The sequence below is a fragment of the Malus domestica genome, chromosome 10 (genome assembly GCF_042453785.1).
Source record: "Malus domestica chromosome 10, GDT2T_hap1".
Classification (NCBI taxonomy): Eukaryota; Viridiplantae; Streptophyta; class Magnoliopsida; order Rosales; family Rosaceae; genus Malus; species Malus domestica.
Genome location: NC_091670.1, coordinates 9,635,399 through 9,698,824, shown reverse-complemented (window position 1 = coordinate 9,698,824; position 63,426 = coordinate 9,635,399). Strand labels below are relative to the sequence as shown.

General features: G+C 39.9%; 3 long non-coding RNA genes across 16 annotated transcripts; 1 reads left to right on the top strand and 2 right to left on the bottom strand.

Annotated features, from left to right (window-relative positions):
* Positions 1-2,878: 2,878 nt before the first annotated feature.
* LOC114827550 (uncharacterized) lies at positions 2,879-4,479 on the bottom strand. The gene is made up of 2 exons (XR_003776641.2): positions 4,120-4,479; positions 2,879-3,372 (listed from the first exon to the last, which is right to left on the bottom strand). It is a non-coding gene; the product is annotated as an uncharacterized lncRNA (long non-coding RNA).
* Positions 4,480-5,429: 950 nt separating this feature from the next.
* LOC108173816 (uncharacterized) lies at positions 5,430-7,530 on the bottom strand. 2 transcript variants are annotated; one of them, XR_001790632.3, is made up of 3 exons: positions 7,235-7,527; positions 6,208-6,891; positions 5,430-6,085 (listed from the first exon to the last, which is right to left on the bottom strand). It is a non-coding gene; the product is annotated as an uncharacterized lncRNA (long non-coding RNA). The 2 variants fall into 2 exon arrangements; XR_001790631.3 differs by having other exon boundaries at positions 6,208-7,530.
* Positions 7,531-8,327: 797 nt separating this feature from the next.
* Positions 8,328-23,586, top strand: LOC103410486 (uncharacterized). 13 transcript variants are annotated; one of them, XR_011571750.1, is made up of 7 exons: positions 8,328-8,931; positions 9,025-9,117; positions 10,311-10,466; positions 11,516-11,627; positions 22,275-22,320; positions 22,622-23,173; positions 23,310-23,586. It is a non-coding gene; the product is annotated as an uncharacterized lncRNA (long non-coding RNA). The 13 variants fall into 13 exon arrangements; XR_011571752.1 differs by lacking the exon at positions 10,311-10,466 and adding an exon at positions 10,246-10,310 and having other exon boundaries at positions 8,329-9,117; positions 22,622-22,889; positions 23,056-23,173; XR_011571746.1 differs by lacking the exon at positions 10,311-10,466 and adding an exon at positions 10,246-10,310 and having other exon boundaries at positions 8,331-8,931.
* The last annotated feature ends 39,840 nt before the right edge of the window (positions 23,587-63,426 follow it).

Below are 63,426 nucleotides of genomic sequence, written 5' to 3'. Positions count from 1 at the left end.
GTGATGATGATTGGTTGTACTTGGTACATTTTATAGGATATCATTCGGGATTTTCTATGATTCGATTATGATTTCATAAGGTATGAATTTAGAAGATATGGGAATGATTGTTATTACTTTGATCAAATTAATTAATTAATGCGGCTAGAGAATGGTTTTGTGTTTCGTCGGCTCTTAAATATGATGTGTGTTGTGAATTGCGATATCATGATGAGACATAATGATTTATATGTTTGTGAGAGAGAAATCATGTTTTCATGGGGATTGGTTATGTAGCCTGAGTCCAGGAATTACATGTTGTCAGGTTATAATAAATGATTGAGGAATGCTATGCTTTTTTGCTTGAACTTAGTGAATAAACGTCTGATTTTGTGATAAGGTGAATTACGAATGACTTGATCTCTATTGAGGGTACGTAGGCAGTCTAATGAAGAGGTTAGATGCAACCATAAAGTATACGAAAAATTATTGTGCATCTGGATCTTGAAGGATACTTTGTATATATTCAGGAGGCGAGGTATGATAGATATACGGGTATTTGGTGACGTCACGTGTTGATCTTGGACGTATGTCGGGATCGGGGCGTGACAAGTACCCTTAATCTTGTATGCAGTCAATAGAGATATGTATAGTCACACTTCAGCTTTCTCAAATTCTTTAAATTTCTTTTCAGTTGCATTCAAGTAGTTAACAGCCAAATCAGGTGTCTTGATTCCTCCTCGAATTGTATCAGTAATACCACTCTCTAGGATAGATAGTGCCATTTTATTAGCTCTTGTCCATCTCTCAAAATCTGCATTTTCAGCTCAGGTGCTCTGACAATTGATGACAAGCTTGAGATTATCAATTGCTATATCAAACTCATTTAGAGTTAATAGCAAACTAATGTCCATTCTCCACTTCTTGTAATTACCCCCACCAGTGAGGATTGGAATGTTAGCCAAATTGAGGGTCTTCATTGATATTGTAGACACTGAAGAAAATAATGAAATCACAAAAGACTTTTAGGTTCCAAATTTCTTTTCTCAGTCTATTGTACATCCTATCATCAAAACTATTATGCATATGCATAATCTTAACAATGAAAGGTTGATAAGCACATATAGAATAAAAGGTTTTGCAGAACATTAAGAATTAATTGTTATGTAATCATGGACAACCATCTCAACATTATAATGGATTTGTCTCAGATAAACAATTCTTAGTTCATCAATTTTTTTTTTCATAAAACAAGTGATGTCTGTAGAAGGTCCAAGCTAAACTTTCTTCCATAGACAATTAGAGAAAATGCATAATCATGGGATTAAAAAACAGAAATAAGCGTAATCGTGATGTTTGTTATTCAAATCATGTTGAAGAAAGGAATATATTAGAGATAAGATGGATCAAAATCCAAATTTCAATCCAATGCTTAGAAGACATATCCTTTCGTTCAATGAGTATCAATACCCACGCGTGAAAGCATTTAATAATAAGGAAAACTAATGAAAATGGCTTGAAAACTTTGAGTTTTAACGATAAGGACAAATAAAGGGTAAAGTGAATAGTACTAGGATTAACTTTTTAGTGTAAAAATGTGATTTTTCGTTAAGGTGAACAGTACCGGGAGCTTTTCATTAAAGTTCCCTTTATTATATATATTGAAGACTCAACAACAACTTGAACAACCCAAATCAACAAAATTCGAAATTGAAAAGGTAAATTGTTGTATTCCTAATTCGAGAAAACCCCCATAAGTAGATAGGCTTTGAGTTCTAACGATAAAAAAAAATTAAACAATCATATTTTATTAAAACACACTGTTTTTCCTGGACCCAGTTTTAAGTCTAGAACCAGTTTCAAAACCTAATGGTAGTAAAGATGATTTTTTTTTTTTTTTTTTTATATTAGGATTCTATCGATTTTGTTGATTGAATTTAAGAACCTGAATCTATGGGTCTGATACCACATGTTAATTCTAAACCACAAACAAGATTCAGTTATTCGAATAACAACCGAACAAAATATAGAACACTAATCCATGTAAGGTTGAAGCATACTAACCTGAAGAACTTCCATTGGATGCAACCATGGTTATTCACGATTAACCTGAATGCACACCAGCTCATCTTTTCTCTATCGGGATGCTTATTGCTCAAACTAAGAATGGGGTTTAGTTCCAAAAAAGCATGATCCTGTGAGAGGAGAGATCGCTATATATATACATATACACATATCTCTTCTCATAACAAAATAAGAACTCCCTATTAGAATCCTTATGGAAAACAACTTATGTTTTGCCAATCCATATCAGTTCATTACTACAATATAATCCTCTATTGACAAGAACTAGTATACATCTTCCCATAAGGCTTTCTTATACCAATTGGTCTCAAATAGCTAATGCCAGATCACCTAATCTCATGTTCATATTCTTACAAGGCAGAGAAACCAGTGTTGCAATCTTCTTAGCTATATGTTGGAGTACCAACCAAGTTATAACACCAGGCCTTCATTGTGAACTTGTAGTTTAGAACTTTAAAGTGATACTTTTATACACATTGTTTAACATTTTTATGAGCACTTTTATTTAATTCTAACAGATTGGCGAGTTAGCTAAGTCGTTTATCTGGGATTTGTATTTCCCCCTACACTTGGATGAAACACTCTTCCATGTTCGGCTGCTTCTTTCAAAGCACCAGCTGCAAGTGGTGCCTGTCATAGAGAGAACCAATTCTAAGCTCATTGGTTTTATTTTATAGGTATATCTATCTCTAAATTTTACTTTGTGACATAAATGGTTGTGAGAAGCTAACAGCCAATTTGAGAATCTGTACAACAAGAAATTATATATGTTGAGCTTGAATGTTTTAACCATTTGAAGTTAACAAAACTAAAATAAAAAAAAAATTCATGATTTATTTAGGCTTGGATGGCATGGAGTTGTACATTTGCTGCTTCAATCAAGTGGTTTGGACTAGTTTGATAACATTGCTGACAAACCCTTATCCAAGTTCCAGTATATATGCTAAACCTTTATCAGACTTCCAAAATGGTTTTGTTCTTTCAATTATTTTTGCTTTAATTAATCAAAGCTATATTAGTAGTTTACAATTGAATACGTAATTCTCATTTTTATTGGAATTGCATCTTCGTTCATGTTTCCATTAAGGTTTGGTAATGAAGAGCATGTTGTAATATTTATGGAAACCAAAGCCTAGCAGGAGCTCTTCATGTTCTATGAAAAAACCAAAATGGTGCAGTTGCTGTGACAAAATGGTGCAGTTGCTGTGACATAAGGAACATCAACCTCTATCTTCTTCTTCTTCAGAATCTCCCTCGCAATATAAAGTAAGTTGTTGTCACAGACAGAAGACGATGACGACAACAATCCTGAAATAGAGCATAACAAAGAAGAATCATCGGGTAAGAATAAAACTCTTGTAGATACCTTAAAATTTGATTTAAGGTGGATATCCCTGTTACAGAGGGGATGTTGATGCAGAAAAGTTAGACAATTGAATAGATACCTTAGAAACTTACTTCACTGTGTATAAATACTCCAATTCTCAAAAGACTTTTGCAAACTTGAAACTTACAAGTCATATGCCCTCTCATGGTGGAAACTTACCAAAAACGGTATGATATATCTAAATTGACTTGGAAGGAATTCAAGATGATCTTGAGAAAACAATTCTATCCAATTGGCTAGGAAGAAGAAAGATGGTACAAGTGGCAACACTTCTGACAAAAGTTTGGGCAAACTGTCCAAAGTATGTTACTGAGTTCAATAACCAAGCTATGGTTTTGGATGTCGATGTCGATGACTATGATGTGTTCATGAAGTACACCAGAGGTCTTGCCGACTACTTACGGAAAAAGCTGAAATCGTTCACCGTAGAAATTATTGAAGAAGCTATTATTAAGGCCATTACCATCAAGGCAAAAAACAAACAGAATCCTAGTAGCAAATCTGATTTGAAGAAAAAGGGAAAGAAAGTAAGGAAGGTCCAACACAGAGGAACTACTATGATCATTGTCAAACTAGTAAACATGGCATAGACAAGTGCTGGACTCTTCACCCTGAGTTGTGACCGTAACATGTTAAAAACAATTAGGGGAGAAATGAAATAAAGCTACCTTGACTACACAACAATCAGAAGAGCTTCTAGAAGTGAGGCAGCCTGATGCTACTCTTGCCCTTATGACCAAACCAACAGATGTTGTAGATTCTCATAACGGTGAAGAGTTGTTTCATGTGAATATTTAGGTGAAACAAAATGTTGTGCAAGCTATCATTGACCCTGGAAGTCAGAAGAACTTGATTTTAGAGGCTCTAGTTCAGAAGGTGGGCTTATACACCACACCATATCCTAAACCATACTTGTTAGGATGGATTTAGAAGGATGTTGACTTGTAGATCATGAAGCAATGTATCTTCAAATTTGCAATCACCAATCGTTTCATTGATGAGGTGACATGCGAGATGGTTCCATTAGACGTGTGCCAAGTCATTCTAACAATCTGTATTTGTGGGACCATGATGCAATTCACTGCATGGGGCTTCACAAGTATCATCTTGTAAAGGACGAGAAAAAGTTCCATATCAATGCTTGTAAGCCTCAAAGTACATAAAACTTCTTGATAGTTAACCAAGCCAAGAGGTTGGTTAATTCATGTGAAAGATTTGTTTTACTAATGATTCAAACACAAGATCAGATTTATAAAGCTGTGACTTTGTCTATCGTGGCTCCTTTACACAATGTTCCAACATTGAAAAATTGCAAAAGGAGTTCAAAAACTTTTTTTTAAGATGTGCAAGGATTACCACCAAGGAAGGTTGTAGAGCACGAAATCCAATTGATAGGAGATTCACCTCTACAAAACTTAGGTTTGTATCGCCTTTCTCTGACAGAATCTAATAAGATTAAGGAGTCATCAAACCAATTGCATACCATTCTAAAACGTTCATTGGGCCATATTGAACTATCTAACTTATGACAATACACGCCGATGATGTTGCAGCTGAGAGAGAATGAGTCGCGAATGTGTCGGAGAGTTTCAGGTACCGCCCAGTCGCCTGCCTAGGCCACCTAGGCCTCTCAGACACCCGTCTAGGCTGTCCAACGTCTGCCTAATTTCTTTCCTTATTTTTCTTCCGATTTTGGTTAAATCCTAGTGGCTACCCACTGCCTAGCACCTAGACGGCCCCTAGATCGAGTTTTAGAACACTGCCCATAAGTACCATTGATTTCTCATAGATTTTGATTCATATAAAAACTTTTGAACTTTCCCACAAAATGCAACTCACACAATGCAACTTTTATATTCTCAAGGTTACGAATTCGGTGAATAATGAATATATATATATATATATATATATATATATATGCATATACCATTATTGTATATAATTATATTATATATTGTTCGGTTCAAATTCGGAGATGGATACGGATTGGATACCTCTATAACCATATCCAAAACCATAACTGAATAATATTCACGGTTTTTCTTCATATTCAAAATATACCCAAATTTTCATACCCAAATCCAATCTATTTGGGTGGTTATCCATGGTTATCGAGTTTAACAATTAGAATTGTTATCCCCTATCCTAAAAGCATACAATTTCCACCTGCAGTTTGTTGCACACTTTGCACTTATCTTCCACTTCTTATTCATTTTCAGCCTAATTGAAATAGCACCGTGCTAAATGGAGTGTGACCACAGTGCCTCTCTCAATTGTGAAACATCTCTGAACTTCAATCCTTTTTCAAAATTTGGATCATCCATGTTAGCTTCTTCATTGAACTCAGGGTATATGACCCTTTCATCAACCTCAGAACCTAATTCATCAACAATGTGCAGGCCATCTAAGTCTTATATTCCATCATCAAAGGGAACGTAGTTTACATCCCTTTCATCAATAACTTCATCAATATTTTAGTTGTCACCATCTCCACCATTACCAAACCTTTCACCCCTATGATCTTCTCCAATTAGTGTATCTACACTTTTTTCATCTATTGCACCACGATCATCATCTTCCATAAATATTCATCGTCCACAAATTCATTATCAGTACTGTCTTCCTCTGCATTACCTACCACATACAATGAATATTAGTAAAAAAATAGTTTGGAGTACATAACAATTGAATACTTTCAATAAAAATGCAAAAATAAGTGTTTCTAAAATTACATTCAGCAACCACATCTTATTCACCTTCAGTTCCAACATCATCAGCCCCTTCTTCACCACCATTAATATCACCTTCATCAGCACCATTGAAAGTCACTTCATCAACACCATTGAGAGTTCATTCATCAGCATTGTAGAGAGACCCTTCCACTTCATTGTCTTTCCTCAGTCTCGTATCCATTATCTTCGTGATTAGCATTGTAGACTATGTCATTCAAAATGCATAACCTTTTTTGTAAGTCATTAACACCTCATTTTGCTCTAGACTTTTTCAATTTTGACCCACTACCCTTTTTAATAGACAATGCAACCCTCGATTCCTCAATATCTTATATAGTTACCTTCCTTTTTACTATTCCACTCTCATCTAGATTCATCAGAAGATTATGTTTAAGGGTAGCTTGCTTTGCACTTTGATGTTCTAGTTACAATTCTATTTCCCTAGTCCCTAGAACATACTTACACATATTACATATTATCCACATCTGGTCACGTTCTATCAGCCTTAATCCCTCCCTATAAGACATCCCAGGAATCCTATAGTGATACAAAATGGACCCGTCATACCCTAACTCCTCAACCATCGAATCTAACTAAAAAAAAAGACATAAAGTCTTTGTCTACATAATCAAACCAAGCTTCAAACCCTTCCGTATATGCATCTTCAGACCATTTCCCACCATGGTAAGGGTAACAAATCTGGCATGCCTAAAAAGTCAATAATAAAGGGCTTTAAAAGCCAAAAAACACAAACAAATCTGGCTCCACAAAGCTTTTATAAGCCTGGTGAGGACAAAAAAAGGGACAAACAAACCGTGGTGACCATCAATAAAGGGTTTCTTTAAAGCATTGCAACTGGGACTATCAATGGAGACACAAACCACATGCACATTGAAAACACTAAACAATGGAGACACCCACTACAAACACAATTCCAAAAAACCACAGAAAAAGAAATCGGAATAAAAAAGTCACAATTTCTTAAAAATTCAAAATTGTTAAATCGTACAACCTAAAACCCTAATCAATATCGAAAAGGTAGGATTCTTACAATATGAAGGTGCTTCACTAACTAAAATCTTCTGTTTTTCCTACCCCATCACCTCTTATGGCTTGAAGGCTTCTTTTTCTAGAAACGGCGCACCCTTCTTTGAGGTGCACGAACGTGCGACGGCGTGCGAAATTATTGGGCCGACAACGAGGTGGATCGATGATGAACAAGAGCGACGGCGAGAAAACGCAACGGCAAGCAAAAGCGACAGCTTGCGGCGGGGATGTAGTAGAGTTGCGAATGAATCAGGGTCGTGCCTTTTAGGGATGTGGGCTTAGGTTAAAAATGGTTTTTACTTTTCGAATTCTTATTTTTAATTGTTTCAAGTTTTTTAGATTTTGAATTTCAATTTTTTTTTGTAAATTTAAAAAAAAAATTAATTTCCACGTGGCACGAAAATAACATGTTGTGTCGATTCACTGGCCACATGGGTGCCACGTCAAAAGATAATGGGGTTCTTAACAGCCAACGTCACAGATGTACTAAACTATCCTAAAATTGTGACTTAAGGTAACACTCTGAGACAAAAAAAAATCATATACCAAATATTAAAAACCAAGAACCTTTAAGATAGTAAACTTAGATTAATCCTAAATAAGAATATTTACAACAATGATCAATTTTTAAACTCTCCAAAAAGTAAATGAGAAACCTTGTTGTTTGATTGCGATGTTAACTTTTATTAAAAATAAAATAAAGTAAAAGATACTGTCTTAACTTGATTAATGTGGGGTGTAGACTCTAATAATGAAATGACAAAAAATGAAAAATAAAAATTGTACTCTAATAATAAATGATGCCAAACATGTGTGTGTTAGATGAATCTTAGAAGAAGTTTAATTTTATACATTTTTTAATATTAAAAGAATAAAATAAATCAAATAGAAAAATAAAATAAAAGAAATGAAGGGGATGGGGAATTATTTGAACGTTATTATAAGGTGTGGCTTCGATGTTACATATTTTTATTGCATTTCTCGTGATGTACTGAAACTCAAACCTACGTAAGCTTTTATACTAATCAGAGCTATAATGTGTTTCAAAACTTTAAATAATTAGTATAGGACTAACAAGTAACTAAGTTCCAAAATAGAAAAAAAAAGTAATTAAGCTCACAATTATCCTCAGTAGGTTTTGTTTTAGAGAAGCAATAGGTAGGGCTGCCCGGAATTTGGGTTTTGTTTTTTCTCGGTGAGCTCTGCTTTAGAGAAACGGTGAAGCAGGAAGGGACGCCTAAACCTAGGGTTGGTTTCAGAGATTTGGTCTGCAAGCATTGATGAAGATTTCTCCCAGCTGGCAGTTTGAATTCCTTTCAAAGCTAAGTGTCCCTTTTGAACCGAATTTTCCCTTATTTCACTGTTTCTGGTTTGAACTTGCTTAGAAACCAGTTGGTTTTTCCTGCTTTCTTTTCTGTTTAATTCTGGTTCGGTTCTTCAACGTTTTAGTTGGGAGTGCAAGATTTGATTTTAAATTATTAAATTGGGACAGCAAAACAAGTATTTTTTGCTGCTTTCTTCACTGTCTAATAATACCACTTCCTCTTCATTTCTCTTTTTCTTCCTGTTGTGTTGGTCTTTCAGTATTTATAGCTTCTCCGCCGAAATAGGTTTTCCATTTGTATAAACCTAGGGTTTTGGGTGTTTTTTCCTCCATGGTAAAATTGCTTCGCACAATTTCTGGGGTTGCGATCGACGGTGGTATGTGTTGTGTTTGGTTTTTCTTTTGCATTTTGCTTGATTTGGATGAAATTGTAACCATTTTGTTTTGGGTTGGTTTTGATCCTGTGCTAGGTTTTCCTCGCTGAGAGGATATTTTTCATTTTGGTTCCTTCGTTGATCAGTCGCAAATTTGGCAGTGTCTCTGCCGGTCCTCTTATTTTTTGGGTAAATCTCCTTCCGCCAAAAACAATTTCCTTGCTATTTTTACTACTTCGTTCTCCTTCTTCTTCTTTATTATTATATACCTTTTGTCTATTTAACATGTTTGTAAGATTGGTTTATCATTTATGCATGTTTTTATACAATTGTTGCATATTTCATTCATATTTTACATATGTATATGCTTCACTTTTATCAAGTACATACTTGAGAGATTGGCAGCTTAATTTTTGGGTGACTTTTTGTCATCATTTTTTTTTATACGTCTGGGAACCCATTGATAAGTGTTAGATTAGAGTGTGTTTGTAATTTTTTGGAACAAATCAGAGGAATGATTGGAGTTTGGGTAAATTTGATGTTAGGTTAAAATTTCTTTGTAATTTTAGTCTGTTGTGCATTACCTATTCGGAAATCACGCTTGAGCAGTGGTGTTGCACCATTGTGCTATTTTGCAAAGTACCAAACCAGGGGAAGAAGATCATTAACACTTTGTTTAGACAGAACCGTTTGTTTTGGCCAAAATCAAAAGGAAAAAAAAAATACTTTTAACCAAATGTTGTGTTTTCTTTCTTCTTTGTCCATTTTTCCTAAAACATTTAACCAAAACATGACAATTTCACTGAAAAAAAATCCCATTTCCGTACTTTTAAATGAATTAAGCATGTCATTTTAACACCTCCTATAAAATATTTATGTAAACCAACAAAAAATCCGACTTTTTTCCTACTTCTGAATGAATGAAGCATGCAATTTCAATTTTGTCCATGTGGTCTAAACTATTGAATCAAAACATGGCAATTTCATTGCAAAAACCCCATTTTCCCCAACTTTTGACTGAATTGAGCATAACATTTTAAGGCTTTGCGTAAAAGATTATATGAGGCAGCTAAAAATCCTATTGTTTTTCTACTTATTCATTGAATCAAACATGTCATTTCAAATTAGTAGCTCAATTTTCTTTCTGCTGTTACAATTAGTGGCTTAAGTGCCCCATTTTTTCCTACTTTTGAATGAATTGAGCATAGCTGTGAATCGTTTCCTAACAAATCTGTTGAGATATGTTATTTTTGGTAGGAAATTATGGTTGTTGTTGTTAGAAATAGATTGAATTTTTCTGTTTGGTTTTGATTATAGCTTATGTCTTTGAACAAGCATCCTTTTAAAGTTGCTGCAAAGTGTTTCCTCCCTTGCTTGAACAGGTAATACAATGTTTCCTCCCTTAATTTCTCTGTTTCTTCTACTATATCCACCTGCCATAAATCACAAAAGCAGTTCTACTCAACACGCACGCACACACACACCCACTTTTCCGACCGTCCAAATCAACCACTTTTCCGACCCTTGAATGTCTTAAGGTACTTTTCTGTTTCTTTTGGTTCCTTCTTTTGTTGCTTAAATTCATGTGATTAAAGTCTGAAAACATATAGTGAAAAAGATGCAACTTTTTTATGTCAAATGTGCTTAAAGATTGGACATGTTATTGAATGTTAGCCATATAGTTTGAATTGGATATGTGATTGAATAGTAGGTATTTAGTTTGAATTGATTTGAATGTGTGGTTTATTGAATTGGAATTTGGATATGTGCTAATTGGAATTGGATATGTTGAAACTTTATATTTATCTCAAAAGAAAATAAAAGGAATTCATTCCACATACAGAAGCAAATGATCCAACAATTACATATTTAATTCGAACTCCATGAGTGTTTTTGTCAATGATTTATTGATTTTGTGTGATTTCGGTTGGATGGCTATCATAAAGTGAATCCTCAACTTTGTTCGTGTATATTGAGAGTAAATTAGAGAGCTAAAAGGTAGTAAAGTTTGAATATTTATGTTTAATGTTGTTTTGAGTTTGGATTAATTTTGTTTGTTTGATATTAGAAATTGAGTGATAGGGAATTGGCACTTTTGTCCCTTTTGAATAACGTTTAACTCAATTCTAATTTTCTATTTGGTTTCCAAGAAAATTGAGGGAAAAAAGGATAGAAGATTAATGAATTCACTGAATTGAGTGCTTTAAGTCCATTTGTGATTGAAGTTATTCCCTTTGCTTTCATTTCTGTTTTTTTTTCTTTTGGGTTTCCAGCACGTTGAGCATGGTAAAATAAATTATTTTGATTTTGGAAGTCTACTTTGTTTTTCAACTTTAGTTCTTGGGGGAACCGAAAATGTGATTATATGTATGGTGGTTGTATTTGTTTGTCATTTGAAAGCAATTGAAATAGAGTGAGAGAAGGGAGAGGAAAAGGATTTGGTCCTCATTTAATTCTTCTTCTATTTCATAGATTCAAAATGTGTTTAGTATCTTATTTAATTGGTGTACCTTTGCTCATTTAACTCAGATTTAATATGATTTGGTCCTCTAATTTCTCTAAATTGCTAACGGATTATTTTCTTTAGAAATTTCATGAACTCTGGTTGTGGGATGATGCTTGTAGATGAACTATATGCACGGTTTTCTAGGATGAGTTAGGAAGATCCACCTGAAAACAGCATAGAAGATAGAGAACTGGTATGTTGCTTTGTGTTTCTGTTGGATTTTGATGTTTATATGACCATTGTCTTTTCAATTGATAAAAAATCTTGTGTAACTTCTAAAAATTCATCGTCACCATTGAAAAAAAGTGTGATTTGTTCTTGGTAGATCGGGTGGCGTTCGATAGTTGATGGATTCATGCCTAGAATCCTACTACTAATTTTGGGCTACAGGCTTGACCATTATTTACAGCAGAGAGGTTGTTTTGAGATTAAGAGACCATAGGAAACTATCATACAAGACTATACTTACAATTCAATATCGTTTTTCGAGTTCATAAGAGGAATGTGTTTATGGAAGTTAATATCTTCTTTTTCTTTTGGTGGTTTTCTCACTAGGAAATGCTCAAGTTCTATCATATATTTTTTGGTAATTGAGTTTTAATTTTCACAGTAATTGTACAACCTTGTTCCATCATGATTAAATCTGCCTCGCAGATCTTCTCTCTGTGCCTCCTTCAAAACTCCTATCGTGAGTTCCAAAATATACCCCCAATTGTATTTTCTCTCTCTCTGCGCTTTTGGAAGGTTCCAATTTCTTTAATTTCTTAAGCTTATACCTAATTCCGCCTGTGTAAGTTTATCTTATATTGCCGGTCCCAAGCCCGGATAAAGGAGGAAGGGGAGGGCGTCAGGTAGTCGACAACCGGCACTCCTCGGTTACGTCGAATCCTTATGAAAATGAATCCAGAACGAAATCACGCTAAAGCTAGGGCGTCACCCGTAAGTGCCGTGCTGTGTGGCCCGAGCACAGTGATAAGTGAGTAAGGGTCGCTGTATCTCCATCGGCACCCGGATGCAGTGTTAAATGAGCAAGGGGGCCATAGAAAATTCTTTTCGAACGACTACACTCAAAGTTGTTTGGGAGCATATGCTCCTATCAACTTTACACAGGACACACAAAAGAAGTACTTTGATCCTATTAGATGAGGGAGGGTGAAGAAGCTAGGACAGAAGGGTAGAGTTTAAGAGAGTATAATGCGTTTAGGAAGGTGGAATATAGGAACCTTAACGGGAAAATCTATGGAAGTAATGGAAGTTATGATGAGGAGAAGGATAAATATTATGTGCCTACAAGAAACTAAGTGGGTTGGTCTTAAGGCAAAGGATCTAGAAAACTCAGGGTTTAAACTTTGGTATTCGGGCATAAATAAAACGAGAAATGGTGTTGGCATCATCGTGGACAAGACCTTGACACAAGATGTTGTAAATGTTAAGAGGGTAGGAGATAAAATCATGGCAATTAAGATTGTAATAGGATAAGAACTCATCAATGTGATTAGTGCGTATACACCTCAAGTAGGGTTGGATACGAGTTCGAAGGAGAAATTTTAGGAAGACCTTGGAGACTTGGTGCAAGGAATTGCTCAGACGGAGAAGTTATTTATAGGAGGAGATTTAAATGGACCCGTGGGTAGGGAGACAGGCAACTATGGAGGTTTTCATGGTGGCCATGGTTTTGGGGAGAGAAACGAGGATGGGGAAGCTATCTTGGATTTCGCAATGGCATATGATCTTTTCTCAGCCAACACCTTCTTTAAGAAGAGAGAAGAACATGTGATCACCTACAAAAGTGGGTCGTCAAAAACACAAATAGATTTTCTTCTAATGAGGAAAGGGGATTGTATAATTTGTAAGGATTGCAAAGTTATACCGGGAGAGAGCTTGGCTAATCAACATCGCTTGTTGGTGATGGATGTACATATCAAAAGAGAGAAAAAAGAACAAGACTTGGAAGTGCCCAAGGACTAGATGGTGGAATCTAAAAGGAGAAAAACAAGTCATTTTCAAAGAGAAAGTAATCACCCAGTGTGTGTGAGATAGAGAGGGGGAAGCTAGCCAAAGGTGGGATTCCATGGCTAGTTGTATCCGAAAAGTAGCAAAAGAGATATTAGGAGAGTCCAAGGGTTTTGCTACACACCAAAAGGAATCTTGGTGGTGGAATGAGGAGGTACAAACAAAGGTGAAGGCTAAGAAGGAATGTTGTAAAGCCTTATACAAAGATAGGACCGATGAAAATGGTGAAAGGTATAGAAGAGCGAAGCAAGAGGCGAAGAAAGCTGTGAGAGAAGCTCAGTTAGCGGCTTATGACGATATGTATAAGCGACTAGATACCAAAAGAAGGAGAGTTGGATATCTATAAACTAGCTAGAGCAAGGGAAAAGAAGACAAGGGACCTAAACCAAGTGAGGTGCATCAAGGATGAGGATGGAAAGGTTCTTGCTACAGAGAACGCGGTCAAAGACAGATAGAGAGATTATTTTCATAATCTTTTCAATGAAGGACATGAAAGGAGTACTTCTTTAGGGGAGTTGAGTAACTCAGAAGAGTGTAGAAACTACTTATTTTATCGTCGAATCAGGAAGGAAGAAGTGGTTGTAGCTTTGAAAAAGATGAAGCATAGAAAAGCAGTGGGCCCAGACGATATACCGATCGAAGTGTGGAAAGTCTTGGGAGAGACAGGTATAGCATGGCTCATTGACCTTTTCAATAGGATTTTGAAAACGAAGAAGATGCCAAATGAGTGGTGAAAGAGCACTTTGGTGTCTATCTACAAGAATAAGGGCGACGTACAAAATTGCATGAACTATAGGGGTATTAAGCTAATGAGTCATACAATGAAGCTCTGGGAGAGAGTCATTAAGCATATATTGAGGCAAGAGACACGGGTTTCGGACAACCAATTCGGGTTCATGCCAGGGTGCTCAACCATGGAGACAATTTATCTCTTACGAAGATTGATGGAAATATATAGAGATGGGAAAAAGGATTTACACATGGTCTTTATAGATTTGGAAAAAGCGTATGACAGGGTCCCAAGAGACATTCTTTGGAGGATTTTAGAGAAGAAAGAAGTACGAGTAGCATATATCTAAGCTATAAAAGATATGTATGAATGAGCAAAGATTGCCGTAAGAACTCATGAATGACAAACTGAAAGCTTCCCCATAACTGTAGGATTACATCAAGGCTCATCCTTAAGTCTTTACCTTTTTGTGTTGGTAATGGATGAGTTAACAGGACATATTCAAGATGATATTCCTTGGTGTATGCTTTTTGCAGACGATATAGTGTTGATAAATGAAACTCAGGAAGGGGTAAATGCGAAGCTTAACCTTTGGAGAGAAGTGTTGGAATCTAAAGGTCTTCGCCTAAGCCGATCAAAGACAGAATATATGGAGTGCAAGTTCAGTGCAAATGAAGGCCAAAATGAGTTAGGGGTGAGGATCGGAGATCAGGAAATACCAAAGAGCGACCGTTTTCGCTAACTATGATCTATCTTGCAAAAGAACGGAGAATTAGATGGAGATCTCAACCATAGAATACAAGCTGGATGGATGAAGTGGAAGTGTTCATCTGGCATGTTGTGTGACCGTCGTATGCCACTGAAGCTCAAGAGAAAATTTTATAGGACGGCAATAAGGCTGGCAATGCTGTATGGCACAGAATGTTGGGCGGTGAAGCATCAACACGTACATAAAATGGGTGTAGCGGAGATGAGGGTGCTTCGTTGGATGTGTGGGCACACGAGAAATGATAAGATTAGGAATGAGGATATCCGAGGTAAAGTAGGAGTAGCCGAAATTGTAGGAAAGTTGAGAGAAAATTAGTTACGGTGGTTTGGACATGTGCAAAGAAGGCCTACTGACGCTCTGGTTAGAAGATACGACTACGGGACAGAGGTTCAGGGCCGAAGGGGTAGAGGAAGACCTAGGAAAACTTTGGAAGAGACTCTAAGAAAAGACTTAGAGTACTTGGATCTAATGGAGGACATGACACAGGACCGAGCACAATGGTGTTCTAAGATTCATATAGCCAACCCCACTCAATGACTTGGATTTTTCAAGTCTCCAATCGAGAAGTTTTCCTCACTAGGGAAATTAAGGGAATACTACCTCAACCTACATGCTCCACTCACAAAGCTTCAACATACAAGCTTCAACAAAAGAAAAATTCAAAGAACTTAGTGAAGAAGGCTTTGGTGTATTTAACATAATACATTGAAATGAAGCAAAACTTATTTATTGATATCTCCGATAAGTTACAAATATGTACATATACATGAGTCAAAATAAACAAACAAGAGGGAGCCTTCACAAAGGTTGCTTAGGAGAAGTCTCAGCAGTCGGTAGAGCCCCCGAAAGAGAAGGCACCGGAAGGGGATCATTCGGAGCCTCAGTACTAGACAAAACCCTAGAAGGAGGAGGCATCGGAAGTTGATCATTTGGAGCTTCATTACGTAGTACACCCTCAGAAGACGAAGGCAATAAATGCCTTTGGAACAAACCCACAAACCTCTGATGATCAAGTAAAATCTGACCATCAGATTCCTTCATCTGGTCAAGCTTCCTCTTCATGTTTGTAGCATAGTCATGTGTGAGCCAGTGCAACTGTTTATTTTCATGCTTGAGCCCTCTAATCTCCTGTTTGAGACTCATTACTTCAGCCGCCAATGATTCAACTTGGTGGGTTCGAGCAAATAGGCGTTGGGCCATATTAGCCACAGAACCTCCACACTGAACACTAAGAGCCAGAGAATCCTTAACAGCCAACTCATCAGACCGTTTGGAAAGTAGTCTGTTATCTTTGGGAGTGAGAAGGTTCCTGGCCACCACCGCAGCGATCATATCATTCTTCATCACGGAATCCCCAACGGTAAGAAGACCAGTAAGGGATAAGAAGGATGAGCGCCATATGTTGTCTGGAGAAGGCGTGGCTTCCTCTTCAACAAGGTTCAAGTCAAAACGACGGTCGGAGGGGCCAGACATTTTCAAAGGTGTTAAAGAGAGAAGAGGTCAGACAAATCAAGAACTTAGAAGTGCAAGAAGGGAGCTTCTACTGGTGGAGATTCAAGTGTGTTTTGGAACTTAATGCCAGCCTCTATAAAAATCTGCACTCGACGGAGCTTCAAAAATTGAAGAGGCATTTGCTTTCTCAAAAGCTGGGCTGCATAGAGACCACGAGGGCCGATCTCAAAAATCGAAGACGCGTTTGCTTTCTCAAAAGCTGGGCTGCTCAAAGACCACGAATGCCGATCTCAGAAATCGAAGAGGCGCTTGCTTTCTCAAAAGTTGGGCTGCTCAGAGACCACGAGGGCCAATCTCAGAAATCGAAAAGGCACTTACTTTTTCAGCCTTGTCTAAAGAAGGCGTGGCTGCCTCTTCAACAAGGTTCAAGTTAAAACGACGGTCGAAGGGGCCAGACATTTTGAAAGGTGTTGAAGAGAGAAGAGGTCGGACAAATCAAGATCTTAGAAGTGCAAAGAAGGGAGCTTCTACTGGTGGAGATTCAAGTGTGCTTTGGAACTTAATGCCAGCCTCTATAAAAATCTGCACTCGACGGAGCTTCAGAAATCGAATAGGCGTTTGCTTTCTCAAAAGCTGGGCTGCACAGAGACCACGAGGGCCGATCTCAGAAATCGAAGACGTGTTTGCTTTCTCAAAAGCTGGGCTGCTCAAAGACCACGAAGACCGATCTCAGAAATCGAAGAGGCGCTTGCTTTCTTAAAAGCGGGGCTGCTCAGAGACCACGAGGGTCGATCTCAGAAATCGAAGAGGCACTTACTTTTTCAGCCTTGTCAGCACCTGTCACATGCACACTCAGCTTTGCGGAAATTACGAGCATTCTGTCGAAGATTTCTGGTAAAGTAGAAAGCATGTGAATCTTACTGTTCAATCATCAACTTTCCACACGCAACATCAGCTCATGGGTACCACAGATAACTTTGCCAAAGATCTCTGACGAAGTTTAGACACGTGAAGCTTGCAGCTTCCACTACATCACTATGACAAAGAAGGGTAAAAGAATAGCAAAGAAACAACACTAATAAAGTTTAGACACATATATTTTAAAGGTCTAGCTACCATATTATTACCCACAAGGGTAAAGGAACATCACCACTGCTGGATAATTGGAAAGTCCCTGTGTGTCAACCTTTGTGCTCCGTAGCAAGGTAGACTAGCAAACATGCCTAACATTTACTCACATTCGAGAAAACACTCCCAACAAGATTGCTTCTTCCAAAATCGAAAAGGCACCGTCCTTCGAATCTCGAGAGCCAGACTCCCAACATGATTACTTTCTCAGAAATCGAAAAGACACCGCTCTCCGAATCTCGAGAGCCAGACTCCCAGCAAGATTGCTTTCTCAAAAATCGAAGAGGCACCGTTCTCCGAATCTCGAGAGCCAGATCCTTCAAAAACCGAAGAGGCACCGCTTTCTCAACTTCGAGAGCCAGATTTCCTTGGATAAAGCTTGTCTATAATCTTCACATGCAACATCAGCTTTCCAGATACCACAGACCACTTTTTCAAAGTGCTCTGACAGAGTTAAAACACGTGAAGCTGGCAACTCCCACTACTGTGCTATGACCAAGTAGGGTAAAGGAATAGCATTACTACTTGTTATTAAGGAGACTCCTATATATGTCGACCTCCATCCTCAATGGACAGGCAAACTTGCAAAAATGTTCAACCCTTCCTCATATCTGAGAGGGCACTCCCAACGAAGCCTCTCGAAATACTCAGCTTTCTTTCCCCCCCGATAATACCTCTGCAAACAAGCTACACATGAGTAAGAATATCTCATATCATCAGGGTTAAAAGCAAGAGTATCTTATATCATGTTTTTTCCCTGTCTTTTCCTTTGGCCTTATTCTTACCTGCAAGATAAGGAGAAAGAGAGCAATTAGTCAGCACTTGGAATCAAGCTTCTAGTCAGCAACTGACTGCCTGGAACCCCTTACCTGATTACTTACCTGGCATTGCTCTCGAGTATTCATCTTCAACATCTTATGCTTCCAGGGAAGATACCACATGTGCTTGAGGAACAGATAGGGCAAGTGAGAATGATACAAGGAAGCATGTGGAGACAAGCGTAACAGAACATGTGCCGATACATCCACTACTTTGTCAACAGCAAAAGTATCCCATATCATCAAGGTCGAACGTACTCTAGATTTGATGGACTTGTTTTGACCCTCAAATTCTTCAGTCGGCTTTATACTCTGGAGGAAACCAGAAAATCCTCCAGCCCAGTTCAAGAATAAGTCTGTGGAAAGTTACTTTTTCAAAAGCAAAAGTATCTCATATCATATCTTCTCATTTTTCTTCTCTTTATCCTTCATGCTGCCTGCAAGATAGGGAGAATGAGAACAATCAGCCGGAACTCGAAATCAAACTTCTGATCTGGGACTAATTGCTTGGAGCTCTGATTGCTTACCTTGTCTTTCACTTCTTTCAGCAGATCCCCTAGCTCGACGACTTGGGGGACTCCTACTACATGGTTTGTATCGCACTTGACCAAGCCTGAAACTACAAGTAAGCTTCAAGTGAAATTGATACATTACCTTTTGCATCTCCACCAGTTAAAGATACCACCCCTGGATGGAGGAAGAGTACTTCCAGAGAAGATGCCACATCTACCTATGAGACAGATAAGGCAAGTGAAGACGATACCACACTTCGGTACTTAGAAGTTTCGTGATTACGAGATCATTCTCCCACAATATTTCCTAATGTCATTTGTACTAAATCATTCACTTGTACTCACTAAAGGATAGCTTGAACCTATGTACTTGTGTAAACCCTTCACATTTAATGAGAACTCCTCTACTCCGTGGACGTAGCCAATCTGGGTGAACCACGTACATCTTGTGTTTGCTTTCCTGTCTCTATCCATTTACATACTTATCCACACTAATGATCGGAGCAATCTAGCGAAGATCACAAACTTAATTTTTTCTGTTGTACCAAAGTCCTCACTGATTTTGTGCATCAACAATCCTTAAGTCCTTACCTTTTTGCGTTGGTAATGGATGAGTTAACATGACATATTCAAGATGATATTCCTTGGTGTATGCTTTTCGCAAACGATATAGTGTTGATAGATGAAACTCAGGAAAGGGTATATGCGAAGCTTAACCTCTGGAGAGCAGTGTTGGAATCTAAAGGTTTTCGCCTAAGTCGATCAAAGACAGAATATATGAAGTGCAAGTTTAGTGCAAATGGAGGCCAAAATGAGTTAGGGGTGAGGATTGGAGATCAGGAAATACCAAAGAGCGACTGTTTTCACTACCTAGGATCTATCTTGCAAAAGAACGGATAATTAGATGGAGATCTCAACCATAGAATACAAGCTGGATGGATGAAGTGGAAGAGTGCATCCGACGTGTTGTGTGACCATCGTAGGCCACTGAAACTCAAGGGAAAATTTTATAGGACGGCAATAAGGCCGGCGATGCTATATGGCACAGAATGTTGGACATTGAAGTATCAACACGTACATAAAATGGGGGTAGCGAAGATGAGGTTGCTCATCCAATTTACCATTCAATGCCTCATATTCATGCTGATACACACACACACACACACACACATATTTGTTTTGATATTTTAGTACTTTCCAGAAATGGATTTATGAGGATTTATATCGTAGTTGGGTACATGATGCGGATTCATATTCAAAGAAAAATGATCCCCGCTCTTGAGGTCTCTTTCTTGCTTCGATTGATCGTTTTGCTAGGGTTTCGAGTTATTGCAATCTTGAAATTGCATTGTAGAATTTATTAGCATAGTGGTCCTCACAAATCACCATCGATGTAGCACCTAATTAATCGTATTCAATGTTGTGATCTGAAAAGAAGCACTAATTAAGGGAGTAATATTTAAGGTTGAAGATAAAAGATTCTCTATAGCTGATAGCTCTAGATGTGTAATTACATAATAATTAGCTCTGCTGGTTAATCCAATTTGTTGAGGTAAGGAATATATTTTGAATGATACAACTGCATGCTCTCATGGATTTCTCCCAAAGATTGGATTTTCAGTTTTTGGGAGTGTTAAAATTTTAGTTTTTTGATCTTTTCTTGAAAGGATATGAAATTGGAAATCCAAAATATCAAATTTTTGTTGAAATTATTTGACTTTTGGTTCAAAATTTTGAATGCAAGAGGTCCTGTTGGTCCATTTTTGACCTTATTTTTTTATATTATATTTTGTTGTCAGCAATGAATTTATGAATGTATGAAAACAGTGGATGCTAAATTTAGGGGGATTTTGCTCAAATGAAGATATTTTTGTATGGATATTTAGTATTAGTGCGATTTCTGCTTCTTGAATTGGGGCAAATAGCACTTTGATATTGCTCTTGGACTTTAGAACAAGTTTCCCCTTCTATGAAAACATAGCATAGTAATTTTAGGAAACATGTGAAATTATAGAAGTTTCTATGTTGAATTCTCTTTATTTCACTTTGAATCATTGTCAAGGAATTGCTCTTGGGAACTTGGTGCTGCATGAGGAATTTGTTCGGGTCATTCAAATGTTTGGAGGTTAACTTTCTATTTGGAGATTCTAGAAAATAAGTTGTAATCATGAATTTTTAGCAAGAGAGGTTTGTTAGGTTAGTTTAATCAGCCTAGGTAAAGGAAATTAGTTACTGTTGTGGAATTTCTTGATTAAATTTCTTACTTTGGTAGTGGTTTTTTATTTTGTATGCATTTGACTGAATCTGGTAGTTGGGATTTTTTTTTTAAATTTTTTATTTTGTCATTCGTTTGCCATCACCCTCTCTACTGAGATAATGACACAAGTGAAAAGTGGTGGAAAGGGAAAAGATTTGTTGTTAGAGAAAATATGTACTGTTGGATTAGGAATTAGCTGAGATAGCTGCAACGTTTTTTTAGCGATTAATATTGATGTTTCATTGTACTATATGCGTAGGATATATGAATGCAATAATAGGGATTGAGTTTCAAGGGTGTGTGCTTTGTGCATCAATTGGTGAATGAATTTGATTGGTTCTGTTTTTTGGGATTGAAATTTGAAACAAAATATTCATGCTTTTGTGGCGTAAGTAGGTGAATGAATTTGATTGGTTTTGTGTGCCTACGCTGTTAAAGAAAAGTCGAAACAAAACGAAACGAAAAAGAAAATTAAAAGAGTGATCAAGCAATAATGAATAACCTTAACAGCGTTGGTGACCCTGAGTAGTGTGAACTCGAATCATAGGTATTGACCTTTCCTTTTTGTGTTGAATTTTTTGTTTTTTTTTAATGATTTAGTGTCAGATTTGAATTGGGGAATTGCTGCTGTAATAGGAGAGCTTGATCATGGTGATTGAGGTGTTAATTTGATTTTATGTTTACTTTGGAGTTTTGGATAATGATCATGAATTTTGGTGGAAGATATGAGATTTCTTTAATTTTTTGCTTGGTTAAATATGACAACTACCAATACATACGACAACGTCGTCCTTCTCAGTTCTCCCCCACAAACTCCTTTCTGTTTGGATCATCTCAATTTTCTAACTTATTATTACACTCATTCCTCTGTCCTTTTCCTGTTTAGTTGATATAGAATGAGGTTTTGGTTGTTTTAGAGAATTTTTGTTTTCTTACCTGTAGAAAGAAATTGAGGATGTATGTTTTTGTGTTGGAAGGGTGGAGGCAGTAGTTTTTGAAAAAAAAGGTTGTTTTTTCAATTTTTTATTTCTGTGTTCATGGTTGTTTCAATGGATCTTCGTCTAATATAAATAGAGCTAAATTGAATGCCTATTTTTCTGCATTGTATTTGCCTTTTTAAATTCATTCCTTTTTCTTGATGAATGTAATTTGGTTTTGCAGGTCAAACTTTTCCAGCAAGAAGATTTAAGCTTTGAATTGGATCGAGGTATAAATGTTTCCACTTATTTAGTGTGCTCAATTGATTATTGCTTTGAATGCATTGTGGTTGGAACATGATTTAGTACGTATTTGATTGACAATGAGAAATTGAGAGATTTATGTTTTGGGATCAGACAGAATCCCTTTAACCACAGATACTATTTTTGGTGAGTTTTTTTTAGTGAGACAATGATGTTATTATAATGCAGTTGGTTATTCTTTTTTGTAGTTGATCAAATCCAAATGTTTTCTTACATGCCCTTCGATATAAATACTCACAGCTCTCTCTCTCTCTCTCTCTCTCTCAGCTCACACACGCACACAGAAACTACCACATTGCTAGAAAAGCTGAAGAAACACTAGAATTTAGTGAGTCTGAAACGTTGAGGTTGACATTTAAGGTTCTCTTTCTTTCAGAGGCTAGAAAATATCTGGATCTGCTTCAAATTTCAATTTTTGTGGCCAGATTTTTGTGCCCCGTACGGTTTGTGTTGTGCTAAAAGCATGATTGTTAACGTTTGAGTGGTTTAAGGGAATGTCCAACTGAGTTGGGAAGTTTTTGTTCATTCTGTTAAGGTGAGCGTCTTTGGAGGTATTGTGGATATATTGTCCGAATTGGGGTTTTTAAAGTTGAAATTTAATCTGGGATTCTGAATTTTTTTTACAAGTTAGTAATTTGTGGAGTTATTCTTAGTTTTTATCAAGAAATTTGATTTAGGTTTCATATATTTTGTGAAATTAGATACTCTTTTTTGTGAAGATTTTTTTAATCTGAAAATGCCCGAGAGTTGAATGTGACAAAGTAAGCAGATCAGCATGTAAACCAGAAACCAAGAAGCTCAAACCCTGAGAATTCAATGGTCAGCCCTGTTTTCAGATTAGTTTGCTTCAGTTTATTTTGTCGTAATTTAATTAATAACATATTAGAGCGAAACCCTGTTGGTTATTGTGCTTTTTGTATAATAACATGTATTTTCTCTTCTTTGCATTTAGCAGTAATCAACCTTAGTTATGCGACTCAAAATCTGAGGTAGCCTCTGGACCTTATTCTCAGGAAGGTAGCATTTTCCAATTTTTCATCTTTACTTTTTTAGTTATTTTCTGTTCGGTTGTTGAGAAAGTGATGGAAATATAGTTATCTGTAAATATGGAAACTTGAATCTGTGCAGACTCCTTGGTTCTGTATTGGGTTCTGTGGAGGTTTAGGGTTTTAATTCTGAATGATTTGTTCATATTTGTGTTGAATTTATTCAACTTAAATGTGTTTTATTTATCCGATTACGCCTGAAACAGCTGATTCCTGCAGCAACGTGCGGACGTAATTTCTAATTTATAACTAAGATAGTGCTCTGTCAACTATACATTATTTTAATGAGTCTAAAAGGACCCTACGCGTTAATGATGAGTCAATATTATATTATATATTTTGCCATAATCTTAGTATTAATTTATTAGTTATTTTGTGAGAAATTTGATACTTTGAATGATATTTCCAATGTAGAACATTTGACTTTCTCTTGAGCAAAAAATAGCCAAACTAATGAATTTTAGAGTGATTCCAATTGGAGGAAGTTCGTGTGTTTCTCAACATGCTCGTATCTAACTTTCATACTTTTCTACCAGTTAACAAACGTCATTCTAGCTTAGTTCATCTACATATTTGGAGTTCTTCTTACTTTTGACAAGTTTCATGTGATTTATCAAGGTAATTCAATCCATTGGATCCATACCTTGCATGAATTGTGTATTGTGATTGAGCCACTGATGAGACGATGGAGATCAAATCTTCTGCATCTAAAATGGGTGTGGCTTCTCTATGGCCCAAATCATTGACTGACAAGTGTTTATAAACTTAAATGTTCTTAACTTTGTTGTCAGAAACTTAATATGTGTCAGTCAATGATTAGGACTATAGAGAGGTCACACCCATTTTAAATGTAGAAGATTTGGTATTGTGACGATGAGCTGCAACTTGCCTATGTTCTTGAGCTTTGCGAGTGATTGAGCATCAGGACAACTGCCACTTCAAAGACAAGAAGTGCGACAAAGCTGTTATTTTATACTTCGTTAATATTTGGATTCTTGGCACGTAGTAGGATATAAAACAAAGTCCTTAAGTTACTAGACGAAGAAAAGAATCAAAACAAGCACAATCTTCTAAGAAGTCAAATAACTTAGGGAAATGGCTACTAGTTAATATGAGAAGCGAGAATGTCTACTAGTTATGAAGCATGTATGTTGGGGTCCGGAATTTAGCGAGTATGACCACAACTAGTTTGCCTCAGCGAAAAATAAAATTAAGAAAAAGCTTAGAGGACGTTAAGGGTCATGCGTGTCCATGAAATAACGATAACAGGTATCATGTTTTCCACGTGCACGGTTAACTGGTGGTTGGTATACCAATAGGTTGCCATTAAAGTTTCTTATTAATGCGAAAAGCAGCTCATTGATCGATCTCTAGTTCTGTGCATATCATTTGCATGTACTGTACATATGATGTGCATGTGGTGCACATATAGTGTATATGGTGATGATATCACAGGTGATGACGCCATTTTTCTGATTTCGAAGAGAGCTTTGAGCTTTGGGTTAGCTCAGATTTGTGAACATATCATGTGCATGTGTGTGCATGTTGTGTACATACAGTGAGCATATCCTGAAAAATTCATCCAACAAAACACCAATTTTTGCCAATTTTTAGTGAACACCATCACAACATTAAAACGAGGTAGGGAATCCTATGATATAGAAGAGGGAGGATTGATTAAATTTTGTTTCACTATTACTTCATATAGCTTCTAGGTTTATTCTCCCATTCCCTAAATATGAAAAAGCTCACTTCTTTAATCCCACTAATATGCAAATATTGGAAGGAAGAGTGCAAACAACAAATGAGTTTTCTCATTTTTGGTCAATAACAAATGGGTTTTCTTGTTTTGGTGGTGTTGACCCCTCTAGCCCAGGATGTTCGTGGAGAGAGAGAGAGAGAGAGAGAGAGAGAGAGAGAGAGAGAGAGAGAGAGAGAGAGAGAGAGAGATGAGGGCTTTGTTCCCAATAGACATCGCATGTGTAGCAGCAGTTAATGACTAGGCTTTGTTCCCACACTCAATGCAAGTCCAATGGTGGTGGTCTCGAGCCTCAATTGTTTGCTATGTTGCTAAAAAATGGCCAGAAAACTCCCGCTTGCTGGAGTTTTGATCCCAACAATTAGGGATGAGATTTGTGACAAGGCTAGGTGTTTTTTACTACGAGGACGAGATGAAATTTGTGGTGGCTTCGTTTTGGAAAATGTTGGTCGAGACGACTATGCACCGCGTGTGCACAGTGGTGCACAATGAGAATAGGATAGAGAGAGCATGAGGGACAAAGTGAGAGAAGAAAGAGGGAGGGACATAGGGAGAGTAGAAAGAGAAAACAGAAAATGGGAAGAAATAACTTATTTATATACAAGGGCAATTATGTCATTTCAAGGTATAGGAAAAAAGGAAAACTAATGAAAAGGGCTTGAAAACTTTGAGTTTTAATGATAAGGACAAAATAAAGGGTAAAGTGAATAGTACCAGGATTGATTTTTTAGTGTAAAAATGTGGTTTTTCGTTAAAGTGAACAGTACCGGGTGCTTTTCATTAAAGTTCCCTAGGAAAAATCATGTTTTTGTTCAATTGTTGTGCATGGTGTATACATGCCGTGTGCATATTCAAAAAATCCTATTTTTGTCCCAAGATTAAAAAAATATCCTATTTTAAGTAATTCCCAATAATTTAAGATGCAAGTAAAACTTAACTTACTCAAAAGACTGTCATTAGTAGAATCCAACAATGACATGCTTGTTATTCTATATATCATTTAACTTGAATTGTCTACTTAGCCTCTCATTCACATTGGTATAGAACTCTATGAAGAGAACCTAGCTAGTTCATTTATTTTGGAGTATCATCAGTTGCATTGGATCAATACTATTTCTTTGTCAGAAGAAGAGTATGATTTGTTTTAATTTGGTTTTTTCAACCCATCCAAATATCACGTGGTCTCCGAAGATGTCATGTTCTTCAAATAATATTTCAGTCGCGGTACTTAAAGGCCTGTTTGGTATCCTATTTGAAAATTTTTATCATTTCTCAAAACATTTTTTAAGAACATTTCTTGAAAACAGTTTTTTTGAAGACTCAAAAACTTGATTTGTTTCTAATTAAATTTTTTTATATCTTACGACTTAAACTATAACAAAGAGATCTAAAAAGAGGAGGTCGCAAGAGAGGTAGAAAGAGAAGAGAGGAGGAAAGAAAGTAAGATATGATTTAAGGAAAAAGAAAGAAGAGAGAGAATCAGACGAGATAAAGAGGAAGATGAGTGAGAAAAAGAACCTAAAAAATAAAAAGAGCGGATTGGAGGAGAGACGAAAAAGATAAAAAAAAAAAAAAAGAGTATAGAGAAAGAAGAAAAGAGAGAGATTTGGAGTGAGAGTGGAGGAGGAAGAGAAAAGAAAGAAGTGAGTTTAAGTTTAAAAACTCTAAAAACCCACTTTTTATGTTTTTAGATAATAGACTATATTTTTGAGTTAGTCTTGAGTTCAGTTTTTGAAAATAGTCCTACCAAACAAGTTTTTAAGGCCTAAAACTTGAAAATTGTTTTTGAGTTTAAAAAGTTGTATTCAAGTACACTACCAAACAGACTCTAAATATCTTGTAAAACAGATTTTGGGTGCATCCAATTCATAAAACTCGTTTATGCACGTACTTCAAATATGAAATGTGAGTTATTTAACAAAAAAAATAAAAATAAAAAAAATGAAACGTGAGTTGTTATTACAAGTCCAGGTCAATGTTTGGTAGCTTGGTCATGTGAATTCTGACAAGGAAAAGATTTCAATTTTTAATGCAAAAGAAAGCAAACCACATCACTGATTATTGACTGGTACACAGGTTATGGATATGGATTTCATCCGAATTTAAATTATGAGAATTCTAAAATTCATCATATCTTAATTATTTATCGTGCATTATACCGTTAGAAATCATTTAACTTTTTTTATTTAAATTTAAATACAAATAATACTTAACGAAAACGGACTACACGATATATGATGAATAGTTATAATATAAAGATCTATTTGGAGAGAATCCTCCTCCCAAAGAAATTTCACATATGCAAATTTCTGCATTTCTTTAATATTTTTCAGGGGAAATAGTAGCTGGTTTTTTATTATTAAAAAACATTACAATCTTCTAAAAGAACGTTACTAATGATATTTGGGAGCTCATCATACTTACAATTAGATTTTAGTTTTGTATTTTTAAATAAAAATCTAACAATTCACACACTCAAAATATCTTTTGAGCCAAAGTACCGTAAAAAATTCCTCCATTAATGTTGGGGGGAATATAGCCACTTAACCCTTTATTAGGGGTGGGCAAGGTCTAGTTTGGTACGGTTTCGGTGCGAAATATAGCCAAAGTACCATAAAAATCCCTCAAGGTGTTTTTGTACCTGCCTTGGGTGCGAGAAGGCTCACCTTTGTTCATCTCATTCGTTTTGTTTTTGGAGGAGATCTTGACGGGCACGGAAGAGGTCTTGATGGGGGTAGTATGGACGGCAAAAGCTTCTTTGGCGGGCTTTTTCCTAGTCTTGTTTACCTTTGGGGCAAACACCTTATCCTTTTTGAAGTCAGTGATCGGCTCCTTTTTCCCATGATTGGCAATACTCAGCCCCATATCATGGGATCGAGTTGCCAATTCTTTAAATGTTCTCGGTTTTATGCCTTGGAGGATGTAATGTAACCCCTAGTGCATGCCTTGAACACACATCTCAATGGCGGAGGTTTCAAAAAGCCAATCTTTGCAATCCAGACTTAATGAACGCCATTTATTGATGTAGTCGACAATAGGTTCATCCTTCCACTATTTCGTACTCGTCAGCTCCAGCATGCTTATGGTGTGGTGAGTGTTGTTGACACGTCCCAACCCTGATATTCCTTGAATACCCGGATAAGCACGTGCTAGTCGACACCCGAGGGTGACGAAAGCCATTTATTGACTACAAGAGTAATGATTAGGAGGAAATATTCATGAATAATCATTAGAATCTAAAGATAATAAACAAAGTTTAAGGAAAAGTCTAGAGTGCACAGAATACGTTCTAATTCAAGATCACAAAAGGAAAGATCATTACAAGATATCACCCAAGTGAGTGATAGACTGCTACTGGTAGAGGAATGCCTCGTACGTTGTGTCGTAGTCCTCGTTTCTAAGACTTGAATGGAGGCGAAAAACAAAGGTGAGTGGACCAAGTTCATAAATACAATAATAATAAAACAGTTATCAATATACTAAACCCCACATTTTATATAAAGAAAACCACTAGTATAATAAGTGATAGGTTTCCTGAAAACCCTAGCATGCCAAAAGCATCTCAAAAGACATATCGCGGAAAAACATCGCGGAAATCACAACATAAATCGTCTCACAGATCGTCTCGTAAGCGCGGTGTGCTACCAATAAAATCATTGAATAAATATAACTCCCAGCCTTATGCCAGCACTGTGGTCTCTGCGCCCGTAGCCAATGATTACCAACTCCCGCCCCAATGCCTGCTTCGTGTCCCTTAGCCAGTAGTTAGGGATTATTTCTCCCGGCCTATCTGCCAACACCAAATCTTCGCCCCAGGCGGCATAGTGTCCACTAGGTACGCACAAATAGTTATGCCTCTCATAAATAACCACTTCATAGTATAAAGTCATCCATCGTCTATACTATAAAGAGGGTTTTCTAAAACATGTTCTAGCATCCTATACTAAAAAAAATACGGTATATTAAAATATAGCTCAATATAAGCCAACAATTAATTCCTTACAAAATAACACGATAATCAATATTTCAGTAAACATGCTTAACATAAAATCAGTTCATAAATTTGTAAGGCATGCATTTCATTTATGCAAATAAACTATAAAATTATACAAATTTTAGAAGGGGTCCACTCACAGATACTCCGTAGCAGCAGAGTTGTGGGGAAAAGGATTAAGGAAATCCCCACTAGCAACTTCACCTAAGCAAAAAAATGTACAATTTATCAAACTACCCAACTATAGAATTTCAAGAAATGGAAATGGGTCTTGGGTTTGGATCCAGATTAGGGTTTAGGTTTAGGTTAAATAGGGTTAGGACTTATTAGGTTTTGGGTTTGAATAGTTTAGGAACAAAAGGGGTGGTTTGGGCTTGAGCCCAAACCTACACAACACACATACACACTCACCAGCACACACACATGTATGCACAACACATATGCACACATGCACTCATATACGCACACACAGTACTGTAGACATCGAAATTTCGGTGAAATAAATGTTGATCAATAATTAAAATTTCAACGTTCACGTGTCACATAAATTTTACACATAGAATGTGACTCAACGAAAAATCGAGAATCATCATAAAAGTCATCAAACATGAGACATGTCAACACTTTGCATAAATGATTTTTTTCATCTGATTATTTAAATCCAAAAATCAAGTTTTGGAATTCTATAAATAGAAAGCCAAGGCATTCATTTTAGGGACACCAATTCACATCGCACCAAAACCTTGAAGCTTTGAAACTCCAAAGCTCCCAAGCAAATCCCGAAGGATCAAGAAACCTCTCTTCGTTCTTCGTCAAATTCTCCTTCAAGATCAAGCCCCAACGGCCCTTGAAGAACTTTCACCAATTCAAGATCCAGCCCCGAAGGCCCTTGAAGAAAGTGTTCATCGTTCATCACCATTCATCCTAAGATCAAGCCCCCGACGACCCCTTAGATCAACAAAATTAATAAATTTATTCACTATTCTTCAAGATCAAGCCCAAAAGCCCTTGATGATCCGTACACCATTGTTCATCCTAAAGATCAAGCCCCGACGACGCTTTGGATCAGCAACCCATCCACGAACTTCTGATGGTCGCTTTGAATCCGACCTTCAAATTCCTGCAGATGATCAAGCTTTCTCTTCATGCTCGTCGAATAATCATTTGCAAGCATGTGCCACTCTCAATTCTCGCTCTTAAGACGTTTAATCTCTCGTCCAAGGCTTTCCACCTCGGCCTTCAATGATTCAACTTGGCGAGTTCGAGCAAGTAGACGCTGGCCCATGTTGGACACAGAGCCCACACACTAAACACTGAGAGCCAGGGAGTCTTAGACAACCAACTCATCAGACCGCATTGAAAGAAACCTATTATCTCTAGGAGTGATGAGGTTCCTAGCTACTACCGTCGCCACTATTGCATCCCTCATCACAGAATCTTCAACTGTAAGAGGGCCGTTAGAAGATAAGAAGGACAACCACCATATATTACCCTGACGCGACGCACTTGTATCCCTCCTGAGACTCAAATCTAAGCAAATGTTAGAACGGTATGCCATTTTCAAAAATGGTAAAAGAAAAAGGTTGGAGGTAGTAAAATCTCAGAAATACACTAGAGACAATTTTCACAAGTGGGCAATCTTCAAAATGTGCATGTAGGATGTGATCGATACCTCTATAAAAGGAGAGGCAACACAGCTACAAGTTCAAAAATCAAAGAGACGCCACTCTCTGAATTTCAAAAGCCAGATTTTTTGCATAAAGTCCATTAACACTTTTCAGACGCAACTTAGCTTGTCGGATAGCACGTGCAACTTTGTCAAAGATCACTGACAGAGTTGAAAACACATGAAGTTCATTATTCCAACTACCACACTTTTGGCTGACAAGCGTGGGTGACAAGGCTACATCCGCACTACCACCTGTTATTGGGAAATCACTATATAGGTCGACTTCTATCCTCTATGGCAAGGCACACATCCAAAATGCCTGACTCTTCAACTAATTCTTTAAGAGCAAAAGCATCAAATATCTTCAGGGTCGAAATCAAGAGTATCTCATAGCATGTTTTCCCCTGTCCTTTTCTTTGTTCTTGTTCTTCCCTGCAGGATAAGAAGAAAGAAAGCAATCAGCCGATACTTGGAATCAACCTTTCGATTTGGAACTGACTGCCTGGAACCCCTTCCCTGATTGATTACCTAGCACTGCTCTCAAGTACTCATCTTCAAATGTTGATGCACGGCCAAATAAGATACCAGATGCCTGGAGAACAGATGAGGCAAGTGAAAATGATGCATCGAAGCATGTGGAGACAAGCACAACAAATACATGTGTTAATCATCCGTTACTTCTTCAAAAGCAAAAGTATCTCATATCATCAGGGTCGAAAGCAAAGGTATCTCATATCATGCTTTTCCCCTATCTTTTCCTTTGCCCGTGCTCTTGCCTGTAGAACAAGGAGAAAGAAAGCAATCAGTCGGAACCTGAAATCAAACTTCCGATCGGGAACTGATTGCCCGGAACTTTTGCCTGGTTGCTTACCTAGCACTGCTCTCGAGTGCTCATCTTGAACTGTCGACGGGTCTCAAATTTCCTCAGCAAATACTTCAGGACAGTTGATATGATGTTGGCTCTTTACACTAAAGCTGCCAAGCATGGATGAGTCACTGAGAAGTGATGCTCTGAAGGACCATTTAAAGGCAAAAGTACAGAAGAATGCAGCATGATGAGTTGGAACAAATCATTATAGCAGGACACCCTTCTCGACAGAACTGCATAATCCAGACGGAGGAGTCTAAGTCAAATCCAAGCTTGCCATCGTTGCTATAATCAAAGAGCTCGAGAAGCTTCAACAGTCTTTCGCTAACACTGTCGCCGAAGAGCAAAGTCTCGACAACCCTTGAAGATCGTACCGTTAACCAAACTGCTCGGGGTTCATATGAAAATGCCGCGAACTTCCTTGATCTTTCAAAGCAAATTTTTTGCAGCATCTGACCTTATCCCCTAGCCTTCTTCAATATGAATTGGAAAGATTGAACAAAGAAACAGACCATCACCTCCATCTCGTGCTTACCTGCCATGTGTCCAAATCCTAAAACCGCTCGTGGTCATGTTTAAGTTCAAGATCAAATCCCAACAGCCCTTGAAGAAATCACAAGTCCGATTCAAAATCAAGCCTCATCCACCCTTGAATCAAATTCAGCTCCAGATAAAATGAGTAAGTTCAGACCTTTGGAGGAAACCAGAAAACCCTCTAGCCCAGTTCAAGATTAAGCCTGTGGAAAATTAACAATTGGGGGAAACCAGAAAATCTTCCAGCCAAATTCAAGATCAAGCCCAGACGGCCCTTGTAGAAATTAACAGCCCATTTCAAGATCAAGCCTCAACGGCCCTTGGATCGACATATACATTAAGGGACTTCAAAACACATCTTCTACACGTGACATGCACATGTATACGACGCGCCTTGAAGTGGGGGCATTTGTAGACATCGAAATTTCGGTGAAATAAATGTTGATCAATAATTCAAATTTCAATGTTCACGTGTCACATAAATTTTACACATAACATGTGACTCAACGAAAAATTGAGAATCATCAGAAAAGTCATCAAATATGACACGTGTTCATCGTTCATCATCGTTCATCCTAAGATCAAGCCCCCGACGACCCTTTGGATTAACAACATCAATAAATTCATCCACTGTTCTTCAAGATCAAGCCCAAAAGCCCTTGAAGATCCGTACACCACTGTTCATCCTAAAGATCAAGCCTCGACGACCCTTTGGATCAGCAGCCCACCCACAAATCAACACTTTATGGAGATCGAATCAGAGGATTAAATTTAAGAGAGATTGTAACCCCAAAATCATTAATACAAAATATTATTTTGTACACGTGTTCTTGTCTCATTCATTGCAAGATTTCCATGTTTACAAGTACACGCACGCACACCCACACACATGCACAACATAACACACATATACACACGTGCACCACACACACTTACACGCACTCACCATACACGTACACACCCACACGGACACACACACACACACACACACTGTACATGCACACACCTATACACAACAACACACACACACACTCACACAGGCACACCCACACACATAGTTAACACACACACACATCGCAACCCACACCACACATACACTGCTCTACACATACACACACGACACTGCCAACAAACAGCAAGGTAATTAATTACCTGGGATAGTATTCAAAGGAGTTCGAGTGTCCACACCTTCGAACTCGTCGAAAAACGCTCAGGTTTCACCATCGGAGACTGAGACAGGGAGTATGGGTGCATGCAGAGACTTAGTCCCACGATTTCAAGCTTAGGTTAGACCAAGTACATAACAAAAGCCAAAATTAAGCTAAAACCAAACAAGGCAGTCACCACCTTGCTTCAAACTCAACGGCATTCGCCGAAATTTGTCGCTAGGGGTGGCATGCATGCACATATTCAAAACAGGGTTTAAATCCTTAGATTTTCGACATAAACATGCATCACAGACTATATTATAACCCACACTAATCAAGAGAGGGATTAAACCATACCTGAGATGGAGTTCGAGAGAGCTCAAGCTCTCTGCGTTAATGGCAGAACACATAGAGGTGCTTTGATGACACATGCAAGGCTGCAAGTGGATTCGCCATGTCCCAAAGGTTTGAGGTTCAGATTTTTGGGTTTTGGTTTGGTTGAAAATGGCGTGGGTGATGGTGGTTTCCTTCTCAGCGCTGAAGAGGTAAAAGAGAGTGTTTAGAGAAAGAGAGAGCACGGGGAAAGGGAAGAAAGAAAGGTCTGAGAGGGAAGAGATAAGAGAGACTCGGGGGATAAAAAAAATCAGGGGTGGGCCTCTTGGGCTCACCAATTAAAAACTAAAAACCATTTTTAAATAAAATGGGGGTAGGGTGTAACAATCTACCCCATCTGACAGAAATTTCATCCTCGAAATTGCGAATTTACACGAAAAGAAAGGAATATTGGTTCCACATTGATTCCTTTGTTTCCCAATTAGCTTCTTCGACTGCATGGTTCCTCCACAGTACCTTCACCAAAGGAATAACTTTATTCCGCAACACCTTATCCTGTCTGTCAAGGATAGCCACTGGTTCTTCTACATAGCTAGCATCCGGATTTACTTCTAATGGCTCTAACTGGATGATATGAGAGGGATCTGGTACATATTTCTGAAGCATGGAAACATGGAAAACGTTATGGATCAGTGACAACTCTGGTGGTAGCTCCAACCTATAAGCAACTGCACTAATTCTCTCAATAATATGATAGGGACCGACGTATCGAGGACTCAACTTTCCTCGCTTACCAAAATGGACAACACCCTTCCAGAGAGACAACTTCAAGAATACAAAGTTGCCCACTGTAAACTCACGATCCTTGGAATGTTTGTCTGCAATGCTTTTCTGTCGGTCTTGTGCTGTTTTCAAATTCACCTTAATTAGTTAGATATTAACGTTGGTGGTATCCATAATCTCTGGTCCCACCAACGACCTTTCTCCTACCTATGTCCAACATAATGGCGTCTTACACACCTTCCCGTAAAGTGCTTTAAAATGCGCCATACCAATATTCGAGTGATAACTATTATTGTAAGCAAACTCCACCAACGACAAATAGTTATCCCAGCTACCTTTCCACTGTAACATTGACACTCTCAACATGTCTTCTAAAGTTTGAATCGTCCGCTCAGACTGATCATCAGTTTGTGGATGATAAGCAGTGCTAAACAGTAATTGAGTACCCATAGCGGCATTAAAGGCTTTCTAAAACCTGGAAGTAAATCTGGGATCTCTGTCTGACATAATGGAAAAGGGTACACCATGAAGACGAACAATATTATAGACGAATAATTTCGCTAATTTCTCCAACAAGTAGGTCTGTCGAACTGGTAAGAAATGAGCGGTCTTGGTAAGCCGATCGACAATTACCCAAATACCATCGTACCTTGACGGTGTTCTAGGAAATCTGTACACAAAGTCCATAGTGATATCCTCCCACTTCCAAACTGGTATCAGAAGATTATGCATCAGTCCTCCAGGTCTTTGTCTGTCTGCTTTAACCTGTTGGCAGATTAAACATCTACTCACATACTCCGCTACGTCCCGTTTCATCCCTTCCTGGTAATAGAAAGGATAAATGGTGCGATACAATTTAGTATTTCCTGGATGCATAGCATAAGCTGAAGTATGAGCCTCATCAAGAATTTCCTTTTTAACAGCTTCATTATCTTTAGGCATGAACAAACGGTTCCCTTTCAATAAAGTTCCATCCCTACAAATGATGAATTTCTCATTATCCCCCTTCAACACTTGTTCCTTTAATTCGACACATTCCGGATCAAGTTCCTGAGCTTCTTTGACCATTGTTGAGCAAAAATTGTACATAATATGTAAACAAAAAATTCACTCGACACAATTTCACCCTCGTTCAATTTTCCGAAAAGGGTTTTATTAATTCGAGTTCGACCCATTCTAGGCTACGCGCCTATTAATTACAACCTTCCTTTTGGGAAAGAAATACCCTTTGATTCCATTTCGAATAAAATGTAACTTGAGGATTTTGGTGCTTGTTTGATTTTGTGACTGCATCTAGGTCGAATCCTAGATTGCCTACGTACCCTCTTGAGGGATCAAGTCACTCGTAGTTCCTTGGTGTATTTGTTGGAGTTTAATGCCTTGTGCAGTTTTAGCTCATGCGGGCAAGGAGCAACTGATGCCTTGTGCAGTTTTTAGCTCATGCAGGCGAGGACTTTAAGCCGTTGGAGCTTTAATGCCTTGTGCAGTTTTAGCTCATGTGGGCAAGGACTTTAAACCATTGGAGCTATATGTAACTTCGTGGTTTTTTAGACTTGTTGCAGCTTTGTGTCATTTGATACTTGATACGGCTTCGTGCCATTTGAGACTTTTCTTCGGCTTCGTGCCATTTTGACACTTGATACGGCTTCGTGCCCTTTGAAACTTTTCTTCGGCTTCATGCCATTTTGGTATTTGTTAACAGGAGTGAATTTAGTTTATATAAACCAGGGATTCGTTTCGGTTTCGCGGTTGCGTCTAAAAACTTGATATTAGACTGCCTACGTATCCTTAACGGAATCAAACCGGTGTAGTTCGTTAAAAATTTGTTACTTTGTTTGGATTTGGTGTGACTTCATGCCATTTGAATTTTGATGTGGCTTCGGAGCTTTCCAAGTTCCAATAGGACTTGTCTTCCAATTTCAATAACCACACTTCTTCCCCACGTGAGATGCATACTTTTCTTTTGAACCTACTTTGAATTTTCAAACCTTCACAAAACAAGCTTTACTTTTTTCATGCTTTTAAGTTTTCACAACTTCCCACTTGTGTTCGTGATTTTCAGGAAGCTTTATCCACCCCTTCTTTTTATTTTTTCTTCTCTTTGCCGCAACTTTCCTTTGGTGGGGCTCAAATCCTATATCAATTGTTCTTAGGCAAATTTTTGTTCTGTAGCAAACTTGTCCCTTTTTCTAGAGAACCACCTGCATGGATTCCCAACTTGTTTTGCTCTTCATCACGTGAAAGGATTAGGGAGCTTTGATTTCCCCCCAGCACACTTGCCCATATTTTTGTCTTGTTTCTTTGTAGAGCCAATAGCCTCTTTATTGTAAGTGTACCTTTGTCAGGACTTTTCTAATAGTAGGAAAACATCTTTGTTTTTTTACTTTTCCACCTAGAAGCTTGCTGCAACACTTTACATGATGAATAAAACTATCTTCTTTTTCCTGGAACATTTTTCGAAGGATCAAGCGGCAGCAACATTTCCTTCTTTTGTAATGCCTTGCACAATAAATTTTGAGAAAGGTTAGGATCCCATGGCCTTCCCCTTTTTTCTTTCACGAGAATGTCTTCTCAAAGGAAGTCCATAGCAAGCCTTATTCTCCCATTTTTTGTGAATTAAACTTTCCAAGTTCGAATGGAACTTTGCTACCCTTTCCTCTCATCGTCAGTAACCTTTTTTCTTTTTTTCTTCTTCACTCGACGGCTGCGACGGGTTTCTTTGTTGTTTTTTTTTTTTTTTGATGAAAGCATCATTCTCTTTTTTTTTGGTGTGACTTCTTTTCCAAAATAGGATCCTGTGGCTTTTCCAAATAGGATCCTGTGGCTGCCTTCGAGGCTCTGCAACTCTAGGGGCTTGATCACAATGGTGTTGCTACCATCGTCAGCCTTGATGCCATATTTTCCTTGGCACGTTTGAGCAGCTTAGAAAAGTTGTAGTGCTTCAGAGGTGTTGGTGTGGCGGTGGCAGATCACTTAGATTTGATTGGAACTTAACAGGGTGGTTTAGACCCTGAAGAAATTCATGGGATTTAAACTGCAGCGGCACAGAGCGGAGCTCTTGGATTTGATCGGAATTTCACGGGGTGGTTTAGACCCAGAAGAAATTCATGTGATTAAACTGCAGCAGCGGGGAGCGGAAGTGGTGATTTCGTTGGCTTTGTTGGACTGCAACTCGAGAATGCGGGCGAGTGGGAAAAGTTGAAGAAGCAAAGTGCTTCTTTTCTTCCTACAAAGCAGAAGAAGGAAATAACCCAAAAAAATTAAATGAGATGGCTTTATACCTTCAAATGTTTTGTAGCTTTTCCTGCCCTTTGTTCTTGCGTGTAACTCTTGATTTCTTCTTCTTCTTTCTTTTCCTTTGTTGTGCCTTTGCTCTCTTACTTTGCCTCTCTGTTGTCTTCTCTGTGCTTCTCAGTTTCTGCAGCGTCTCCTTTCTTGTTTCCGTTTCCCCCCCATTTCCACTGCGACTGATGCCTATTTATAAGCATCATAGGAAGCCTCTGGAGCCTTTACGTGGGGGAGATAGAGGCCATATTTTTCACCACCCTCTCCCACTGACTGTGTAACCTCCCACGTCTCTACGAAAAACCTTCCACATCTTGCAGAAAACTTTCCACGTTTTGCAGAAGATGGGGAGTTTTGCTCCACGTTTTCTGCCTTTTTGTAGGAAGAAACATGTGTTTTCTTTTCTCCCTTGATATATATATATATATATATATATATATATATATATTATTTATTTTTTGTTCCCGTTTTCTTCTTTGTCGACTTGGATTTCCAAGTTTAAGACTTCACGTGGGTGGTCCTCTTCTTTTTCCTCTTTTTCTATTATTATTTTTTTAATGCATGCATGGGATCTGGAAGCATTCAACACATGCATGGCACTTGGATGCGGTGGGCTTTTTTTTTTTTTTTTTTCAACAACCATGTTTACAAAGATAAGTCTAACCTAAAAATGCGTTAGCCAAGCTCCGTGCTCACCTGGTTCCAAATTAACATCAGTTTCCCGAAGAGAAAATAGTAATGGAACGTGTACAACTTGAAGTGATGCAAGCTGCTCGTGATGTTTCCGACTAAGAGCATCAACCACGGCATTAGCATGCCCAGGGTGGTACTCGATCGAACAGTCATAATCACTTATAAGCTCCATCAACCTTCTCTATCTCAAATTCAGCTCATTCTTGATGAACACATACTTAAGACTCTTATGATCCATAAAAATACAACATTTCTCTCCATATAAGTAGTGCCTCCAAATCTTCAAAGCGAAAAATCACTGCTCCTAACTCCAAATCATGAGTGGGATAATTTCTTTCATGGGTTTTGAGTTGTTTGGAAGCGTAGGTGATAACGTTTCCATGCTACATCAGTACACACCCAAAACCTGATAGAGAAGCATCAGTATACACCTTAAATTCACCACTGTCATCTAGAAGAGCGAGAACAGGGGCTTGAGTGAGACGTCGATTAAGCTCCTGAAAACTTTGTTCACAATTTTTATCCCACACAAACTGGACACCTTTACAAGTCAATTGAGTAAGAGGCAGAGCAATTGTAGAAAAATTCTGAATAAATCTTCGATAATACCCTACCAAACCCAGGAAACTTCTCACTTCGGTGACATTCTTCGGTTGTTCCCAGTTAGACACTGCTGACACCTTTTGGGGATCCATACTAATTCCTTCAGCAGAAACTATATGTCCAAGAAAATCGACCTGAGTTAACCAAAACTGGCACTTACTGAACTTGGCATAAAGTTGGTTGTCCCTCAGTCATTCTGGCACTAGTCTTAAATGCTTATTGTGCTCATTAACACTTCTAGAATAAACTAGAATGTCATCAATGAACACAATCATAAACCGATCCAGATACGGTCTAAAGACTCTGTTCATCAAATCCATAAGTGTTGCAGGTGCATTTGTCAATCCAAAAGGCATGACACAAAATGCATAATGCACATACCTCATACGGAAAGCTGTTTTCGGGACATCATCCTCACGAATCCTCAATTGATGGTAACCCGATCGAAGATCAATTTTGGAAAATACCTGAGCACCTTTTAATTGATCAAACAAATCATCGATCCGAGGCAGAGGGTAACGATTCTTTACCGTCACCTGATTCAGTTGTCTATAATCGATACAGAATCTCATTGATCCATCATTCTTTCTAACAAAAAGAACATGAGCTCCCTACGGGGATGTACTCGGCTGGATATAACCTTTGTCTACCAATTCCTGGAGTTGGATCTTCAATTCTCTCAACTCTGCTGGTGCCATTTGGTAAGGTGCCAAGGAAATAAGATTTGTACCTGGGAGTAAATCGATAGTAAACTCAATTTCCCTCGCAGGTGGCAATCCCGGTAAATCATCAGGAAACACATCGATGAAGTTCCTTACAACTGGCACCTCTTCTGGACCTAAAGAAGGTTCATCCTTCACAACTACGTGGGCTAAAAACCCCACACACAACCCTTATTCAACAACCTAGTTGCTCGAATGGCTGAAATAATACTATTGGGGAGGACAAGTCGCTCATCCATAAATGTAACTAATGGAAGTCCTAGCCGATTAAACGTCACAATTTTCTCCCGACATGCGACATTCGCTCGGTGCTTAGATAGCCAATCCATTCCCAGAATGACGTCAAACTTCGCTAGTTTAAAAGGAATTAAATTAATCTCTAAGTTTTCCCCTTCCACAATAATTGGACAATTCCGATATTGCCATTGAGCACAAAACAATTCACCACATGGCATTTGAATCAGCATATCAAAACCTAGTGGCTGAGGTTGAAAAGGTATAACCTGAGCAAAAGATGAAGAAACAAAAGACTATGTAGCACCCGGATCAATTAAAACTCTAGCCTAAGTATTATAGGCAGGTAACGTACCGGTGATAACTCGAGGATTCTAATCAACCTACTGCTGAGTCATGGAGTTCATATGTCCATGAACCCGATACCCCGCATTATTGTTCCAACTGCCATGGCCTCTGGAACCATGTCATGCTTTATTCCCCTGATTAATGTTACCAGAAGATGTTCCAGCCTGCTGTTGGGTAGAAAATTGAGCACTCCGGCTGTCATTTCCTCTAAAATTTTGGCTACCTCTACCACCAAACTGCAGACCTCTGTTACCCTCATTGTTCTGATTAGTACTGCTACCATAACTCCGACTACTACTGCCACTGCCATCATAACTCTGTCGACTGCCATAATTCTGAACGGTCTGATAGCCTGAGCCAGAGGCAAAATCACCATGTGATGGCGCTGAAGGACAATCACGAACAAAATGCCCAGTGCCACCACACCTGTGACAAACTACAGCAGTTATCCCACAACTCCCTCAATGACGTAACCCACATTGATTACAAACCGGATAACTCGGAGTGAAATGACCGAAAGATCGTCTTGTCGACTTGTTGCCTGAGCTTTCACTGGACGACCCTGAACCCCGACCTAATCATTTAAAGGAAAAGGAATGTTTGGGACCTACAGAACTGGAGGGCCCCACTGATTCTCTGGTACTCCATGACTGGAAATTCCAACTCCTCTGATTCTGATTCCGCTGTCTATTCTGTCTCTGGGGCTGGCTCCAAATCTGAGGTTGATCCTGCATCTCTGTATTCCACTTAGACTGTTCTATATTCAAACTTATCTTGATTACTTCTTCATAAGTTCTAGGTCTCTGAGCAACTACTAGTGTACGGTACTCTTGGTTCAGTGCAAGCATCGCCTAATCCATCTGTGCTTATGGATTATCATAAGTCCCATCATGATGCCTAGCCAAGTGCCTGAAGGTACTGTCAAATTCTGTGATGCTGAGGTCACCCTGTCGGAACTCTAAATACTCATGCCTCTTCCTCAATCTATAACTGGGGCTTAGAAAGTAAGTAATAAAACGTTTCCTGAAGGCAGCCTATGTTATCCAAGAACCAGGTGGACGAGATTCCTTCGCTGATTTCCACCAACTCCTAGCATCACCCTGAATGAAAAAACCTGCAGTGTTTGCCCACTCATTTAGTGGACACTTCATAGCCACCAGAGTATACTCCATTTTCTCTAACCACTGCTCAGCCTCCTCACAATTTCCCACAGATTTCAACTTAGTAACTTCATGACTACTAGCGATTCATTAATGTAGAGGTAAACTACTGCATTCCCCCCATTATAGAAGAACGAGGTCGTCGAGGCACATTCCCACCAGGATTAGCCATGATCTGACAAGGACAACAAGATTTAGAAAGGCTGAAATTTACCAAATTGGTGGAAAGAAACCTTAACCATGCTTTGATACCAATCGGACACGTCCCAACCCTGATATTCCCTGAATACCCAGATAGGCACGTGCTGGCCGACACCCGAGGGTGACGAAAGCCATTTATTGACTACAAGAGTAATGATTAGGAGGAAATATTCATGAATAATCATTCGAATCTAAAGGTAATAAGCAAAGTTTAAGGAAATGTCTAGAGTGCATAGAATACGTTCTAATTCAAGATCACAAAAGGAAAGATCATTACAAGATATCACCCAAGTGAGTGATAAACTGCTACTGGTAGGGGAATGCCTCGTACGTTGTGTCGTAGTCCTCGTTTCTAAGACCTGAATGGGGGCGAAAAACAAAGGTGAGTGGACCAAGTTCATATATACAATAATAATAAAACATTTATGAAGATACTAACCCCCACAGTTTATATAAAGAAAACTACTAGTATAATAAGTAATAAGTTTACTGAAAACCCTAGCATGCCAAAAACATCTCAAAAGACATATCGCGGAAAAACATTGCGGAAATTAAAATATCAATCGTCTCACATATCGTCTCGTAAGCGTGGTGTACTACCAATAAAATCACTGAATAAATATAACTCCCAGCCTTATGCCAGCACCGTGGTCTCTACGCCTGTAGCCAGAGATTGCCAACTCCCAGCCCAATGCCTGCTCCGTGTCCCTCAGCCCGTAGCTAGAGATTATTTCTCCTGGCCTATCTGCCAACACCAGATCTTCGCCCCAGGCGGCATAGTGTCCACTAGATATGCACAAATAGTTCTGCCTCTCATAAATAACCACTTCATAGTATAAAGTCATTCATCGTCTATACTATAAAGAGGTTTTTCTAAAACATGTTCTAGCATCCTATCGTCATCCATCAGATAGTCTACCAGTTCATGGTTCTTATAAAAAAAAATACGATATATTAAAATATAGTTCAATATAGGCCAACAATTAATTCCTTACAAAATAACGAAACGATAATGAATATTTCAGTAAACATGCTTAACATAAAATCAGTTCATAAATGTGTAAGGCATGCATTTCATTTATGCAAATAAACTATAAAATTATGCAAATTTTAGAAGAGGTCCACTCACAGATACTCCGTAGCAGCAGAGTTGTGCGGAAAAGGATTAAGGAAATCCCCACTAGCAACTTCACCTAAGCACAAAAATGTACAATTTATCAAACTACCCAACTATAGAATTTCAAGAAATGGAAATGGGTCTTGGGTTTGGATCCGGATTAGGGTTTAGGTTTAGGTTAAATAGGGTTAGGACTTATTAGGTTTTGGGTTTGAATAGTTTAGGAACAAAAGGGGTGGTTTGGGCTTGAGCCCAAACCCACACAACACACATACACACACGCCAGCACATACACATATGCACACATGCATAACACACATGCACTCATATACGCACACACAGTACACACACGCACACCCACACACACGCACTACACAACACACACATACACCCGTGCACCACACACACTCACACGCACTCACCATACATGCACACACCCACACGGACACACACACACACACACACACACACACACACACTGTACATCCACACACCCATACACAACAACACACACACACTCATACGGGCACACCCACACACACACACACATCGGAGCTCATACCACACATACACTGCACTACACACACACACACACGGCACTGCCAACAAACAGCAAGGTAATTAATTACCAGGGATAGTATTCAAAGGAGTTCGAGTGTCCACACCTTCGAACTCGTCGAAAAACGCTCGAGTGTCACCGTCGGAGACTGAGACAGGGAGTATGGGTGCATGCAGAAAAACAAGGTTTAAACCCTTAGATTTTCGACATAAACACGCATCACAGACTAGATTATAACCCATACTAATCAAGAGAGGGATTAAACCATACCTGAGATGGAGTTCAAGAGAGTTCAAGCTCTCTGCGTTAATGGTAGAGCACATAGAGGTGCTTTGATGAAACATGCAAGGCTGCAAGTGGATTCGCCATGTCCCTAAGGTTTAAGGTTCAGATTTTTGAGTTTTAGTTTGGTTGAAAATGGCATGGGTGATGGTGGTTTCCTTCTCGGCGCCGGAGAGGTAAAAGAGAGTGTTTAAAGAGAGAGAGAGAGAGAGAGCACGGGGAAAGGGAAGAAAGAGATGACTGAGAGGGAAAATATAAGAGAGACTCGGGGGATAAAAAAATTAGAGGTGGGCCCCTTGGGCTCACCAATTAAAAACTAAAAATCATTTTTAAATAAAATGGGGGTGAGGTGTAACAGTTGTAGAAGTGGTTGAGGAATTCCCTTTCAAGTTGGTCTCAGTTATTGATAGACTCAAGCTCGAGGTTGGTGTACCAGTCAAAGGCATTACCTTTTAGTGAGCGTGCAAACTGCTTGATGAGGTAGTCTCCCTTCGTCCTAGCATTGTTGCAGGTTTCAATGAAATGGGCAATATGTTGTTTAGGATTACCCTTTCCATCAAATTGCATGAGTTTGGGTGGCTGATAACCCCTTGGCATCCTCAAGGCGTCAATCCTTTTAGAGTATGGATTTGAGTACATCATGGAATCATGCGAGCTTCCTTCATATTGCGTTTTGATCATGCTTATGATCATATATTGCAGCTATTGGATAGAGAGAGATCTCATGAGCGTCGTAGCTCGGTCCACCTCTAGCTTATCCTTAGCTTTTTTCCATCAGAGGCTCCTCATTTTCGTCAATTTCATCCTTTGGTGGATCAACCTTCGAGTTAGCTTTCTCGTCATGCTGTGCCTCCAGACGATTGATGAGTGTAGCAATCTACAAGTATTTTTCCTCCCCGGTACTTGTCAACCTTGCGATTGTTTTGTTCATTTGTGCTAGCTGCTCTTCGATTAAAGTCGCACCAGTAGTCATGACTTGTATGGCTATAGGATACGAGCTGCTGCTTTCTTCCCTTGGTGCCCTTAGCAAGGCCAGGGTGATCACGGGCTCGTGCCTCGAGTGCTTTTGCTCCTTCGACAGAGTTGATGTAGAGGTGGAAAGCACAGTAGAGAGAGCTCTTGTCTTGCTTTGGGTTGTGACGCCCAAAGTGCCACCACTTGCGGCAAGGATGTTCTTGTTCTTTGTGTTGGTTGCGGGAACAACTTGATCATTTCTTGATGCCATATGTGTTTCTTGTGGATTTGAAGACATAGATGAGAGGCAGAGAAGTCCCATTGAGCGTGCCAAATTTGTAAACAAAAAAAATTCTTTAACGAATGAAACGAGAACACGAGTACAAAGTAGATTTGTATTGATAAATTTGTAGGGTTACAATCTTTGTTTAGAACTTTCCTCTGATTCGATCTCCGAAAGATGTGTGGATATGTAGGTTGTTGATCCAAAGGTTGCGATGACTTGATATTGGACGAACGATTGAACGATTGCTTTAAGTTTTGAGCTTGAAACAATGCGTGGATAATCTTCACCTCTAGGTTTGTGTATGACCAGTGGCAGAGGTGATGTTGATGTGGGATTTTGTTGATTCAAGGGTCTTGGTGACTTGATCTTGAATCGAACGTCGTTACAAGTTTTAAGCTTGCAACAAAGTCTTGAAGGAATCGGCACAAGTGCTTATTGATTCTTCAAAGGAATGCTTTGGCTTTGGTTGTACGTTCTTTGAAGAAAGCTTTGGCAGTGTATTAGTCTTCAAAGATTTGGCAGAGGTTCTCCTTTTGTGAGAATTTCGACCCTTCAATGTAGAAATTGTCGACCTTTATGCTTGTCTGAGGACCTTGATTTTTATACTTAGCTTGCCTTTGGATGGATTTGGCTTTGATTTGTGTCTTGATTCATCCATGTGAGAATTTAGACATGTTTTGTGTCTTAATTTTAGCCACTTTCCCTTACTTGGCCGAAATTTATAGGGCTTTCTTGCCTATTTTGCTATCAATCTTCAATATTTGCTTGTTTTATGAAGATGCTTTAGCTTTCATTCCGGTTTTGGGAGAAATTTGGGCCCTTTACTGATTTTTAGGAGAGTTCTTCCCCTTTGCCGAATTTTAGGAATGCTTTTAAGCTTCGTTTGGTTGATTTGTGCTACATGTCATTGATAACTTATCCATTTGTGATGAGTTATATGCCATGTTAAGCTTTGTGAATTGTGATGCATCATTTGTATGCAAAGAAATTTACATTTTTACATCGTTTTCTTACATTGCGGTTCAGTTTCAAACCGAAATAGTTTCACAACCTTAAAGCTAAATTGTTCGATGCGGTTTGATTTGGTTCGTGTTTCTGTTTCAATTTTCGGTTTCAAATGCCCACCCCCCACCCTTCATTGAGATCCCAGACAAGGGTGAACTGCATGCATGTTACCCTATGTTGGACCAATATCATTCAGAAGACTAAACACCATAAATAGTGGATTCTTGGGAATTATCTTCATTCTGCAGGGCATGTAGGCTTGGCAAACGGGTCGTGTCTGTTGTGTTCGTGTCGTTTTCGTGTAACACCTGTTATCTTAACGGGTCGTGTGGTCTCACACTTGTTATCTTAACAGGTCCTTAACAGGTCGGGTCACTTTACCTAACGGGTAAAGTGATTGACCCGTTAAGAAAAATATTTTTTTTTCTTAAATTTGCACATACCACACTTTGCCATATAAATATTACTTCAAAACATTAAAACACATAATTTAATATATATATATATATATATATATATATATATATATATAATTATATTATATAATTATTTTAGATTTTCGGGATATAAAATTGTTAAATTAATATATATAATTATTATAGTTTATTCATACTTTCATTAAGTATAACATAAGATTTTGTGGTATCCACTAGTGTAATTTGTTTAAATTGAAGATCGAATTCATTCATTGTATTCATATAGGGTCAAGGAGTGTAGCTGTAAACAATCATCAAAATCGGAGTTAAAATAATCGTTAAATCGTGATTTTTCGTTTTATAATCGTTGCAAAGTTTTGTCCCGTTACTTGATCTCTGAATGTTTGTTTTTTACAATTTTTGGCGTATGCGATCTCGAAGTATATACAAACATGTTTGACAGTTGGATCGCTGAAACTAGTTTCTTAGAATGCGTATCTCATCAAAATAATAGATTCATTAACATTAAAAGTTCATTCATACTTTCATTAAGTATAACATAAGATTTTGTGGTATGCACTAGTGTAAATATTTTAACTTGAAAATTGAATTCATTCATTGTATTCATATAGGTTCAAGGAATGTAGCTGTAAAAAATCATCAAAATCGAAGTTAAAATAACCGTTAAATCGTGATTTTTCTTTTTATAACCGTCGAAAGGTTTTGTCCCATTACTTGATCTCTATACGTTAGTTTTTTTCAATTTTTGGCGTATGCAATCTCGAAGTATATACAATATTGTTTGATTGTTGGATCATTGAAACTAGTTTCGTAGAATACGTATCCCATCAAAAAAATAGATTCGACAACATTTAAGAGTTTATTCATAATTTCATTAAGTATAACATAAGATTTTGTGGTATCCACTAGTGTAAATATTTTAAATTGAATATTGAATTCATTCATTGTATTCATATAGGGTCAAGGAGTGTAGCTGTAAAGAATCATCAAAATCGAAGTTAAAATAACCGTTAAATCGTGATATTTCTTTTGATAACCGTCGAAAAGTTTTGTCCCGTGACTTGATCTCTGAATGTTTGTTTTTTCCAATTTTTGGCGTATGAGATCTCGAAGAATATACAAACATGTTTGACAGTTGGATCGTTGAAGCTAGTTTCGTAGAATGCGTATCCTATCAACACAATAGATTCACTAACACTTACATGTTTATTTATATTTCATTAAGTATAACATAAGATTTTGTGGTATCCACTAGTGTAAATATTTTAAATTGAAGATCGAATTCATTCATTGTATTCATATAGGGTCAAGGAGTGCAGCTGTAAAAAATCATCAAAATCAGAGTTAAAATAACCGTTACATCGTGATTTTTCTTTTTATAACCGTCGAAAGGTTTTGTCCCGTTACTTGATCTCTACATGTTTGTTTTTTTCAATTTTTGGCGTATGCGATCTCGAAGTATATACAATCATGTTTGACGGTTGGATCGTCGAAACTACTTTTGTAGAATGCATATCCCATCAAAACAATAGATTCACTAACACTTAAGAGTTTATTCATATTAAGTATAACATAAGATTTTGTGGTATCCACTAGTGTAAATATTTTAAATTGAAGATCGAATTCATTCATTGTATTCACATAGGTTCAAGGAGTGTAGTTGTAAAAAATCATCAAAATCGGAGTTAAAATAACCGTTAAATCGTGTTTTTTCTTTTTATAACCGTTGAAAGGTTTTGAACTATTACTTGATCTCTATATGTTTGTTTTTTTGTAATTTTTGGCGTATGCGATCTCGAAGTATATATGAACATGTTTGACGGTTGGATCGTTGAAACTAGTTTCGTAGAATGCGTATCCCATCAAAACAATAGATTCACTAACACTTAAGAGTTTATTCATGCTTTCATTAAGTATAACGTAAGATTTTGTGATATCCACTAGTGTAAATATTTGAAATTGAAGATCGAATTCATTCATTGTATTCATATAGGGTCAAGGAGTGTAGCTGTAAAGAATAATCAAAATCGAAGTTAAAATAACCGTTAAATCGTGATTTTTCGTTTTATAACCGTCGAAAAATTTTGTTCCGTTACTTAATCTCTGAGTGTTTGTTTTTTGCAATTTTTCGCATATGCGATCTCGAAGTATATACAAATATGTTTGAAGATTGGATCGTCGAAACTAGTTTAGTAGAATGCGTATCCCATCACAACAATAGATTCACTAACACTTAAGAGTTTATTCATACTTTCATTAAGTATAACATAAGATTTTGTGGTCTCCACTAGTGTAAATATTTTAAATTGAAGATCGAATTCATTCATTGTATTCATATAGGGTCAAGGAGTGTAGCTGTAAAAAATCATCAAAATCAGAGTTAAAATAACCGTTAAATCGTGATTTTTCTTTTTATAACTGTCGAAATGTTTTGTCCTGTTACTTGATCTCTATATGTTTGATTTTTTCAATTTTTGGCGTATGCGATCTCGAAGTTATACAATCATGTTTGATGGTTGGATCGTTGAAATTAGTTTCATAGAATGCGTATCTCATCAGAACAATAGATTCACTAACACTTAAGAGTTTATTCATATTAAGTATAACATAAGATTTTGTGTGTAAATATTTTAAATTGAAGATCGAATTCATTCATTGTATTCACATAGGTTGAAGGAGTGTAGCTGTAAAAAAATCATCAAAATCGGAGTTAAAATAACCGTTAAATCGTGTTTTTTCTTTTTATAACCATTGAAAGGTTTTGTCCTGTTACTTGATCTCTATATGTTTGGTTTTTTGTAATTTTTGGCGTATGCGATCTCGAAGTATATATGAACATGTTTGACGGTTGGATCGTTGAAACTAGTTTCGTAGAATGCGTATCCCATCAAAACAATAGATTCACTAACACTTAAGAGTTTATTCATACTTTCATTAAGTATAACGTAAGATTTTGTGGTATGCACTAGTGTAAATATTTTAAATTGAAGATCAAATTCGTTCATTGTATTCATATAGAGTCAAGGAGTGTAGCTGTAAAGAATAATCAAAATCGAAGTTAAAATAACCGTTAAATCGTGATTTTTCGTTTTATAACCGTGGAAAAAATTTTGTTCCTTTACTTAATCTCTGAGTGTTTGTTTTTTGCAATTTTTCGCATATGCGATCTCGAAGTATATACAAATATGTTTGACGATTGGATCGTCGAAAATAGTTTAGTAGAATACGTATCCCATCAAAACAATAGATTCCCTAACACTTAAGAGTTTATTCATACTTTCATTAAGTATAACATAAGATTTTGTGGTCTCCACTAGTGTAAATATTTTAAATTGAAGATCGAATTCATTCATTGTATTCATATATGGTCAAGGAGTGTAGCTGTAAAAAATCATCAAAATCGGAGTTAAAATAACCGTTAAATCGTGATTTTTCTTTTTATAACTGTCGAAATGTTTTGTCCTGTTACTTGATCTCTATATGTTTGATTTTTTCAATTTTTGGCGTATGCGATCTCGAATGTATACAATCATGTTTGATGGTTGGATCGTTGAAATTAGTTTCATAGAATGCGTATCCCATCCAAACAATAGATTCGCTAATATTTAAGCATTTATTCATAATTTCATTAAGTATAACATAAGATTTTGTGGTATCTACTATTGTAAATATTTTAAATTGAAGATTGAATTCATTCATTGTATTCATATAGGGTCAAGGTGTGTAGCTGTAAAGAATAATCAAAATCGAAGTTAAAATAACCTTTAAATCGTAATATTTTTTTTTATAACCGTCAAAAAGTTTTGTCCTGTCACTTGATATCTGAATGTTTGTTTTTTGCAATTTTTGGCTTATGCGATCTCGAAGAATATACAAACATGTTTGACGGTTGGATCGTTGAAACTAGTTTTGTAAAATGCGTATCCTATCAAAACAATAGATTCACTAACACTTAAGAGTTTATTCATACTTCAATTAAGTATTAACATAAGATTTTGTGGTTTCCACTTGTGTAAATATTTTAAATTGAAGATTGAATTCATTCATTGTATTCATATAGGATCAAGGAGTGTAGCTGTAAAAAATCATCAAAATCGGAGTTAAAATAACCGTTAAGTCGTGATTTTTCTTTTTATAACTGTCGAAAAGTTTTGTCCCGTTACTTGATCTTTATATGTTTGATTTTTTCAATTTTTGGCGTATGCGATCTCGAAGTATATACAATCATGTTTGATGGTTGGATCGTTGAAACTAGTTTCGTAGAATGCGTATCCCATCAAAACAATAGATTCGCTAGCATTTAAAAGTTTATTCATAATTTCATTAAGTATAACATAAGATTTTCGGTATCCACTAGTGTAAATATTTTAAATTGAAGATCGAATTCATTCATTGTATTCATATAGGGTCAAGGAGTGTAGCTGTAAAGAATAATAAAAATCGGAGTTAAAACAACCGTTAAATCGTGATTTTTTTTTATAACCGTCGAAAGGTTTTTTCCTGTTACTTGATCTCTATATGTTTGTTTTTTGCAATTTTTGACGTATACAATCTCGAAGTATATACAAGCATGTTTGATGGTTGGATCGTTGAAATTAGTTTCGTATAACGTATCTGTTGACCCTAAAAACTACCAAGCCTACGTGGCGCGCAGGCCGAGTAATCTATAAGCTAACTACGTCCTTCGGTGATTGCGGGGCGTGCCAACTCGTCGGCCGAGCTTGGCCGAGGAGTAAATTTTTTGATGTTGCGTTGGGTGCGCGGCTGACTTCTGCGTCTTGCGTTTGCGGCCTAGGAAGAAACACGTCTCGGCCTCTTGGGCTCTCGAACCTGAAGACAAGGTTACTATTTTTACAAAGTTCAATATCAAATTCGGCTTTCAACATGCCGAATGTAATAACTTGTAACACCTCACTTCGCCGAGAAGGCTGATGAGATGACCTCGACCAATAAGGATTCAGAAATCCTTCTCGACCGAGACTTGGATAGGTAATCAATCGTTCTCGCCGCAGTGCTGTTGATGCCAACGGAAGATACTGCGAGACCGACTGATTCTACGGTGATAGAGCTATCTATGCCGACTTAAGATATCACCGGTTGCTTCCACAGTGCTATTCATGCCAACGGAAGATGTGTCAGCGAAAAAGAAAAATCACAAGTTGTGAGAATTTGCGCAGGGCAATTTTGTATTGATTTGCAGGGGGCTTGACTGACGCACAGCTTCCCCTATTTATAGCACTGGATCTTGAATCCGAGTTAAAATCCTACTCGGACTAGATCTTCCTCTCTGGATCAACATCACCTCGACCAGTCCTATCTTCACTAGGATTGTGAACCTAGTCCTTAACTGAGCCGGATTTGCTTTCTGGGTTACTGATCTCGCCGAGACTCCCTTTTGTACTAGGATTCGACTTACGTTATGATCTAACCGACCTAGGCTTGGAAGCCCACGAGCTGAACGATCCATGGCCCTCTCGCCGCACGGCCTCCCGGGCCGAGAATGATCCTACCCTCGGCCCAAACTATTATTTTGGGCCCAAACATTGCCCCCTCGCTTCTGAGGTCCTCGGCCTGAATTCTTCGGCCGAGTTTCGGCCTTAAAGAAGCGAATCTACCACTCAGAACCCTAGTGCCCGAGTTCCAAGGTGCATTTATTGAACATGATTGCATGATCTTGATCCTGCTAACCAAACTCGCCACGTGGCGTCCTCCAACACGGCCAATCCCCAATAATGACGTCTAAGGCGTGCGGCTGCCTGAACCGTCCTGCCATCATGACCTTATGGCTGAACTTAACCACTACCTCAATCCGTGAGTCACTTGTCATCGTGCAGGCGTCGAAACGTCTTTCGCCATTAATTTCGCCGTCACACGCAATCGTGTGCCCCCAAAACCTGAGACCTTCGGTCTTCTCAACTGCATTTGCCAAATGTTCATCATGATCAACGATTCCTTCGGTCGATTTTGCCCTCTGTTTTGAATTTCAAACGATTGCCCTTCCTGCCAAAATCCTATAAATACTGAAATCACTCATTCATACTTTACGCTTCCAAAATCACTCCGAAATTTCTTGCCATTGTTCTCCAGCACATTTCTCTTTCCCAGGTCTTCGTCTTCAAATCTCCCAATCCAGAACTTTTTACGCCGTGCTTCCTTCCTACAATGGCGTCCTTCATCTCTAAGCTTTCCAGGGAATGTGACCAGCATTAGAAAATTCTTGATCGGAGCTCGATCAAAACCATACGGTTTGAAAGTGACATGAGCACTTCCCACCAAATCTTGGGTCATCTTTTCAAGGCGGCAGTACCGTCGACCATTACTGGCCTTCTCCAGGAGCACTGCCTAACACCCTTGCTCCAAGGGTTTGAATGGTCGAGAGAGGATGCGGCGAAACCCCAAGGCTCCTGGCCCTCAACGACCACAACCTGGGCAGCCTGGGTTGTTCGAATGGAAAGGCTCTTCGGCGAGCAATGGAAGGCCCTCGGCATCTACGACGCCATCCTCCTCTTGTCAATGGATGTCGTTCCCGACAAGGAGCTTCTCCTAGCCGCTTTGTGCTTCTGGTGCTCGGCCACCAACACCATGGTTCTTCCTCTTGGTCCCATCGGCCCCACCATTCTCGATGTCACCGCTATTTTGGGCACTTCGGCAACTGGGATCCCCATCGATGCGGCCCTCTCTGGGTACCCGTCGAATATTGACCTGAAGACGCTTTTTGATCGACCGGCTTTCGAGACATTGAACCGTGAAGGTTAAATCCCGTCGAAAGAAGACATTCAGAAGCTCCAAAAGAACTTCTTCAATTACAACACCCTCTATCTCCATTTCGCCGGCCGAGGAGAAGATGACCTGCGAGAAGGAGAACATGAATCTTTCCTCTTCTATTGGTACAAAAAGTACATTTGTTGTACCAAGTCGAACAAATGCTTGGTCGAGAACATGCCGGTAGCGGAGGCCCTGGCTAGTGGTCACGTCCTGTCACTGAGCTCCAACATTCTCGCCCATCTCTTCCGCTGCCTGGCCGAGGTGACCCTTCACAAGATCGACCCACACCAGAATGGTCCCCTCTCGGTCTTCCAACTCTGGTTACAAGTTTATTTCACCTCCCTTCGGCCGGCCATAGCCGATTTCTCGCCAACGGAGGCGCTTGGACCTCAGCTGGCCTCCCGACCGACACCCCCTCACCAAGCCGAAGAGGTATTTAGGTACCTCTTCGCTCTTGACGACCTCTCCAACGACGAATTCCTGATTTGTCGTCGTCGAGATTATCCTTCCTCTATCAGGCTACCTACATCCATGTGGGGCGCGGGGGAAGATGCCGACCTTCGTCAGTCCTGGGGGTCGTTCGTGCTCACTCGTGACCTTCCTCTCGGCTGTGATGGGAAACGAGCGGGTTGGGAAGTGTACCATCCTAACTTCCTTGCTCGACAGCTCGGCTATCTCCAAGGCTGCCCGGTCCCCCTTCTCTCCTCCCGAACAGTCCTAAGCCGTGGACGTGAACCTCGTTCCTCGGAGAAGGAATGCAAAACCACCGCGAGGGAGTTCCAAGAGCAATGCCACCAGAAACCCTTTGCACTGACACCTTCGGTGATTGGTGGGAAGATTATACCCAGGCATTCTTTGGTGCTCCGGTCGAAGACGTGTTGAACAAACTTTTCGGTGAACGACCTAAGAAGGCCCCGGCCCCCCAAGCTCAAGGTAACTGTTCATTTTTCCCTTTCTCCTTCAACTTTGCATATTGATTTGCCTTGCTGATTTGCCTTGCTGATTTTTTTTTATCTTCTCAGGTAGTCGGCCATTGAGAAAAGTGGAGGCAGTTGCCGCGGTTACGGCCGAGAAAAATCGGTCGTGGCTAAGAAGGATAAGACTGCTGGTCGGGCCGTGCTGAACAAACGGCCTCGCCAAGAGGCCGAGCCGGCTGTCGAACCCCCACCGCCTGCCAAGCGGGTAAAAAAGCTAGCAAAGAAGGGCGCACGGGAGATCCACGTCATCTCCAGTCAAACTACGGGGGCGAGGACTCCTAATGTTTCCCCTTCTCCTGCCGTCGGCCAACCTTGGTCGACAAACAGCCAGCTCCAGCCGCAGAGACAGTTCAAGCGCGTCCTGTTTCTGGGGCTGGTACACCAGTTGTGCCCCCCTGTCGAGGAGGCACCTGTTCCAAAAAAGGCGGTTTCTACGACCGAAGGAACTTCCCCTAAAAATCCAAAGCCCTCGGTCTTTGTTCTGGAAGATAGTGAGGGGAGCGATGAGGTCCCGCTGGCAAATCATCCTCATACTCGCCGACAACCTCCTCCAATGTCCGAGATGGCGGTTCAAGCCGCCCCTCCACGGCTGATCGTGGCAAGCGTCCGGTCGAGGAACCAACAGCGGTGGCCGAACCCCCCGCTCCTTCTCAGGACCAGGATGTCCCTCCCTCATCCGAAACGGTTGTCCCGGTCGGCCCCTCCACAGCCGACCGAGGCAAATGACCAGCCGAGGAACCTGAGGCAACGGCGAAAACGCCCGTTCATCCTCAAAACCAGGGCTTCCACATTCCTCCGCAGGAGGTTACTTCGGCCTTCGTAAGTACCCTCTACCGTCTTTCCTTGATTGCTTTTCTGCTTTAGAATTCTAAACGAGGAAAATACTAAATGTCAGGTGCCTGTACACTCTTTTCACCAAAAATTCTACGCGCCGAAGGGCGTTATCTATATTTCTTGGCCGCCTCAGTGGCCATCGAACGTAGATAACCTCCATCGGCCGCGTGAACTGAGAAGCAATCTAAGACACTGGGCTCGGCCATTGAGTTCTTTGCGTTCGAGCAACGATCCTGGAGACCTGGCCGAGGTCTCCTCTCGGCAGGTTAAAAAAACGCAACCTTCTTGCTATCCTTGTCATGACTTCTTTTGAGCTTAACCTAATTTGTGTGTGCAGGCTTCGTGGGAGGTCAAATTCAAAGCCCTTCTCTCCAGCACAACTACCGGGTCTGGTCCTTCGGCCGCCACGACTGAAGCTGCCGATTCAACCGCTCTGTCTCAGTTGCGAGAAGTCTTGTCGCTTTCGGCGTCGTAAGTACTCGAGCGCAACGATCTTGATCTGCTTAGCGCATATCTGAACGACCTCGGAGCTGACGGTCGTCTGAGCGGAGATGCTATCGTTTGGGCATCGTCGGCCTTGGAGCGGGTTCGGAAGACATTTAGTATCTTCCAGACCGCTCTAAAGGCCGAACAAGACCTACAAGCTGCCACGGCCGTCCAAGACACTCTCCGTCCGAAAATCGACACCTTAAAGGTAAAAAGAGAAGCATTGGCCGAGCTCGACCGTCAAATGGCAGAACTAGCGAAACGTAGGTCGGCCATTGCCTCCGATCTTGCTAAGGACTTCGAGTCGGGCGGAAAAGATTGCCTGACCGAGTATGCGGCGACCACAAAACGGGTCGAGCGGTTGAAGCTGGACAAGAAGAATCGGCAAGCCGAGGTCATCATGGGCGAGGTGCGGTGGTTGAAATTGAAAGCCCTGCTCGGCACTCTTCTACCCTCTTCACCTTGAATGTACTTGAATGTAAACCGATCGACTTACTCATTTTGTACATGCTTATCAATCTTAATGAAATGGTTTTCTATTCCCGCATTTCCCACGTGACCGGGTAGTATTTTTTCAAAAACTTTCCGTTGATTGGTAATCTGTGAACCAAACCGGTCCGGTCTTTAAGATGATACGCCCCTTTTCCGTATACTTTATGTATAACAAACGGTCATTCCCAATTTGGCAACCACTTGCCGAACCTAGGGTCTTTTAGTCCTACGGGTAACACTGTTTGCCAAACCAATTCACCTTCGCCGAATGTTTTATGTCGTACCTTTTGATTATAGGCTCGCTCGGCAATCCGTTTCTGTGCCACTAGTAAGTTATAAGCGTCAAGTCGCACTTCTTCCAAATCTTCTAATTCTTGTCTCATGGACTGATTATATTCGGCGCTAAACAAACTACTTTGCTCAATTAATCGCAACGAATTTATGCTTAACTCGACTGGCAACATTGCGTCATGTCCGTAGGTTAATGCGTACGGGGTTGTCGCAGTCGCCGATCGAGGCGATGTCCGATATGCCCATAATGCCTCGTTCAACTTCAAATGCCACATGCCAGGCCTTTCTTTTATTATTTTTTCGAGGATGCCGATCAACACTTTATTACTTACCTCGGCCTGCCCATTCGCTTGTGGATAATACGGTGTGGACTGTTCCAGCCAAATTTTCAAATTTACCGTGTACTCTTTAAACCTTTCGGCTGTGAAGATTGTTCCATTGTTGGTTATGATCGTTTCCGGTACGCCAAACATGGTCACAATGTGTTCCTCCACGAAGTCGCAAACTTCTTTAGACGTTAACTCGGCATATGATTTCGCTTCGACCTACTTAGTAAAGTAATCAGTTGCGACTATTATCCATGCATGCTTAGCAGCTCCAGAAGATGGCGTGATTTTGCCGATTACGTCCATGGCCCATCCTCTAAACGGCCATGGCTTTATGACCGAATGCAGTGGTTCGGCCGGGACCCTTTGTATCGGCCCATGGATTTGGCACTGTACGCATCCTCGTGCAAACTCGATACAATCCTTTAGTATTCTCGGCCAAAAATAGCCTTGTCGTCGAAGTAACCATCACATTTTCCGTCCGGATTGATGAGCTCTGCATACCCCTTCATGGACTTCTGTAATCGCTCGAGCACTCTCTTGGGGGCCGAGGCATAGCAGTAACAAACCATCTTCGCCTTTTCGATATAACTCGTTTTGGTACGTGACATAGTTCGTGGCGTGAACTCGTGTCCTGCGACTATGTTTTCCATTAGGATTGTCAAGGTACTGCATAATGGGTGTTCTCCAATCATCTGGTATTACCTCGGCCGTACAAATCTCTATAGAATCCTGCCGATCTAACAAGGAAGTTAAGGACATGACCCTGGTGCGTATCATGTTGTCGCGTCGGAGGATTTGCTGGTTAACCAAGGCCGGGTATAACTGTCGTAACACCGGTATCTCTTGGCCTAATTTGCCCCCTAGGAGTTGTGCGCCGGAGGCAATTTGAGCCAATTCGTCTGCGTCGGTATTATGACTCCGGGAAATATGTTTAAATGTAATACCGTTAAAGGATTCAGCCAAATAGCTAGCGACCATGTGGTAAGGTGCCAGGGTACAACTCATGCAATGAAAAGAACCATTAAGTTGGTTAATCACAAGTTCGGAGTCGCCGAGGACGAGGGCGCGGGTCGCCCGCAGGTCATGAAGGATTCCAAGGCCGACGATTAGGGCTTCATATTCGGCCTGATTGTTGGTGCATTCGAAATCCAACTTAAGCGAAAATAACCAGCGATCGTGGTTTGGGGATTGAATGACAATTCCCACGCCCGCTGATGATGATGTACTGGAGCCGTCAAAGTACATCGTCCAGTGGTTGTCGCGCGTCTGAACCATGCCGAGTTCAACGTCGTTGCCCCCAAAACCATATGAGGAGGGATGTTGAGCAAGGAAATCAGCCAGTGTCTGGCCTTTGACGGCTTTCTGGGCTACGTACTGCAAGCTAAATTCGGATAGTGCCATTGTCCATTTCCCAATGCGGCCCTTCATGATTGGTCGGGTGAGCATGTAGCGGATGACGTCGGTCTGAGCAATGACTTGGGTGACCGATAGGAGCATATAATGCTGAAGCTTGGAAGCGGCGAAAAATACGGCCAGGCACAGCTTCTCGACGGCTGGATAATTGATCTCTGGTTGACTCAAATTGCGGCTGAGATAAAAAATAGCCTGCTCCCGGCCGGCGTCGTTGTCTTGCGCGAGAAGGCAGCCGATAAACTCTTCGACCGTCGAGATATAGAGCTTAAGAGGCTTGCTGCGCCGAGGAGGAACCAGGACAGGTAGGTTCGTGAGGGAGACTTTGATTTGCGTAAACGCCGCCTGATGCTCGTCGTTCCACACGAATTTATCTGAGTCCTTGAGTTTCAAAAGCGTGGAGAACGCTTTCATTTTACCTGCCGAGTTAGCAATAAAACGACGGAGGAAATTGATCTGTCCGAGTAAGGACTGAAGTTGTTTCTTCGTCGTTGGGGGTGGGGCATTGATGATTGCGCGTGCCTTATTCGCATCGACTTCAATCCCACGGTGATGCACGAGGAAACCAAGAAAATTCCCGGCCGATACGCCGAAGGCACATTTGGCAGGATTCATCTTGAGGTTGTGCCGACGCATGCGGAGGAAAGCCTGTCGGAGATCGTCCAGATGTGTCCGTCGACGTTTAGATTTGATGACAACATCGTCGATATAAACTTCGACGATGGTTCCAATTAAATCATGAAAAATGGTATTCATCGCCCGTTGGTATGTGGCGCCGGCATTCTTGAGGCCGAATGGCATAACAACCCATTCGTAAATGCCGAGCGCCCCCGGGCAACGGAAAGCAGTTTTGTGCACATCGGTTTCGGCAATGAATATCTGGTTGTACCCGGCGTGTCCATCCATAAAGGATAAGATTGCATGATTTGCTGCGGCATCAATTAACAGATCTGAAATCAGCATTGGATACTCATCTTTGGGAGTTGCCAGATTCAGATTTCTGAAATCGATGCAGATACGTAGTGCACCATTTTTCTTTAAAACAGGAACGATATTCGCCAACCATTCGACATATCGAGCTGTCCGAATGAACCCGGCTTTCAAAAGCCGAACCAATTCGTTCTTGATGCCGAGTTGCACTTCGGTCGAGAATCGACGAGATGGCTGACGGAAAGGTTTACATCCAGGCTTAATGCGTAATTCATGCTCGACCAACGTACGATCCAAGCCGGCATTTCATGGTAGCTCCAAGCAAAACAATCTTTAAACTCCGTAAGCAAGGCACGAAACTCGTCCTTCATTTTTTGGGGAAGTAAAGCACTAACAAACAAAGGTCGTGGGTCATCGGCCGTCCCAACATTAATCTCTTCCAGGGGGTCCTTAACTTGGGGCCAATGATCCTCGAGCTTGGCCGGGGCGGCTTGAATTTTATCAAGAGATAAGATAGGACCATTATCTCCTTCGGCAAGGAACTCGACGAGGTTGACGCCCGAATTTGGTTGTTTAGATATAGTATACCAATGGGCCAGCAGTCGTTCCATAGTAGATGAAACCGCGGCCCTTCGTGTTTCCCGATCGGTGTCAAACATCGGCTTCTGGGAGGAAGTTGGCTAATCTGAGTCGCGCCGAATCCTGGTGGACAGTCTCGGCGCCAACCTCGATAGCTTTCTGAACCGAAATCCGAGTCGGCCGTCCTTCTTCATTGAAGCCTTGCAAAGTAATGTAGCCGACGTGGTCATCATAATACTGTGCTTGGATCATGTTAGCTTCGAAGGGCTGGCTATCGGCCGGGTGAACAGTGACCGAGTTGCCGTCCCAAAAGACAAGCACTTGATATAATGAGGAAGGAATACAGCTGGTTTGGTGAATCCAATCTCGACCGAGCAGTGCATTATACTCGGTCTTGGAATCAACCACGAAAAAGGCAGTCATGTGAGTGCGACCGGTAATATTCACAGTTAACGGAAGTACGCCTTTAGTTTGGGATTTGTCGCCGACGAAACTACTCATTGTGATCCCTGACGGAATAAGTTCGTCATTCGAGCGACGTAAGGCCTTCATGATATTCAGAGGCATGATATTGACGGTAGCTCCACAGTCGACAAAAACTTTGGAAACTGGATATCCCTCGATGTGGGCCGTCACATACAACGGCTTTAAATGGTGAAGGTTGGCCGGTGATGAACGAGGAAACAATTCGGCCAAAGCGGCCTTTAGACTATCATCTTTTGTTGTCGACTCACCTTCAACAACAGATACAAAATCAACATGGCCGGCTTCTTCGGCGACTACATCACCATCGAGGAAATTCGGTTGAGCCGTGCTTGATTGAAAATCAGCGGGTAACACATAGACCATACTGATTTCCATGTTATCGAGGACTGACGGGCCCATCGAGTGAAGACCCTCCTCGCTAGCCTCATCTCTTGGCTGGTCGGCGACTGCGGACTCCGTTGTTGTCAAAGTTGGACAACGAGACTCTTCTGTTCCTTCTTAGATGGTTGGATCCTGCAGTGTTGCTTCGGCAACTTGTTGGTTCTGCGTGATTGCCTCAGGTGAGGTTGAAATCGACAGTGTGCTTGGGGTCAGGACTTGGACCTGCTCCTGGTAGTGTAGTCGGGCATCCCTAATGTCGAGATAAGCATCCAGACGTGCAACACGTGCTATTTCATCGGTCGTAAGGCCGAAGAGCGAAACAGCCGAAAATACTTCAAAGTGATATCGTAAATACTGAAGGTCCTCCATTGAGAAAGGAAGGTCGGCTGCATCGATATCAGTGTATGGGTCGACTTCAAATCCAAGGACACGAGCTTCTCGTATGTGTTGGAACCTTGCTTTCAATCCTGGGTCTGAGGTTTTCTAGATGATTCGCTCGGCATCAGGACAAGTCAGGACTAGATCAATGGTGTCCTGGCATGCCTTTGGCAAACCATACAGATCGTTGGCCGAATGTTTCTTATGGAATTCGCGCATATATTCCAAAGACTCCCCGAGGAACGGGGGATGCAAATTCCGTCGAATTTTGATCAAAGGTTCTTGTATAGCCGGCGGGGTTAATTTGCTTTCGGCCTCTTGCCTGAAATGTTCAAGGCGTGCTTTCATCTCCCCTGGTCGAAGAAGAAGTTTGATCCGTTTATCGGCCTCTTCAAACGTGGTTTCGACATCTTGGTCGACCAACCGTTTCCCTTGAGCTAACTCTGTCATAATGGTTGGAGGTGGTCATTCATCATCTGTAGCAATTATGTCCTTCGGCCGCCATTTAGGGACCGAAGTTTTTTGGGCTGCCCGTCGGCGGGCCATGCAATCTATCCTTTGATGCCGGCGTTTCTGGGATTTGGACAACGCGATGTAGACGCCTTTCGAAGAATGATATGTATACCAACGTTGATCTCTAGGCTCGGGAGGTTTGAAGGTTTTTTGGCTCTGCGATGATTCTGAACTGCTAGAATTATGTTTATAGTAATCATCGTCATAGAATGAAGCATCAAAATCGAGGCGCCGCCTGACCGGGGGTGTCTCTTCCATCCGTACTTTAGGACCGAGCCTATCAAAAACCCCTTGATGTTGGCCTACGTTGGCTACCTTTTACCGGGTTGCGTCCATAGGTCGTTCTGTTACAAGAGAAGAGGGATTCTCCTCTGGCTCACTGTCGACCTTTGCTCTACATTTTCTGCACAAAACCGCCGTCCCACTGTCTTCATCGGTGCTATAATCCATCATAGGTTTGACAATAGCGGGTCCTGTTAAAGCTGTAGGTGGTTCGTTTGAACGAAAATCGGCCATGAACCGTGGCCGAGAATTCTGATTCCGCAAGCGTTGCGTCGCAACAACTTCAGCCTTTCATTTCCCTTTGTCCTTAGGTAGGCACGCATCGACCATATTTACTGTTGCCGTGGGGAACAGGTCAGTATCAACACTCATCTTCTTCTCTGGAAATTTCAGTTTGCCATTATCAATCCAGCTTTGGACGTTGTTGCAAAACACGACGCAATTGTTTGTCGTATGTTTGCTTGAATTGTGGTATTTACAATATACCTTTCCTTTAAGCTCTTCGGCCTTGGGAATGTTGTGACCAGGCTGAAGCTTGATGATTCTTGCTGATAACAGTTGGTCAAAAATTGCGTCAGCCTTTGTAATATCAAAAGTATAAACTTTTGACGGTTTCAACGTTCCCTCAGTGGCCGAGCGGCTTTTGACTTCCCTAGAGTCAACTTGAGTCAATGCCTTGCAAACGTATGGCTTATCTATCATTATCTCAGCTGCATCCACACTAACGCATTCATCCTCGGTTGATGCATAATTGACAGTAGGATTCTTGTAAATCGTCCCCCGAGTTGGAACTTTCGAAATCTTTTCCTCGCGGAGCAAGTAATCATACTGCTCGACATGCTGGGCTAATTCGTACATATCCCGAAAGTTTGCCCCCAAGAATTTCTTTTTGTATTCAACGTCGAGGCCGTTCAAAGCAAGCCTGACAAATTCAACTTCGGGTAAAGGCATTCGGCACCAATTCCTAGCTGATTTGAACCTGGTAAGATAATCCATTGGTGACTCATCAGATGCTTGAGCCATCCTTGCTAATTAGGAAACTGACATCTTCATCCCTGGCCGATAAAACTGCTCGTGGAATTTCTCGACCAACTCCTCCCATTTTTGGACGGAATTAGGAGGGAGATTGATATACCAGGCGAATGCTGAACCGGTCAATGAGAAGTTGAACAGCCGTAACTTATGGAAATCACTATTAACGTCCCCGCATTACGCGGTGAAACGAGCCACGTGCTCCAACGAAGATAGGGACGATTCACCGGTAAAAAGGCTAAAATCTGGGATCTTGAAACCCTTCGGGTATCCAAACGTTTCCACATAGACTGGGTACGGATCATCCGCTGAACTTCGGTCATGTCAACAGGTGTTGCTTCGACCCTCTGGTCGGTTCCGTCTGACCTACTATTCGACCCTCCTCCTTTTTCCAAGTCAATTGGTTTGAGCCGAGCAGGAATAGGCTCGGCTGGTACAATTGGTAACGGATTGTTTCCTGGTGGTAAGTGCTGGAGAATATCGAAAGGTCTGCTGTCACTGACTTTACTAACCAGCATTTCGAGCAATCTGGTTTGTCGCTCATTGGAACTGAGTATCACGTCATGCAGCTTGTCAATGCCTCGACTAAACGTCTGCTCGACTGACCGAGACTGCTCGTCTAGTCGCTTTCGAAGAAACGACCTTGTTGGTGGATCAGATCCTTCACCACCATCCTCATCGCACTCCTCTACTATCCCTTCATTGAGAACGCAGGTGTTTCTATTAGGGATTTCTAGACCGCGTAGTTGACCGCCGAGATTAACTTATCTCTCTCGGCGAGTCGCGCTCGTGGACTCAGGTGTCACAGCGCTAAGGGGATTCTGCGTCTGTGGCACACTTTGTCCTATGCTCTGATTCGGCAAATCGGCTGTCGACTTTCCCATAGC